General features: G+C 48.2%; 1 protein-coding gene and 1 long non-coding RNA gene across 2 annotated transcripts; one reads left to right on the forward strand and one right to left on the reverse strand.

Annotated features, from left to right (window-relative positions):
- Positions 1-1,781: 1,781 nt before the first annotated feature.
- Positions 1,782-43,032, reverse strand: Smyd2 (SET and MYND domain containing 2). The gene is made up of 12 exons (XM_021167841.2): positions 42,797-43,032; positions 30,253-30,316; positions 20,644-20,754; positions 18,256-18,316; positions 17,453-17,577; positions 12,550-12,617; positions 9,916-10,018; positions 7,629-7,739; positions 6,406-6,526; positions 5,037-5,211; positions 3,326-3,434; positions 1,782-2,157 (listed from the first exon to the last, which is right to left on the reverse strand). The coding sequence occupies exons 1-12, from the start codon at positions 42,967-42,969 to the stop codon at positions 2,077-2,079; spliced, it is 1,302 nt and encodes a 433-aa protein (XP_021023500.1). The 5' UTR covers positions 42,970-43,032; the 3' UTR covers positions 1,782-2,076.
- Positions 43,033-52,127: 9,095 nt separating this feature from the next.
- On the forward strand, positions 52,128-53,790 carry LOC115032133. Its single transcript, XR_003837768.1, has 3 exons — positions 52,128-52,182; positions 52,971-53,093; positions 53,506-53,790. It is a non-coding gene; the product is annotated as an uncharacterized LOC115032133 (long non-coding RNA).
- The last annotated feature ends 14,623 nt before the right edge of the window (positions 53,791-68,413 follow it).

Raw genomic sequence — 68,413 nt, forward strand, 5'->3', positions numbered from 1 at the left:
AGGATTGGAAGTTTTAGAAGACATGGGCAAAAAAACGGCAATGTCCAGTGAAGGATCCTAGAAAGGTGTGCATGAGCGTGTGTGTGTGTGTGTGGGAGAGAGAGAGAGAGAGAGAGAGAGAGAGCACTTGTGTGTATAATGGGTTTCTTGTTCCTGAAACACAGCTCCAAAACCCTTGGACTTCTCTGAATGAGTGAAAGTGCTAAGTGTGAAGAGGGAGATGGTAAGATACTGCTTTTGTTCCAGGCAAACGCACAAGACCTTCCCTTTCCCTTCACAGAGAGCCCTGTCTCAGAAAAGAACCAGGTAACACCACATACCATGAATATTCGTCCTGAGAGAATCAGGACAGCTGCTCTTCACCGCTGCAAAGAATGGGAACAACTGCTAAGTGCAGAAAAGCTGGCCACTGTCAAGCCAGAAAGGCAGCTCACAAAACCATGTCAGGATCTGCCTTGTTTGCCTGAGTGTACATGGGGTGGGCAGACAGATCTTACAAAGTTCCCTTTACAGTGGCTTCCCTGCCAGGGTGGGACACACTCTTCTAATTTACTGAGAAACTGAAATCTTTGTGAGTTATAAAGATGGCAGCCCAAGCTTGTGTGAGGCTCAGCAGTGGCACAGACACTAAATCACCATGCTTAAACACTGTCTCAACATGAAGAACAGGGCTGTCTGAGTCTCGCACTGGACAAGTGTTCTGCATAGAGGAGATGCTCATGGGAAGACTGCGCCCTACAGGAGAAAATATTCTACCAGTTAAACCCAAGTGTGTACAGGAAGCTGAGAACTGACCATATATAGGAGAGGGGGAAGCACACTTGTCTATAGTCAGTCAGTCATGGTAATATCACAGACAGGCAGGGGACCCTCCATTACAGTGACAACACAGACAGGCAGGGGACCCTCCATTACTGTGACATCACAGACAGGCAGGGGACTCTCCATTACAGTGACATCACAGACAGGCAGGGGGACTCTCCATCACAGTGACATCACAGACAGGCAGAGGGACCCTCCATTATGATGACATCATAGACAAGCAAAGGGACCCTCCATTACAGTGACATCACAGATAAGTAGGGAGACCCTCCATTATGGTGACATCACAGACAAGCAGAGGGACCTCCATTATGGTTATGGTGACATCATAGACATGCAGAGGGTTCTTCCATTACTGTGGCATCACAGACAAGCAGAGGGTCCCATTAAGTATGACTTGTCACCTTGTGGGGAAGTCGCTCTCTCTGTGGAGTACAGAGACTTTCCTACAAGAACCATCCCTGCCCTGGGGGCAGCGGCTCCTCAGCTTAGGGACTGCCGATGAAGAGCTCCAGGCCACTGCTGTCCAGCCTGCCAGACTGGAAGGAGCTGGTTCCTGCAGGCGTGGGGGGTAGAGACCAGTGTTTGCTCACAACACATGGTTGGTAAGGAAAATTTTTTTCCCCTTCTCAAGCTTACCCTGGAGCCTTTCCAGGAGAGAACCACACAGGGAATCGTCCCCAGAAGGAGAGGGGAGGTGTCAGGAAGACAAAGCTCAGCCAAGCGTTTCCAGAAGGTTCCAAGGGGAAGCCTGCGAGAGGCCAAGTCCAGTGCCAGGGAGGTGCGCCCAGGCCAGTGACCTCGCCCTGCACCTTCCCTCCTGCCTGCTGTCTTCCTCCAGTCACTGTTCTGTGACAATAACTGCAGATGGAAGATGACTAACCCACTCCCGGGCAGAGAACGGGGCTTGAGGACCGCCCCCACCCACAGCATCCTCATAGACATCCAGAAACCAAGGCTTCAATGACTGGCTCTTTTATTTTCTTCCTCGGTCAGCTCCACAGAGCATTCCTACAGGCACAGAGGGAAAAATCGTTACATCTTTAAAGCTCAGTCTGCCCAAAATATATATTCTGTGAGCTCATGCCATGGCCCTTGGAGAGAAGGCAAGCACTGGAAATGAACTTAAGGTCAGAGCTGAACGTGAACCTGAAACATAGCACGGCAAGGCTTTGCAGAGGGCTGGGGTGACCCGTGAGGTCGGAAATATTCAAGTCCTGTGAGTGAGGTTGCAGACGGAAAGCTGGGGTGCAGTCAGTGGCTCTCAATCTCCTGCTTGATTTCAGAGATGTATGGATGGTCCTTGCCGTGAGCTACCTCCATGATGGCAATGGCCTAGGGCAGAGCAAAGGACATGGGGTGGATGAGCCCGACATCTGACATCGCTGCTGCCTGTCCCACAGTCCCAGCCTACAGCACCCAGCCCAGCAGGGGTGCATGCTGCCAGTCAGTGCTTCAGAGCCTGGCGGGCAAACCACCTCTCACAGGCTCCTCCTCACCCTGCAAACATACTCAGGAGAGACAAAGAAGGGCTCACGTCGTCCCCACACGCTCTGAACCCACTGTCCTAGGCGTTATGGACGCCATGGTGCATTCCAATGGTGACCTAACCAGGTGCTCTTCCCTGGTGTCACTGAGAAAACAGATGTGACATCAACAGAAAACCACACAGCTCACACTTTATCCTAGTGGGACCCTGGGCCTTTAATCTCCACAGACGCTTTGGGAGATGTGGGGACTGGGCTAGTCTGTGGCTGCAGTATTTATTTATTTGTACAAAGTGAAGCAACAGACCAACTCTGAAGTCACACTGTGCTGTTACCGTCCATGTAAAACACAAGGAGATTCCATATCTCAGGAGGTCGTCTTCATGCCTCCATATTTATAAGCACACCTGTATGCGAGCAAGCACGGGCACACGCAATAGATGGTAAACTCGTGGGAGTCCCTGCACTTTCTGCATAGGTGTTTCGGTCCCAGCATGGCTGATGAGATTAAAGCTTCCAGCGTCAAAGGTCCTATATGAAGGACCACCACACACCCTAGACTCCTCAGGTAACTCGGAAAGGCTATCTCAATACTGTAAATATGACTGGCTTTGATGAATGGGGGGTGGTGGTTAAGTTCATTTTAGAATTTCCCCAGGCCACGCAGTCACACTGAGTGGCTCTCCAGATCCAACCCTTTGACTTTAGACTAGGTATTGGCCTCTCGGTCCTAAGAGGCAGGCAAGTGGAGAGTAGAACTCTTTTCACAGCAATCCTAGCTCAGCCCTCTTGCTACGTGCACTCCTATCCAGAGGGCCTGGGCTAGACCAAGGGTAAGGCTCAGTATCGGGTACCACCTCCACCTGCTGAAAGCACCCCAGGATGACATGACCAGAGGGGAGTCCACAGCAAGTCACCCTCAGCTTCTGCAGCCACTGGCCTCCCAGGGCACAAGGGCACATGAGAAACAGACCTGACTAACTGCTTGGACACCCGGCCTTAAGCCCCAAACGTACCTTCTTCAGGGCCTTCTCGCCGGCCGCTTTGTTTTCCAGACCCATGTACAGTCTTCCCAGCTTTAGCCACATGGAAGCCACGTTGAGGGAGTACACGGGGTAGTGTTTACTGGGAAGGAAGAGATGGCAGGTCACCATGTCAGAGTCTGCCGGGCTCTCCCCAAAGCCCACCCGGTGCCGGGTAGAGTGTGTGGTGGGCTAGTGTGCACTATCAGAGGCACTGTGAACGCCCCGCCACCGTTTCCTTTTGGATGAGGCTGCATCAAAGCTGATGGGGAAAGCTTACCGTGAAGCGTGCATCAACACAACTTCAGCCCTAACCCAGACTCCTCTGTTTCAGCTGTCCTCAGACCAAGGCGCCAGGGAAATGTCAGAGCAAATGTTGCTTCCACACAGACGGCAAAGAGGCCTCCTCCCTCCCACTAGGCAGACAGGTCACATGCATGTGCACACTCACATATATTTGAGGGACCCAACTGTCTGCTAAACCCTGAGCCCTCTGATTTCTTGGTCTGTCTGTCTTGCTCTCGCTCTCACTCTGCTCTGCTGTCTAGCAGAACTGTGTGTCCAGTTCAGGTTTTCTCTCTGGTTTAAACTCAGGTCTGCCTGATGGAGTCTGCTCAAGAGCGACCCATTTTTCTGGGAACAGAGCCCAGAGCCCAGGATACAGCCGTTGTGGGTGAGTGAGTGTGCAAATGTGGAAAATGTGCATCCTCCAGGCCAGTGTGCTCTATTCTGTCTATGCTGACACTCTGTCCCAAAGACTGAAGACAGAATTCCCAGGCAGGAGGAGGCGTGCTGCCTACAGGAAGCCTTGGGTTGTGTAGCGCCGACCACCGTCCCCACAAATCTGAGGCCTGGGATGCTGTCTGCCTGGGTCCCTCTCTGAGAGGAAGGTTTGAGGCCAGAGAACTTCCCCATCCTTCTACAGGCCAGGGAAAGGTCAGAGGTCTCCAACTTGGTTCATTCCAGGAGCAAGTTTGAACACCTGGTGTCCTCTTTGGCTCCCCCTGCTGGCTATCCAGAGCACAGTGGGTAAACAGATGGCAGAGATCAGGGGATGTGGGGGCCGACCTCACTGCAAGTTTCCAGTCCTCTTAGACTCACCAGGATCACCAGGCATGTTCTGGGGGAGGGGACTTCCAGCCTAATGCTCACACTGCTCCATAGCTCATCCCCCTAATGTGCAGGCCTTGGGGAGCTCTGCAGTGAGGGGTCTAAGCCTCCGAGTGGCTGGCCACACAGGATGACAGTGCTGTGCATTCCAACCTCCCACATTAACGTCTGGTGACCCGCTAAGATGGGCCATTTCTCTGGCTCAGCCATTATTTCTACAAATGGGAATCTCATCTTGTTTTATTTGACTGAGCAGGAGACGACAGTAGCCACGGCCAGACCGTGAGTCCTAGAGGCTGGTGAAATGCAGCTGGGATTGCAGTGTGCAGAGGCAGCAGGCAGTGTGTGGGAGGAGGTTTGGGAAGCCCCCGCCCTCTGCCTCCACTCACCAGGTCTAAAGTGTCACTTAACACAGAAGAAGCAGGTGGCACAGATGTGAACGACTGACTGACTTCTGTGGGTAGCCTGTGACACTGTGCCTCAGGAGGGAGCTCCCTGGCAGGACAGAGGAGGCCAGCTTGGTGGGGAGAAGCCCAGGACCTGCATGCAGATGTGCCCACCCCGAGCAAGCCACCCAGTTCCGCCCGACGCTCACCTGTACGGCTTAATGATCTTCTGCCCGTATTTCAGGGCTCCCTCCCAGTCCTGCATGTACAGGCAGACGCCCATGGCCTGGTACATCATGTGCAGCATGTACACATTGCTGTCCTCAAACACGGAGCTCATCTTCTCCTGGCTAAGCTCGCAGATCTCCAGCAGCTCACTAGGGGGTGCTGAAGCGTCAAGGAAAACAGGCAGCATCCCAGGTGGGGTGGGGCATCCCAGGCAGGGGCAGGCTGGGCCATCTCCTCCCCTCTACCCACCCCTCCCCCCTCCCTCCCTCCCTCCAGGGTAAAGTATTGATGGGGAAAATGAAGTCAAGGGAATCAAAATTCCCTTGAAGAAACAAACTAGGGAAACACAAAGAGAGGCCTTCTTGGCCCTGCGGACGGACCAACAGCTAGGATGGAGTCCTTCATCTTCGCTAAATTCAAATCCTCATCCAGGCTGGGGGCCTGAGCAACCCAGTACCTCACGTGAGGAAGCTGTGCCGGCACAGAAACATTTTCCAAGTACAGAGAGCAACCCTAGCCCAGGCTCCCAAGAGGTTTCTTGCATTAGGAAGCAATGTGCCTCAAGGGCCTCAGGGTGCAGGCTGCCACTCTGGCTGTTCAGGAGGCCAAGGAGTTAGGAACTCAAGTTCAAAGCCTGCCTGGGCTGTGGAAGGTGTTCACTATCAGCCTGGACCATGCCCTGTAAACACGACATGTTTCAAAATAAAACCTGAAGACTTCAAGCAACACCTGAGTTACTGCCCAGCCTACCATCCTCCTGCTACGCACATGCTGGGCATGTGCAAGGCCTTAGGTTCAATCCCTAATAATGAGAGAAGACAGAAAGATGGGGGTGGGGGGAAGCAGGGCAAGGAAACAAAGGCTTCCTCTTCTGCCCTCTGGGATGCAAATCCTAAGAACACAGTACTGTGGAAGAACACGGATTCTGCTGACCAAACCCTAGTCCTGCCACCACAACAGTGTCCCTGAGACGTGGCCGTGTAGCTAAGGAACTCTTCCCTCATGGGCTTGGTAGCAATGGCCACTACCAGTGTGCTGTGGATGGGGCTGAGGTGAGGAACATTCTTAGCACTGTGCCTACCTATACTAAAACATCAACAACATGGCTCCTCCGGAGGTAGCCTTCCCCCATGTGGCACTCCTGACCACTTCAGTCTAGTGAGGACAGTCGCTCCTGGCAGAGCCAACACCCTGCTGTGGGCCATCTGTTTTCCCACGAGCACACAGGAGACCATCTTCCTTTCAAAACTTTACTCCTCCCCTCTACTCTCTCTTCCCGGCGTCCCACCACACCCCGTCAGTGAGACACGGTGCTGTGCCCGTGGCAGGCCACACAGAAAGAAAGGTTATATTTGTAGTGTTTGGCCCTCCGGAACTCCTCGATGACATTGCGTGCGTATCTGACCATGTCTCGGATGGCTTCTGCCTGCGGCGGGCTGCTGAGCTTCCGGACTTCCACCTTGGCTTTGTCCTGAGGGGGAAACCACAGTGTGAGACGCCCCCTCATGGGGTGGGGGAGCTGCTCAAATCATCCCTGTGTCCCCACAGATGCAGAGGTTCTGGGTCTAGGGGGAACCCCACACTCTGTTCCCCTTTTTATAAAAACATAAGGTGAGTTTCTGACCAGTCTTCTCTAGGCAGGGTCCCAACTCTGTTTTCTGTGGGCCCATGTCTGTCTGTCAGTCAGGACAGAGCAGTGAGCAGGGCTGGCCCTGAAAACCGACAGAGTGTGCTGTGTAGGACCTGGTGACAGGTTCAAAAAGCCTGAGCCCGACTCCCAGATGCCTTTCTCCTCCCATTTCTTTGGGAAGCACTTTGTGAGTATGTGTGTACATGTGCATGTGTGTGCCTCCCTGAGTGGAGGCCAGAGGTCAGCTTGAGGTGTCATTCCTCAGGTGCCATCCACCTTGGTTTTGCGCACATGCACGAGTGTCAGGGGCATGCCTTGGCAAAACCAGGCAGGGCAGAGGAGAACATGTGCGCTGTGCTCTCACTCACCTGTCACTGAACCTGAAGCTACACTGGTAACCAGTAAACCCCAGACCCCCACAATCTTCTCTCTACACCCGATACATACTCACTCCAGCACTGTGGTTACAGGGACACAGAGTGACATGTGCCCTTTTTTATGGGCACTGGAGATATGCACCCCACCCCAGCAATCTCCTCACCCCCACCTTGCTTTTTGAGACACACTATCTCTGTGGCCTGGACCCCATAAGCAGGTTCCTATGGCCTCCCCAAGCCCCTCCCCGCCACAGTGCTGGAATTGTGAGTTTACTTCATCTTATCTGTCTTTTTGGCATGTGCTGTGGAGACTGAACTCAGGCTCCTGCAGAGACAGCACTTTGCTGAGGCCATCTTCACAGCTCAGGTGACTTTCTAAGAAACGGGAACCCAGCAGGTCTCCCACTGGCACAGCAGGGCCTCGTCTATCTGGATTCCCTCCGCCTGACTTTGTCACACCACATGGGTTAAAAGGATTAAAATACCCGCTGTGTTGGGAGACAGGTCAGGGGAGGCTGGGGAGGGCTCGGAGCAGGGACCCTCTTCTGTCCCATCAGTGAACTGACCTTATCCTTGGTCGTACACTCCCGGCACTCACAGGTAAAGAAATAGGAGTCTCTTAGCCGGTCATTCCTGTCTTCTGTTGGATATAGCAGGTCGATATAGCTGGTGAACACCTGGGGGGTGAGAGCCAGAGGTCTGCAATAGGGAACGCAGTTCCTACCTCTAGCACGGCTTTGCCAACCTCTGAAGGAGGAGCGAGGCCACAGGCCCAGCAGAGCCACCACTGAGGGTCAGTCACACTGATGGTCACATGGCTCACTGTGGCTGAGAGGCTGTGGAGCTCATTTCCTTGAGGTGACCAGAAGGTCTATAGGCTAAGTCCCTACACTGACAACTAAGCAAGAACGACCCTTCACCTTTCCTCACCAAGGATCAGGCCAAGGCTGGGCATGCGCAGGGGAGAACAGGGCCTTAGACACCCTGATCTGCTCACCCTTCCTCCTGACATCACATGGTTGAGCAAGGGCTGGAGGCTGGGGCAGCTCTGAGTGGCTCCGGGGCCATGTGGCACACATGGCTTCCAGGATGCACAGCAGCAGCTGTGACCCTGCTGGCCATTGGACACAGAAGCAGTCACTCTGGGTCCCATTGTTCTCTTGGCTTTGCCTTTTACAGAAAGGTCTGGAAGGAAGACCTGCAGCACCAGCCCTTCTGGGTATGCACAACATTTTGACAATGCAGTATGATGCCTTTATGTATATAGCTCTCACTTGAGAAGCATACAATCGAGTTTTTAAAAAAAATTACAAAGACGTCATAATATTTTAAATGCATTTATGAGTTTGTGCTAGAGGGACTTTATAGCTATCCTTGGACACATGTGGCAGTATCCATCACCTATTCATGGGGACAGGGATGCCTGCATCCCACACAACCAGGCACTGTCTGAAAGTCACCAGCCTGGCAGGATCCATGGGCCAGCCAGGCAGTTGGGGACATCAGTACAGGGCTAGGTGCTGTGGTAGTAAGTGACTCCTGACTCAAGAAGCAAGCCTGGGGCATATGTTGGTTCCATCTAATGCCAGGAATCTAGAGGGCGAATAACCCAGGAAGGACCAACTTCCCCAAACTGAAGTTACGTGAACAATCCGTGTCAGCCAAGACAGAGAAGCACCCATCTACCCTTCCCTGGACAGGTACACAATGCAACCAACAAGAGCCTCCAGAAGATGGCGACAAAGGCCACCCCAGCTGCACCACTCAAGGCTCAAACAGCCTGTCCAGGTCATTAGCCTCTCTAGGTAGTCTACCAGCCTGGCCATTTCAAGTTTAAAAGAGGCCTCAAGGTCATCTCCACAAACCCGGTCAAGACCCTCAACATCCTGGCTCCACACTGGATCCCCACCTCATGCTGGATTTAGAGATGGGGTGGAAGGAGGCTTGAATGCCAGCTGTGAACTGCTAAAAAACCTTCCAGAGAAATCAAAGCTTGCGTCACATAGCACTGGGAATTCTACTTAAAGTTTTAAGTATTCAGACACGTCCTTCAAAACAGCATTGCGGGTTCAAAACTTAACCCAGAAAGCATAGTCACACACAGCAACAGACAAGAGAAGTGGTTCAGGGAACAGGTGGTAAAGAATGTGGCTCTCTCTACCTCCCCTACAGCAGGGAAGGAAGCTGATGGAGCCTCCTGCCTGACAGTGCCTCTGCTTCCTCATCTGGGCATGTGACTGGCCACTTCTAAGAAGGGGAACGGGAAGACAGGCCTCGTGGACTGTGCCTCTTTAGCTCCTGCCCGGCTGTTCCAGTGCTGTGGTAGTTGACACTGACTGGCCGTTGACACCGACTGTCAGCTGGACAGGTCTGTATCACAGAGCGAGACCATTCTCAGACTTGCTGCTTCTGTTGGGCATTTTATCACCACGAAAACAGTAACGAACACAGGCAGCAATGTTTTAGAGCTTTGTGGGGTGTTATGGAACTCACTAGCCGATTGTCTGACAACAGGGATACCCAGACTGTAAAATATGAGATGAGAACGTCATTGCAGGAGGCTAGAGAGAGAGCGCCAAAGTTAAGAGCATTTGTTCTTACAGAGGTCCCCAGTTTAATTCCCAGCACCCACTTGGTGCTGTAACCCCAGAGGCGTGCATATACAAGCATGCAAAGTAAAACAATGAATTTGAAAAAAAAAAAAGAATTTAATTCAAATGTATTTCTTGCTTCTATCTGGCCAAAGAAAATGACAAGCACCCATGTATTTGGCAAGGAACATCAAGCCAGGTCCCAAATCTGGGAGGTAACCGAGAAAGGGCCCCAAAACAGACAGTTTAGCTGTACTCTCACCTCGTCTCCTGGGTGGATTTCCTGTACAGCTCTGACTTCTGCCAGGGTCCCTTTGTAGGTCACAATGACATTCGGGCAGCAGCTGTGATTCATCAATGCAACACTGCCAATCAAAAGTGAAAACTCAAGTTGTCTGAAAGCCGTGGGCTGGCTGTTGAAGTGACTTACTGCTTACTGTTTGGTGAGTAAGAGGAGCTGAGCCTGTGTAAGACGGTTAAAAGTATATAGAGAGCCAGCTCAGACTACCCTGAGAGCATGTTCACTGAGCATTTAGAATAATACCTAGCCTTTTCGTTTTGTTTTGTTTTTTTAAGACAGGGTCACCAGTAGCCCTGACTGGTCTAAGAATTCACTATAAATTCACTCCAAGACCTTGAAGGCTTGATCCTCCAATGTGTCACCACATCCAATTTATGCGCTTTTGGGGCCCAGACCCAGTGGTCTATACATGGTAGGTGAGCGCTCTACCCTATCGAGCCACATCCTCAGCTCCGATGGCTGGCATGGCACTCTTTTCACTATACTCAAATATGAAATCTGATCTCTAGCTATAAACGAATAACAACTATCCGAAGTATTCCGTCTGGACAGACAGACTCACAGACAATGCCTGCAGCTGGGTGCTCCCACGTACACACAGGTGCAAGACAAAGGGGCTGTCCTTTTGTCTAAGTGGATCATTTCTCAAACGTTCCTTTCAGATGTTGAGAAATGCCATCTGCTTGGGGGAGGATGGGCTGTGATCCTCCCACCCCCTAGGGCCCCAGAGAGGCACCTCAATCTCCAAATCTGGGAAATTGGGACATGGCCGCTCCTGCTGCTGTCTGCTTTTTAGGGACAGTGACAGGAGAGAGACTCGCCTAGGTGAGGTGCTTTGAGCTTTCTGATTATTTCAAGGTCAAAGTTCTGAGAACAGAAATTTCTCAACTACAGGGGAAAGTGCTTGATCTCACAGATGCTGCCTTTGAAATCACGCATTGATGTGGTTTCAGTCCCAAAGGATTTTTCCCCAATTAAAAATGCCCAGAAACCAGGGCTTATGCTCTCCTGGGCATGCCTGTCCGTGTCACCACTGGGAAAACTGGCACTGCCTGGCCCATGAGAGACTAGAACCCTTCTCTTACTTGCCTCAGGATTTAAAAAAAAAAAAAACCAAAACAAAACAACAAAACAAAGGGGTCCCAGGACCACTGAAGGTTTCTGCCCCATCATGGTGTGTCTTGGAAAGACGCAACCCTCCTCCATCCTGCCTGCTAGAGGGCTGAGCAGAGCGGGTGACGAGCTTCACACCTGGCACGAACCGGTAGCCAGTTCTTGTTCTTATTCCTGTGGAGGGACGTCTCTACCTGATACTACAGCCTACTTAGGTTCCTACAGGGACGCTTAGGGCATCAGGTGCTGGGATGTCTGCTCCGCAAAGCTCCCAAAGGCGCAGGTTAAAAGCAAGGAATAGCAGGTTTCTAGGACCTTCTTGGAAAAGTGCTAGGCTGTCTCTCTAAACAGAGGTAGTGGGGATGGCAGTAAAACAAACAGGCAGGCAGCTCAGGATCCACAGTTGTCATTTTTGGCTGCCATGGGACATGGTGAGGTCTCCAATCCAGACATCCTCAGACATTCATAAACAGCCCACAGTGCAGAATTCAATGGCTTGTCTGGGCTGTCTTTGCAGAGCCCATGCCTGTCCTTTTCTCTGTTCTCTTCCCAAAAGTCTATGAGAATCTCTGCCAAGAGGCACTCTGGACCTCTCCACGGTTCTGCCTGCAGCTGACCTCACCTTGGCCTAAGGGCCAACACCGGTACTTTTTCTCTCTCTGGAGAAAGCTGCCCAAGCCAGGGTCTGCTCACTCAGGCCCCCTTCTCCTGACATCCCTGATGCCTGCAGCCCAGCAGCAGACACAAACACCCAGCACTAGCACATGGAATGGCACGTGAGGAGCAGCAGGCATCCCCAGGGGACTTCAACAGAACCCCAAACACTCCCACCCTCTGCATCGTGGAATGATGGTGTGGATCTGTTCAGGATGCACAAAGGTTTCCCTGGCTCCTCCTGTGAAATAGGGACCAACTGTTCTGGAATTTCCACATGATCTCGCTGGTCTTTCAGGAATTACCCAGATATTCCAGAAATCAGGAGGGGGAAAATGCCCGATAATGCTTTGAAAACTTTCTCTAGTTTACTATCTCAGCCTAGCCTCCCTCTAAACGATGCCACTCTCCACTGGTATTTTCCAAAACAGGTAGATGGGCAGGAGTTCATACATTCTCTACCTAAACCACGGTTAGTCCTTGCATGTGCAATTAATGTCTCGCTTTGAGCATAAGAAACAAGATCTCCAGACCCGCAGCCCAGCAGAGAGCACACTTCCCAGCAAGCCACAGGCTTCTCCGCACTGATACTTCTTCACAACAGCTCTGGGGCTGGCGGGATGTCTCCGCCACCGCTCTGCTAACTGCCACCTCCAGATCCTTAAGTGGAGGGGAAATATTTTGAAATCTGACAGATTAAAAAGCTGTCTTAATTCACTTGGAGTTTCATGTCTGCCACACACAGTCAGGTGGGTTATGTAAAGAAAAAAAATCAAATTAGTGTTAAATAAGTACAAAGGGAAAGAAATGAAGTCAGACTTAACCTACTCAGGAAATATCGCCGATCCCAAATGGGAGAGCTCTTCATCTTCAATAGTGAAGCCATTACAGTTCACCTGCAGCGAAACAGGGGGTGGGGGGTGGGTGGGGGGAGATGAGGGGTGGCAAGGGGAGGAGGGAGAAACTTCCAGTTACAGATTCCCCACCCCCAATCATCAAAGGCATGCAGGTGTTCCTGTGGCCAAGGCATCCTTTGTCCAAATAAAATTCACCTCACATCTTAGTGTATCAACAGAGAGAAGCAGACATGCTGGGTCAAAGCTCCTCTCCGTGCGCTCAGAGAGCTCCTCAGAGTTAGAGTGGCCTGGGCACACTGGGGTCCTGTGATGGGGCTTATGGGACTGAAACCTTGTCCGTGTGTCAGGAAGTCAGGCTGCCTCCTGGGAAGAGCTCCAGTGAGACCACGGAGTGTTGTGTGTGTGTGTGTGTGTGTGTGTGTGAGAGAGAGAGAGAGAGACAGAGACAGACCCCATCTCCCAATCATACGCTCTTAGAAAAGGAAACTTGTAACCCAATGTCCACCTCAGTTGCTGAGGTGGTAACTTGGAAGCCTCTCCTCACCTGTGAGATGGACTCTGGTCCCTTCCTCTGAGGGCAGAGGAACGGAGAACCCTGACAAAGGCAAGGAGACTTCAGCCAAATCGATCCCTGTCCTTTTCTTGCCTTTGAGATCACTGCGGGTCAACGGTGGTCAGAGTTGGGCTGGGGAGAGGGCTCAGCAGAAGGTGCTTGCCTTGCAAGTATGGGGACCTGAGTTTGATCCCTGCAGTGTGCACTTATAATCCCAGCATGGAAGAGGTGGAGACGGACAGATTCCTGGAGCTCCTTGGCTGGCTGGCTGGCCTAACTGGAGAGCCTCAGAACCCAGGACAGGTCCATCTCAGGACACCAAGTGGACAGCTCTTGAGGAAGGACATACAAGGTGACCTGAGGCTTCCTCCGTGCGCACACACACACACACACACACACACAGAGGACTAAGTCAAGGAGAACAGGCTGAGAATGATGGCTATTCACGACAGTTCTGGAGATGTCTCTTTTCACACACAGTGCTAAGCGTGACAACATGCAGGGCACTTGACAGAGAAGGACAACCACGGCAACGTTTAGCCTGTGAGAGACGACAACTCCATAGGTGATCGTTATAAGGACTGGAAACCTCAGGCCTGGAGACCCAGTGTCTTCTCTTTCTAGAAGCTGAGGGAGCAGCCAGAGTTACTGTCACGAAGCCGGGCAGTGGTGAAGGCTGAGGTGGCTGGGCCCCCATGACTGACTTGGTCCCTCTGCTTCTCAGAGGCCCCCACCTCCTCCCGCACTTGGAGACGCTGCCACAGCTCAGAGTTTTTTCCGGTGAGTACTGGATATAGTATCTTGCTAGTGTGAATACAGCAGCCTACCTTACAGCTGTGAAAACCAGGGATCCCGGGTGCACATGGCTGAGTGACTGTTCAAGGATGTGAGATATGAGCAGCATCAAGGGAGCCCGGCGGGGCACTCTGACAAAGCGTGGCTTCTGCACACCAGACTATGCTTGCTCCTTTTAAAATTTTTTCTATGCCTGAACTGGGGTGGTGGGCGCGTGTGTCCATGTGTGCTTGTATTTGTGAGTGTTATGTGTGCATGCGTGTGTGTGTGTGTGTGTGCACGTGTGTGTGTTTGTATGCATACATGTGTATGCTTGTGTGTGCATGCACACATGCCCGCATCTGTGAGTATGTAGGTTCAAGGACAACTTCAGGCATCAATCCTTATCTTCCACGTCGTCTGAGATGGGGTCCCATGTTTGCTGCAGCAGAAGGCAGGCTTGCTGGCTTGCAGGCTTCAGAATGCTCCTTCTCTCCCTCTCCTACTGCTGTAGCACCACTGCTGGGGTGGACTGGTGCTCCTGGCTACAGCTACCTGTATGGCGGTCCTGGGATCTGAACTTGGGTCCTGGTCCTTGTCCTTGCATGGCAAGGGCTTTACTTGCTAATCAATTGCTCCAGCCTCACTGTTTCTCACGATAGCTCCATCTATTAACTGTGAATGTGGCGATTTCATATAAAGCTGTTACTGGAAACATTTAGGAATCCTCGCACTTACCATGGTGAAAGCCAAAATTTTACTTGCAGTAGTTGAGGCAAGAAGGAAGAGGAAAAAAAGAAAGAAGAGGGGGCATGGGAGGGAGGGAAGGAGGAGGAAAAAGAAGTAGGAGGCAGAAGCTACAGGCTCATAATCAATCCCAGAGACCAAGGATTCCTAAGCAAAAGTTGGCACTTTAACCAATGGCTGCCAACCCACATTGGGTAGAATTAATCGGAATTTTCTTTCCTTCAGTAAATTTCTTTGTGCAGGAACTCCTTTCTTAGGTATTACTGGCTATGTACTAAGCAAAATGGCTCTCTCCTGCTGGATGGCTGCTTCAGTGTAGTACCCACAATGGCCGACGATAAATGCTTGCTAAACCAGAGTGAAAGGGAGATTAAGAAGAAATATCAAAACAGATGGAGGGACGGTCAGCTCCCTGGCCTTTGGGAACCGAGCCCTTGATCCGCTCATCTGCAGTCCTTCCACTGCAGTGGCCCTGGCTGGATTGGCCTACTCCATCCCCCCAGGGGCACGATGACATCCATATCTTCACTCCTCAGTCCCTCCCCTTATTGTGTGGGAGTGTGCCTGCATCTTCTCCTGGGCGCCTGAGTGTCATCGCTCTTCCTTTTGGAGACTCGGTGATGCTGTTTGAGCCAAACTGCATGGTGATTTTCCTGCCAGCCTTCCCTCCCTTCGGAGATATCCCTAGAGAAGCGGGGACTAGCACATTAAGAAAGATGCATGGGCTATGGTCTTTTTTTCCAGTCAAATCAGGCGTAAGTGCCTTGCTAAAGCTATTCTCATAATTAGCATTTAAACTAGATGTAGGCTGTGTACCAAAAATATACTTCTTAGCCACGCACAGGTTTGGAGTGATTAAAACACAGCTCAGAAGCCTGCAGTCACCTTCAGCTGCCAGCTGCACTGCAGGGGCCCCCAGAACACATCAGAGGCTCAGGGGTGAACAGCACACACACACACACACACACACACACACACACACTCACACAGAGAGAGAGAGCTGGGCGGGGAGAAGGTCAGAGGGTAAGGTGGGGCTAGGCCGCACCTCTTTTTTCCTTTAGCCTTTTCTTCAGGGGTACTAAATTTTCCCCTAAAATCCATACACATGGGGTATATCTGAGGGGGGCAGGGAGCTTTGGATGTGGTGCAGTGGGTGGAGTGTTTGCCCAGGATACAGGAAGCCCTGGGAGTGGTGGTGCTCGCCTGTAGCTCCTGAACTCGGGAAGTGGAGGTAAGGGAATCAGAAGCTTAATGCCCATCCTTGGCTACATAGCTTGATTCTAGCCTGAGCTCTATGAGGTCCTATGAAAAGAAAAGCGGAAAGGAAGCATGAATGTGTGCATGAACAGTTTTGGAACGGCTACTAAAATTTAATCAACATAAAGATTATAAAGGAATAAATTACCTAGTTATGTATAGGTATGCCTATACCCACACACACATACATATACCTGTAATATATAAGTATGCCTACACCCACACATATATACATATACCTGCGTGTTCCCTCAGGCACACAAATGGCTCACTTCATTTTTCCACACATGCCCTTGACTTGGATGTGAAGGTGCAGTTTCTCATGTGAGTCCCGTGAGCCAAGCACATCAACATGGGAAGATCTGCCAGCGGGAGTCACACTGTTAAAGGGAGGTCTGCTTTCCCACAGCTGTGACAAACTGCACTCTTCTCATGTAAGCATGCCCCGGCGAGGAAAACCTCCCATATATCCAGGCTACAAAGGCACTCTCTGCCCTCACCCACACCCATCACCTTTGGCTGTCGTGATGTTTAATACTGACAGCATCTAGATTTGCTCCAGAAACCAGCCTCTGGGCATGTCTGAGGGGTGCCTGGGTTAGGTTAACCAAAGAGGGAAGGCTTACCCTCCACGTGTATGGCATCATGACATGGCAGGGGCCGGACTGAATGAAGAGTCCCTGATGCCCTCCCTAGCCCCAGCTATCCACCTGCCTACCGTGTTCTGTACCCTCAACTCCTGAGCCAGAATAGACTCCTTCCTAAGTTGCTTGTTGAGTCTCTCATCCAGCAGTGAGACAGACAGGAAGAAACAGATGCTGGGGCAAATGTGGTGCAAACCCAGAAGTGGGCCTGAGGACATCAGGGTTTCCGCCTGATCATGTGTAACTGGAAGCCATGATGCCTTGCACAAGGAGTAGCTTTCTGATTATGATAACAGTGGCTGAGATGTCTCATGTTACACTTGAGGTCTGTGGATAACCCACTGAACCATTAAAAGTGGTTCTCACTGGAGCTGAACCGAGGAAAGACGGCTTTCTCGCTTCCATGTGGAAGAATGCTTAGTGTGTTTTTATCATGTGGCATGTGAGTGTGCGTCTCCATGTGGTGTGTTTTCACGTATGTAGCACGAAGGACGGAGGACAACCTTGGGTGGTGCTTCTCGGTCGCTGTCCATGTTTTTTGTTTTATTTTACGTATATGAATGCTTTGCCTGTATGTATGCACAATGCGTGCCTGGTACCTGTGGGGCTCAGAAGAGGGCCTTGCTCTCCCAGAACTGGAGTTACAGGTGATTTGTGAGCCAATGCATGGGTTCTGGGAACAGAACCCAAGTCCTCAAAAGAGCAACAAATGCCCTTAACCTCCGAGGCGTCTCTCTGCCGAGTCCACCTTGACTTTTGAGGAAAGGCCTCTCATTGGCTTGGGCCGGTAAGCCCCAGGCCCGCGCCGGTACTCACTTCCCAGGGGGTCCAGGACCCTGTCAGGTAGATGCCCTTGTGAGTAGCTGTGGGAGGGTCTTCCTGGGGGCTGGCACCCTTACCTGGGCGAAGAGCACCACGAGACTGCTGTGGTCAGGGAATTCCAGGTACTTGGAGTAGAACTGGTGGAGAGCGGCGATGTCACTCTGGATGAGATCTTTCTTCTCGTTGTCCAGCTTGTCCAGATCTGCAGGGAACAAGCCGTTACCACAGAAAGCCTGGCTCTTTCCTGTTATAAACAGTGTGTGTGCGTGGGGGGGGGGGGCGAGCCCCACAGAACACTTTCTCATGACTTGGTGTAACTGACAAACCTGACATTCCAACCAACCACGAGTCACAGTGAGGTAAGAAAGATACAACTAACTGTATATGACATCCGGCCTCAATGTCCCTCACTTTAGGACCCTGGGGTCTGGGTCACAGCCGAGGAGCTGGGTAGCTCTGACTTAACACCTTTTGGTAAGGCCATCCGGACGGACGAGGCTGAGGAAACTGGTTGGTAAACTGTCATGCCCAAGGTTGTCCTCTGGCTTCCATACAAACCTACACGTGAGTGCATGAACACCTGCATACAAACATGGACATGTGCACACGTGCACATACAGATTTCGGCTCTTTCCTAGATGCAGAGCTGCTGGGACTGGACACCATCCATCACGTCGGGAGCAGGAGAAGGCTACCTCGTGACCTCCGCCTCCCTACCGTGTCCTGACAGACTTGTACACTCGGGAGAAACAAGGCTAAGAGCTTTGGTTTTTGAAAGTCACCATCCTTACTGAGAACAATTATTTCTGCCCCCAATACCACTGGATGCACGTTAAATCTGTGACTAAGATAGACGCTCGTCCATCAGAGGAATACTCACGTGACTCAAACTCCCTCACAGCCAACAGTTTCTCTGAAGGTGTCCTCTCTGGGTGGATTTTCTAGTAATCGGAGACAAAAATCAGAGAGGAATGTCAACGCCCGGGGTCAGACACACCTCTTTCCTGGTTATATCCACATGAAGACAACACAGCCATGTCCAAGGAAGAAATCTACTTGAGGAGTCCACACTTGGTGCTAAGTCTGTCCAACCTCCAGATCCAAAGGGCTTATTTTAATAGCGTTTGAAAGGGTCCGCTGTACCCTAACACCCGGACACACACCACACACACACACACAGTAGGCTCAGAAATGCTCATTACAGAAAAGAACGGGGCCACAAAACAACTTTTTAGGGTCCCAACTTGAAAGGATTGAGTCTACGGACAAACCACACTATTTATTACTCTTCTTTCTAAAAAGGAACAAAATGCAACCCCATCCATTTCCCGCTTTCTTTAAGCATAGGCTAAAATGATCTCAAATTCCACATTTCAAAAGGAACACTCTAGGTTGTGTCTGCAAGCGGGGCCTCACTTGAAACACACGCTGCCTTTGTTCTAGACAGCCTAAGAGGAGCTAACAATAGTGAGCCCACGAGGCTTTGAGAACATGAAGAAACTCGGTGTTGACAAGAGTTCAAACGCAGAGCTCAGGAGCTGGCCTGAGGCCTGGGCTTTGTAATCTGGCCATTCAATGTGGGGATACAGGTGGCTGGCTGGTCTAGCTCTCCCCTCCCTCCTTAGCGTGTGCAGCTACCCTGGGTAGTTGGTCGCCTGTCTCCCTAATCCTTTGCAGGCTCCTGGAATACAAATGGTCTGAGTTTTTAAATCACCTATTCCTACAGGGAAGAAGAGATGGCCAGGTGCCTTTTTATTTAACAGTTGGTTAGGGGTAATTATAACGGAAACTGAAGGGAACCTCTAAACTCACCCCAGCTCTCAGACTGCTCACCCAGGAGCCAAAGCCAGAGTGGACATCTTTCATTCACAAGGCACACTTCTGTAAGAAGTCATCCTACCCAGGGGTGGCGGGGCAGCATACACGTTCCTTCTGAGTCCTTAACACAGCACTGTCAGAGACCCTGGGAAGGCAGGGGAGGAAGGGACTGGTCTCCCAATGGGCAGGGCTTGATACAATCTGAAGGACTAGTAACCCAAGACTGTACCAGCCACATCCACCCTGTTCCTCTGTTCTGCCATCGGCTACTAATTCACAGAGAATTGTCATTTAGTAACAGGCAGTTCGTCTTCTCCAGAAAAAACAAACAAACAAACAAACAAACACCCACCCTCATCTCTGGGTCTTACTCTGCAGGCAACCCCTGTCTGCTTACTCACAGTCGGTCTTTTTAGTCACCCGACCCCAGCTGAACGCAGTGGAAAGATGACCTCACAGTTCTAGAATGTTCTACTGCTGTTTACACATTCAGGATGCTAAACCTGATCTGGGGACACGAGCACACGCCGATCGTGACAATCATACTCAGATTAAAACCACAGCATCAGACTGGAAGAGGAGGTGGGAGCTGCAAGGGATGAGAGAGCCAGAGGCGGATGAGGGTAGCTTTAAAACCCATCTGCAGCTCAGAGGCCTCCCAGCCAAGGCACGCGGACACAGACGGCAAGGCCTCTGCCCTCTGCAGACACGCTGCCGCCTATTCTCCCTTACACGTCAGTGGATGTCAAAGATAAGCCCCTCACATCTTCCCGCTGACTTCAGGACCCAGGTCTCTGCAGAGGCGGGCATGCACTTCTCACGTGCTTAGGAAGGACTGGCCACACATCAACCAACGGTCGGTCCTGAGAGCCTGGGAAGAATGAATGCACGGGGCAGCTCCTCTCCCCCTCCCAGGCTCTCCTCCTCCTCAGCCTCGCTCTACCCCCACACACTCCTCTTTGTCTGTGCATGGTATCTGGGCCTCCCTCTGGGTCCTTACCTGCCTACACGTAGGTGGGCAAAGCAGCAGAGGTACAGAATGACACACAAGATAGGGGACAGACTGCCTCCACATGAACTCACAAAGCTTCCCTGACCGGTCTGGTTCATTGGAAGCTCTGGGAAAATTCCGCAGGTCTGGTCTTTGATGCTCTTAAGTCATGGCTATGCTTTCTGTGTTAAAAAAAAAAAATTCCCAGAGAAAGCTCTGGTTTGAACTGCTATGGGTGCTCTGGATTGACCTGCTATGGGTATGTTCCTCTTCTGGGGCACGAAGGAGATACAAGCTAAGCCTATGCCCAAGTGCCTTCCCGTCACGTGTTGGTGTGACTGCAGCTCAAGTCCAAAGATATTTAGCCACATGCTCAGTCTAGTGCAGCCTAGCTCAGCCAGTCATCTTTGTGACCTTTAATGAAAATTCAAGTAGCAGGACCTTCTCCCATTCCCTCACCTGTTTGGCCAGAATTCTTGCTGTGAGCCGCACAGTCTCCGAAGGATTCCAGTTCTCCCCCAAAACAACCATGGAGGAGCATTCCAGCTTGTGCAAGGGCCAGTCTTCCTTCTGAGCAGGGTTAGGGGGAAAACTGTTAATGCAATAGACACATCCACAGAGGGAAATAGACAGATGGGTGGGGCATGGAGACAGACAGACAGACAGACAAGCACACACACACACATATACAAATACACAGACACTGAGATACACATATGCACACACATTAACACACACACAGATACACAGACAGACACATATGCACAAAGATACATACACAAACACAGAAATACACTCAGAGACACACATACATAGACTAAGGTATGAAGAGACCTGCAGTACGTCCCCCAATCAAGGTCAAGTAGAGCATACTTCCACCTGGGAAGCTCAGGAATGCTCACAAACTAGAGATAACAACACCCCTGAAAGACAGACATAGTCCCTTAGCTTTGATCCTCTAGCTTCTGGCTTGGCCAAGGTGTTTTTTTGTTGCTTGGGGAAAATTTTTAAGGGTCCCACGCTGTGGTTCAGGCTACGAAGCTGGTGGTACTTTTCCAGCTCTGGTCTCAGGTTGGGACAAACCACTGACAACAGTCTCTCTTGCCGTTTTGTACAAACGAGGGTATGTTACAGACCAGACTCCAGCAAAGGCATCCACTATATTCCTTCCTATGCCTTCCTGGTAAAGGGGTGAACACTGCCCACTCATCAGCTGGGGGGTGGGGTGGGGTGGAGGTGCCATCTGTGCACAGGGGAGGGGAGGAGGTATTCTGAAGACTCTAAAGAAAGTACTTAGGGATGAAGGGCAAATGTCAGAGCAAAGCCTGGTGGCAGAACCATGAGAGGCCACTGAAAACTCCCGTCACCGCCGAGGTCACTGCTGATGATTGGAAATCAAAAGCAAACAGGGAGAGCAGTCCTGGCGGAGCACTGGGAGAAAAGAGGTTTTGGTGGGCTGTTTGCGGAAGAACGAGAGGAGTCATGGAAAGCAGCCATCTTGCTCAGTTTGTATGATAAACCCGACACAAACTAGAGTCTTCTGAGAATGGGAACTTTAAATGAGGAGTTGCCTTGACCAGGCTGACCTGTAGACATATCTATGAGAGACCGTCTTGGTTTATGATTACAGTGAGAGGATCCAGCCCACTGTGGGCGGCACCATCCCTAGGCAGGTAGGCTTAGGCTGTATAAGAAACTGGGGTGGGGGGTGAGGGTGGGAAGTGAGCGGTGGTGGTGGAGGGTAAGCATGAGCCTGACTAAGCCAGTAAGCAGCTTTCCTCCAAGGGTTCTGCCTCAGTGCCCGCCCTGGATTCTGCACTGAGCTCCTTCTACTGTGGCAGAAATGGCAAGGGATTTGGGAGGAAGGAAGGGCTGGCTGGGGTCAGGGGAGGGACTGGGAAATAACGCTAGGTGCTTGTGAACTTTGGGAGCCCAGAAGTACTGTCTGGTCCACAATGGAACTGGCCTGTTCTATCCTCTGCCTTCCCCAGCTCAGGAAGCAGCAAGTCCATTCTTCCAGAAGCCTACAACAAACGCCTGGAGTTACAGACGACCTCCAACTCTAGCCAATCTTTCTATTCTGCCCTCCAGGTTAGACTCTGGCTTAGAGATGGGTCACTGGTTAAGGGTTTGCCTATGCAAGCTTGAGGACCTGAGTGTGAGTCCCAGAACCCTTGCTAAAAAAGAAAAAAAAAAGGGTGAGTGAGGTAGTATGTGTGTAAATGTCACCACTGGAGATGCAGAGACAGGAGGATCCCTAGGGACTCACAGGCCAGATAGCCCAGTCTAAGTGGTCAGCCTCAGGTCAGTGACAGACCCTGGCTCAAACAAACAAACAAACAAACAAACAAACAAACAAAACAAAGCACACACACACAGACACACACACACAAACCCAAAATCCTAAAGCCCAAGGTGGACAAGTCCTAAAGAATGGTGCTCAAATTTGACCTTTAGCATGCACAAGCGTGTGTGTGTGTGTGTGTGTGTGTGTGTGTATGTGCATGTGCGTGCATGTGTGTCCCGTGTCCCATCCACCGTCACACGTGGTGCTGGGTGCCATCAGGACCGGCTCGCCAGCTCGGCCACCATCACTGCCACATCTTTAGCTGAGTACTTGCTTATGTCCTTTGCCCTGCAAACACCAGAGAGCAGGACAGGGCGTCAGCTCGGAACCCTCCATGACTTCTCACCTTACACAGAAGGGCTCGTCTCAGCACCACATGCAAGGTGGTGGGGATGGCTCTCTGGCTGGCCTTCCCTCCACATTTTCCGGACTCTCTGTTGCCCTGTGGTCATCCTTCCTGTCCCTCCCTCGAGGGCCCTTGGGCCTGCAGTATTAGCTGTCTAGTGCTATCTCCCTGACTCCTGCTGGTCTCTACACCTCTGCTCCCCCATGGTCAGCTTTTTGAGAAACCTGCCCTAAGCTACCAAAGAGTCTCCCCCCGCCCCCACCCACCCCCACGCTCCCTTCCACCACCTTCTCCTTCTTAGTTCTCCCCACTACCCGCACATCAGCCCCCATGAGAATAAAGGCACCCACCCTGTGTTATTCACAGTGGGGACCCCTGGTCTTATACCTAAGCCTGCCATTCACAGGACACTCAGTAAAGTTGTTAAGTGACTGTCTCCCTGGCCCCTCTCCTCCACTGAACCCCAAGGGGAAGACAAAATCTGTCCTCCTGATTTACTGCAGCACCTGGCATATCCCTGGGGCTCAGGTTCTGCGCCAAGATGCTCACGGAGTTAAATAACGCCACGCCCGATATAACCGCGAGCAGGGACAGGGAGAAAATGGAGGCACCCTTGGGAGCACGGGAGCTGTTTTTAGCTGCAGGCTACACCACAGAGCATAAGGAGGAGGCAGAGGAGGGAGCGGGTGGGGCTTGCTCTACAAGTCCAACAGACTCCTCTGCATCCAGGGTGGCCACAAGGCACAGAGGAAGGGATGAGGAAGGCCTGTGGCAGCTGAGCAGAGGTGGCACCAGCAGGCAGAACTCAGAGGCAAGTGCCACAGGGCCTCCAAGAACTCATGAGAAAGCCTGCATTAAGACGGTTCTCATGGTAGCATACTCCATTAATCCCAGCACACAGGAGGCAGCGGCAGACGGGTCTATGAGTTTGAGGCTAGCCTGGTCTATAGAGTGCGTTCCAGGGCAACTAGAGATAGAGAAACCCTGTATTGAAAAAAATTCAGGGTCTGTACACTACTGGTTTCCTTGATTGAGAGGGGCTTGGTATTTCTCAAGCATCAACTCCTGGGAGAAACACTAACATTTATCACAATTAATCAATTGTATCAATATAACATACTCATTCACATAATTAATTTAAAATTGACACTCCTGTAAATAATACATCACATTGACTTCTATGGCAGGTCTGTCTTCCAAGGAAAAAGAAGCTCACTGAACTTCAGGGACGCTGAGGCCCTGAGGCAGGGTGGCTACCAGCCTGGGACTCTAAGAGACCCCCCATTTAGACTCTGTTCTGCAGCAGCTATGGCAGCCCATGCAGCCTCGTAATCCCCATGCACCTGTCTTCAAGGCTGTAAATAACATGATCCTCTCGTTACTTAGCAAGTCTGGAACTCGGTGTCTGTGATTTCACACCTTCTAACAGTGACAATCAGACCAAGGCCTGAAGCCTGTGCTGCATGGGGGCCTTCAACCTGGGCGGTGGACGTTCACTCAGACAGACAGGTCTGGCAGAGGGAATGCCAGCAGGCGGCCCACAAGAAGCACATATAACAGTACCTGGCCCCTGTCCACTCTTAATTGTGTTAGTCATTAAGCCAGCCTTGCTGCTGACATCAGAAGGGAGAGGGGACTGAGTGTCTGACCTCAAGGAGTTTCTGACCATGTTAGAACAGGAAAGACAGAGCTTGAGTAAGCAGCATCAGGCTAGGTTTGCCAAAAAGATAATTAGCATTAGAGCCGACTCTGGTCCAGCTGCGATTCCTTCTGAAAGGTGAGGTGAGAGACGGGGACTATGGGAAGAGTGACAGACATGTCCTCCAATGACTCTGCTCATCTTTATTTTAAAAGACTAGGACCTGAAGAGATGGCCCAGTAGTTTAGTCGCTGGCTGCTCTTCCATAGGACCGAGGTTCAGTTTCCTGCACCCACGTGGCAGCTCACAACTGTCTACAACTCCATCTCTAGAGGCTCTGATGCCCACTCTGGCCTCCATGAATACCAAATTAAATTTTTTTGAAAAAAGGAGAAACAGATCTGGTAGAAATATCAGATAGCATTGGGCATTTTGTTTGTTTTCTTTGCTTTTTATTTGTTTTAGGAAGTAGGGTCTCATATAGCCCAGGTTGGTCTAGAACTCCCTAGAAAGCCAAGGCTAGCCTTAAACTCCTGCCTTCCCTCTCAAGAGCTAAGTAGACAGGTGAGTGACAAGCTTGACTTTCATGGTGCTGGGGATTGAGCCTGCCTGCAAGTGGTACCCCAGCAACCGAGCTACAGCCCCATAAACCCCACTCTCAGTGTTCACTCTCTTCCACCAGAGGCCGCCTGCCATAATACAGTGCATGAGAAATTGTAAAAGAAAATTACAGTGTACAAAAACTCTAAAAAGGCAACCATATATTCTTTAAAAAAAATACTTTTCAGCTTTTCTAAGATTTTTTTCCCCTAAGATACAAAGCTATCTTTGTATCCCCTCAAAGCTACTACTACCTGACTGCAATTCTTATAAAACATTCTTAAGATACAAGCTCACTTTCCTGAGAAATAATACTCAAACTCAGAAGAGATTCGGAAACACTTGAACCCAAATAGATGCCACAAGTCTTTTCCTTGAGAGGTAAAGTATCTATCTATCTATCTATCTATCTATCCATCCATCCACCCACCCACCCACCTATCATCCATCTATCTAAATACCTATCTATCTATCTAAATATCTATCATCTATCTATAAATGTCTATCTATCTATCATCTCTCTAAATATCTATTTACCATCTCTCTAAATATTTACCTATCTAAATATCTATCTCTCTAAATATCTATCTATAAATGTCTATCTATCACCTATCTATCTATAAATGTCTGTCTGTCTATCTATCTATCAATGTCTATCTACCTACCTATCATATATCTATATATAAATGTCTCTCTATCTCTACCTATTTACCTGTCTTAGTCAGGGTTTCTATTCCTGCACAAACATCATGACCAAGAAGCAAGTTGGGAAGGAAAGGGTTTATTCAGCTTACACTTCCACATTGCTGTTGATCACCAAGGAAATCAGGACTGGAACTCAAGCAGGTCAGGAAGCAGGAGCTGATGCAGAGGTCATGGAGGGATGTTACTTACTGTCTTGCTCAGCCTGCTCTCTTATAGAACCCAAGACTACCAGCTCAGGGATGGCACCGCCCACAATGGGCCTTTCCCCCTTGATCACTAATTGAGAAAATGCCCCACAGCTGGATCTCATGAAAGCACTTCCCCAACTGAAGCTCCTTTCTCTGTGATAACTCCAGCCTGTGTCAAGTTGACACACAAAACCAGCCAGTACACTGACTTATCTATATAAATATCTATTTCTCTATCAATCATCTATCTAGCCACGCATGTACCAATCTATCTATGTCTCTAGACTACACCTCTGAATTTTCAGTAATAATCTATTGATGGTAAAATAAACTTAAGCATCAGTCCATGGCAAAGTAAGAGGTGGTAGGGTTTTGTGCTCATGGTTCTTTTCAAGCTTATCTTTCAAAGTTATTTTTCTACCAATATAATAAGCACAGGTACCTGATCCCAGTGCAGGAGCAAGGATGCTTCTGGATGCGATGTGGAGGAACTGTCTCCCTGTGCACACACACACACTGTGAGTGGAGGAACTGTCTCCCTGTGTGTGCACACACACACACTGTGAGTGGAGGAACTGTCTCCCTGTGTGTGCACACACACACACTGTGAGTGGAGGAACTGTCTCCCTGTGTGCACACACACNGTGAGTGGAGGAACTGTCTCCCTGTGTGTGCACACACACACACTGTGAGTGGAGGAACTGTCTCCCTGTGTGCACACACACACACACTGTGAGTGGAGGAACTGTCTCCCTGTGCACACACTGTGAGTGGAGGAACTGTCTCCCTGTGCACACACTGTCAGTGAGGGATGAGCCAAGAGGTGGGAGGGTACTGAGACTTTTGTGGAGCCAATGAGTCTGCCTTCCTGGAGGAGACATCCCGAGTCTTGCTCTGAAGCCCCCTTTTCTCTCTGCAGCACACGGGGTTTCCACTATTCTAGGCCTTTTCAAAATATAACACTGTCTCCTTGCCTCGTGCAGATGAGACTTGCAAGAACACACCACAGGCTTCTGCTCTGCCCCCATGACTGCTGTGAGGGAGTCAGAAGGCCCATCATGCCGCTGAGCCATGGTAGGCAGGGAGGTCACAGTCACAGGGAGACACGCTGGATTCCCACTCCTTTCTTCCTGGTGGCGTGGGACAGGTGGAGAGCTGAGTGCTGAGGGTGCAGCTGGGCCTCAGGACTGGCTTAGGAGACCGAAGTGGGCTTCACTAGCACTGGCCCAGGTATCTGGATTTGTTCGGGTCTACCCAACAACGACGGTCCAGTGAGTACTGGTAGGACACTTCCTGAACTCCAGTCCTGGCACAGGCATTATTTCTTCTAAACCCTCATGCCCATTCTATTACAAAACATTGCTCCTCGTCCATTTAGTTGTTCTTTACTAAAGGGGGAAACCCCCCTGTGGCCATGAGCCTCTTTGTTCAGGAGATAGACAAGGAAGGAAGGAAGGAAGGAAGGAAGGAAGGAAGGAAGGAAGGAAGGAAGGAAGGAAGGAAAGAAGGAAGGAAGGAAGGAAGGAAGGAAGGAAGATGAAGGAAGAAAGGATGAAGTTTCAGGTTAAACCCAGTCTGCCACCTTTAGAAATAAGAGGCTCCAGAAGCCAGTGTCACAGGTGCCACCTACTTGGTCATGTGACACTCAGTAGAAAGACAGAAACTCACAGCTGCAGAGGGTGTCCCAGGCACCTTGTCCTCAGACTGATGGACCACGAGACTCCATTAGGGATATCACAGTCTAGCATCTCCAAACAGGAGAGTCTCTGTTCTCTTCCCCCCACACCCCCAGGGCTCCTCACTGCTATTTCAGCAGACACAGCCACCTCTAGCTGTCCTGCAGGGGCTGACTGTACAAACTTGTGTTTGATGGAGAACAACCAGTAAGCATAGACCTTAACTCATGCGAGCCTGCCCCAAATGAGCTTTCAGAGTCTGCAAACCAGGACCAGAACCAGCAGGAACCACATGGACACCTCAAAATCCCAACACAGACCAGGATGGCTCACTGGAATATCTCTGTCTCCTGAGCTCAGTAAGCCCAGGGGAAGGGAGGGGTGGTCACAGAGCACATCACACATTTTGAGGTTCTCTGTTGAACTCTCCCCGTTGCAGAAGGGTGACTACTGTTACACTAAGCACTGCTCATCCATAGCAGAGCCCTGCGGAGCTCTGTGCCAGCCATCCTCCTAGAAAGACAAGCCTCTTTATCCTTCACACATAACCAAGTTTCTATCCAGTCTGAATTACAGAAAATCTACTTTGCCGTGCAGTCTAAAATTACCTATAAGAATCCTGTGTGGCCACTCAGGGCATCCGCATTAACACAAGCCTCTCTTTCCTGCTTTTCACTACGGGCATAGCTGTCCTCACTCTAACTTGAAGAAAGTGTCACCCAGAGATGTCCTGTGACCTGCCAGGCCAGGGCCTATAGGAGGGAACTTGGGCTCTGGCACTTGGTCATGTCTCATTTCCAGCTCTTTCATCTGGGCCGTGTACCACGGCTCTCCCTCGCTTCTAAAACAACCAGGAGGGAATGAGTTAGCTTTTCTTGAAATGTCTGACTCACACACAGAGACAGTCACTTGAATATCTCACAGCAAGCTAAGCACAGGGCACCCACCCACACTAGGCCAGAGCATCTAGAGACAGTGATGGGCCCTGAAAACTGGACCAAAGCTCACGTCTATGTCCGCTGTTGCTCACACTGACCACCTCAGGAAGCCTGCTGAGGGAGACACAGGTGCTCGACCTCCTGACCCAAGGGAGTGTCAGTTTCCTATGCCAGCATGGCAGTGTTGGCTCTACCCTGGCAAAGGTTGTTGTCCCTGGCACTCTAGTGTCAGCTGGGACATAGCTCAGCAGTGACCCCTCCCACTGCTAAGTGTTCTGGGTCCAAAAGCCTGAGGAGGTGTGAACAGTCACCAGAACTGGAGCGGCAGAGGTGCTTCTGGATGGCGCGGGGCAGATCCTGTCACCTACGGTCCCTGCCCCACTCCCCTACAGCATCAGCATTTGGTAAGGTCGGGTTAGAGAGTCCTGAAGAAAGGAAGAAAAGAAGGCTTCCAGGCTGGGAGCGTGTACCGGTTGAACAAGAGGAGGTAGAAATTCCAGATGCAGGGCTGGGGAGATGGCTCAGTGGAGAAAGCTCTCACCTCCCAACTGTGAGGATTGGAGTTCAGATCCCCAGACCCCTGTGTGAAAGCTGGGTCTGTGTGGCTGGCCGTCTGTGATCTCAGCACTGGAGAGGCAGAGACAGACAGGCTGGCTGGATCAGCCGAATCCATGAGCTCAATAAATAAAACAGAGCACAATCATGGAAGATTCCTTTGGCCTCTACATACATGCACCCATGTGTGTGCCTACATGCATGTATATGTACGCATGTACATGTACACATGAAACACACACATGCATTATGAACCACACATAAATACAGATTTTTTTTTCTAGAAAGACGAACTTCCCAGTAAATCCTTCACTTTGGTGACTAGCCAAGGTTGTGAGGGGAGACCGCGCCCCCTGTACTAACCCTGCAATGCTGTGAGATGAGACCGCGCCCCCTGTACTAACCCTGCAATGCTGTGAGGTGAGACCGTGCCCTCTGTACTGACCCTGCAATGCTTTTCTAGGAAGAACATTGCTGTGCACTGAATGCTTGCTGTAAAAGTTGGGGGACACCCTTCTTACTTAGTCCCTCAGAAGGATATCCTGAGAGGTCCCACAATGGCCTCATTTCTCTCTCCAGTCACACCTTACAGGATCCAACCCAAGACTCATCCACCACTCCTTAGCTCCCAAGTCCCTGACTCAGGCGCAGGCTTAGCTCAAGTTCATGACCACGACCCGTTGGCTCCCCGGTGCTAGGGGCTCCCCCGAGCCCGGCTGCCATCAGGCTGAGTTCTAACAGTCTGAGTGGGAATCTCCTCTGCTTCCCACATCTCTGCCATCTCCCAAACTTGGCTGATGGTGCCCTTGATGCAAACTAACCCTTGGCATGATCCCCAGCCACACCGAGCACAACATCCTAGGGTCTTTCCCTCCTGCAATGCATCAAACCAGCCCTGCATGTAGCTGTAAGCTGACTGCCAGTCCCCAGGGCTGGTTACTTCTGGGAGGTTCATGCACACCTGGTGTGCTCTCAATGTAGTGGAGAAGTGTGGAACAAGAAGCCAATGACAAAGACCTTGGTCCCAACCTCCAGAGAAGAGCAGGCCTCCCGCCAGCTGGCCCCCGCGCCTACCTGACATTCCACGTCGCAGTAGAACGCCTGCTTGCAACGTCCACATTTTGACAATCCTTCTTTCCTTAAAGACAGAAAACGGTGTCTTAGCGGCGAGAGGCAGAGACAGTTAGACAGTAACAGACACCGCCTGGTCACAGCCAGGTTTCCCTTACCTGACTCCCCACAAGTGCACTTTTCCCAAGAAGGACCAGGTTTGGCCTTTGAGGACAAATCCATCATAGAGAACACGCTAACACTTAGCAAAGAGACCAAGGGTAAACTCTGTCTCAGTGACCACAAAATGGGCCCTGATCCCAGCATCACCTGTACTGTTATATCCAGTGGTACCTGGGCCCTGACCCTGCCAGCATCACCTGTACTGTTATATCCAGTGGTACCTGGGCCCTGACCCTTCCAGCATCACCTGTACTGTTATACCCTGCAGTCTGGGAAAAGTCAGATTCTCTTGTGTCTTGGTTTTCTGATGAATAAGAAGCCACAGAAGCCAATGAACGTGATGTTGCAGCCCATGAAGGAATGCTGGGACGCGGATATAGGGCTGGTAGCAGCAGGCGAGAAACAATGCTCAGAGTGTAGGGAGACAGGAAAGGGGTGCAAAGCTCATCTCAAAACTCCACGCAAGAGCAACGCGCCCAGCAAGCTGTGGCCGGTCCTTGAATGTGGCGCCGTGGCAGCCGGCTGGCTGCTCTACACATCCACGGTGTACAGGTGACATTGACTGCCCTGCTGCCCTGTCAGCACGTGGCCTGCTCACTGCTATGATGCTCCTGCTTCGCACGAAGGACAAGAACTGCTGCCTCCTGATTTCTAACAGTTGCTGTGTGTGTCCCTGTCCATGCTGTGATGTCTGTCATCCCTGTTGCTTTGTTTGCAGGGATGGGGGTGAGGGGGGAGTCCTAGCTGCCCCCCTGTCTGTCACTTTTCCTGTCTGTCATTTCTCCTCTAACCACCTTTGCAGCCCCAGTGGGGTGGCACCGGCAGGCAGGGGGCTGACACCTCCTCATGGAGACTATGCATATTAATGCTTCAACATCCCCTGCTGCTTCTCAGCATTTCAGGGCAGGCACCATGTTCCTCCCTGATGGAGAAAGTAACCCAGGAAGGCCGCCCTGAGAACTGCGCTGACTACTACAGAGTGCACGGAAGTGCCCAACCCCAGGGACTCACTGGGACCCACATGGGAGGAAAACACACAAACACACCAAGTTTACGTGCTCAGGTGGTTCAGAAAGGGACCCGCTAATTTGGTAGAGTGAATTCTCGGCCCCGAATTCCCGGAGGGCCCCTCGGACAGCACAGAGCAACAGGCGTAGGAGCTGGCTGTTTGCCCTTTACACCAAGGCAAAAAAGGTCAGAGGGCACTCAGACATAACTGTGAAGTGACATGTCAGCACTGGCAAGTGGTGTGTCCTGGGAGCCTTGCCAAGGAGCGAGCAGAGGCAGGGAGACCATGGAAGGAGCACTCACAATTCTCCCAGAAGTCGGTTATAACTGGGAAAAGCCCTCATAAGCAATCCGATTTAAATGCTGCCTTTATAATTTGTTTTTGTCTTCTAGGAAAAAAGATCTACAATCTTCCTCCTTGAGAGCTTGATGAAAATGACTAACTTTTCTCAATATCTACTCTCCCGCTCACCCACCCCTGTCCCTGTCTGTTCAGTGGAGGGACGCTGGCCTGCTCCTCAGGGGCACAAAGCAAAGGATTGTAAGATCATGTCCTCCAGCATGGACTGTGAGCACGCACACCTCCTGCTTGCCCTGAAGGTAGCAAGCAAGCCAAGTGAGCGAGCTGCCTCCAGAGCAGGAGATGGGAAAGCTAGCTACCTCGACAGCTGCTATTAAGGAAGAAACCGAACACGGACCTGAACCGTTTGAGATGGGAAGAGACTTTGGAAAGGGCCAGGCATCGATGGCAAATGGGTGCTCAGTTGTTCCCACACATGGGAACAGACACAAACTCTTCAAAAGTCTGTAGTGAAGGGGCTCATGAAGCATTGGCTATGCAAGCATGACAGACAACCTGAGTTCAGGCCCCCAGCACCCACATAAAAACCAGGTAGGTGGGACACGGCTGTAACCCAGCTCTGACCAGGGCTTGGGAGTCAGAGAGGTGGATTCTGGGAGATTGCTCGCCATCCAGCCAATATGGCTAGAGATCTGCTTCAAAAAGAAAAAAGAAAGAGAGAGAGTGTGTGATAGGAGACACCCAACTTCTTCTGGCTTCTATGTGCAAATGCATAGGTAACTGCACGCACACACACACACACACACACACACACACACACACACACACACACGCGCGCACGCGCGCACACACACGTACACAGGAACACACCACAGTCACACGCACACACACTTGACCTAGGTAATTGTTTTTTTTTTTTTTTTTTAATTTTTGGTTGCTGTGATAAAACACTGACCAAAAGCAACTTGTGAGAGAAAAGGGTTTATTTGGCTTAGAGTCTATCGTAAAAGGAAGGCAGGGCAGAAACTCAAGGCAGGGGAACTAAAAGCAGAGGCCATGGAGAACACTGCCTACGGGCTCGCTTCCTCCATGCCTACAAAGCTACCTCTCTACTACAACCCAGGACCAGCTGCCCAGGGATGATGACCCTGCCCAGTGGGCTGGACCCTCTATCAATGTCTCCATAATGTCTCCACAGACTTGCCTACAGTACAGTCTGGTGGCGGCAGCTTCTATACCGAGGTTCCTTTTCCTTTGGCATGTGTCTAATGAACAGAAATTAACTGTGACACACATGGAAGAAAAAAAGGGTCTCATGGCTGAGCCTCCACTCTAAACTGACAGAGCTAGAACCTGTGCCGTGGCTGCCGGTTCCTTGAGAAACAGACTAGAGACGAGGCTGTATGTGCCCGAGGATAACCGACTCTCTTCTCCACAGGAACGGGCAAACACTGAAAGACGCCCGACCTGAAACACACACAGCGCTAGAACCTGTCACGTAAGTAACCTGTGGTGGTTTGAATAAAAATGGCCCCCATAGGCCCATGGGGGGGCACTATTAGGAGGTATGGCCTTGTTGGAATGAGTGTGGCTTTATTGGAGAAAGTAAGTCACTGGGGGACAGGTTTTTGAGGCTTCAGAAGCTCAAGCCAGGCAGGCCTAGTGACTCACTGTCTCTTCCCAAATGCCTGTGGATTAAGAACTCTTAGCTACCTCTCCAGTACCAAGTCTGCCTGTGTGCCGCCATGCTTCCCGCCATGATGACAATGGGCTAACCTTCTGAAGCTGTGAGCCAGCCCCAGTGAAATGCTCTTCTTTGTAAGAGTTGCCATGGTCACGGTGTCTCTTCTCAGAAGTAGAACGGTGGCTAAGATACAACCTGAGTAACCTTCTGGGGGTGCAGGGGAAGCTGCACCGAATGAGGAAGAAAAAGCGCGATTTTCCTCACATCCCGTCAATAAAGGAGGCCGGGTAGATGGGCAGGTCACTAATCACAGCCCTCAGCCCTGGCCCTGGCTGCAGAGCAAGTACCGACAAACAGCATGAGTGCCTGGGCAGGGGTCGAGACGCCCTCCAACTTGCAATGTAATTGGGGATGGCCTTGAACTTTTGATCCTCCCGCCTCGACCTCTCAAGAGCTGGGGTTACAAGGTCACTCCCAGTTTATCCCGTGCTGGAGACTGAGGCAGCGGCTTGATGCATTCCAGGCTAATTCTTCCACTGAGCCACATCCCAGGTTCTCCAGAAGGTTCTGCTGTGTTTCTAGGAGGCAGGGCCGGCCTGTATTCACACTGCAGGATGGAGAGGCTCACGGTTTCATAATCTTCTGACACAGCACAACAGAAAGAACTCTAGAAGCTGGTGTGAGCTTCCAGAAGAGAACCCGAGTCTGTCTCCAGTCACAGGCAGGATGAATCCAGGCCACCCTTCCCTCCACCCAGCTGTGACGCCTCATCTTCTCTGGGGTTTGGCGAGCTGTGGGGTGGGGGCTGGAGAGAAACCGTTAATACTTTCTGAACTTGGTTTCCCCCATGGCACGGCACGAATGTATACTTGAGACTTCGAAGGTTCGCGATGAAAATTAAGTGTGCAAAATCTTTAATACCCTGCTTAGCGCATGGTCAGCATTCAGTAAGTGCTGAGCCTTATGTTGGCCCTTTAAATTAGCCTGTTTTGTGCTTTTATAATTTTTACAGTAGTATCAACTACAGAAATAGCTGCAGGACACCCACTCAGACCTCACAGCTACAGAACGGATGCTCCGGGAGCCTTTGTCTTATGGGCAAATACATAACTTGTCATGACTAGAAAGGTTCTTTGTTCACATAGAGGGAAAATGAAACATTGTAGAAGAATGTAAGTATTTGATTATGAGTGGCGGTAACAGAGCACGGGGAAACAGAGGCCCTTGTCCTTTCTCTATGGGAGGAAACACAGTAATCTCCTCTTGCTTCTAAAACTCACAAGCTATGGAGATCAACAAGTTAGGCATGTAATTAACGAGCCTGCTAGTTAGCCCGCTGCTGCGGGTGATGTTGGTCCACATGAAAAGATCTGATTCTGTCCACTCTCTGCTTTCTGTTGCTGAAACGAGTGCTTACTGGGTTTGACCATGAAAGGAATGGACTGTCGCTTACAGGGGGCTTGCAATAACAATTACTTTTAACTAACGGTGACAAGTCTGCTCAGCCTAACAGAGGCTGCCCGGCCAAATGAAAAGGAGAGAAGGCAAAAAAGCCTAGCAGTGAGGCGCAACTTCACCAGAGGCTGAGATTAGACAATCAGTGCAAAAGTTAGCCCTGTCCTGGTGAGGGTGCTCACACCAGCAAGGCCTGTGGTCCTATTGGGGAGGAACAAAGATGGGCGAATCTGTGGCACGGTCCTATTATAACCCTGGTCAGGGGACCAGGACAGCACTCGGGCTGCGGGTTTTTGTGTGATGGTGAAAGATGTCCCCCCACCTCACTTTAATATGTGAGGCACTGGGGAATCAGGAGCCACACGCAGCAGGGGCTTCTTCCCAGAGCCGGCTGAACCTTCCCCTCGCTCTGGCTTTGTTCTGAAGCTTGTTAAAAGTGGGACCGGAGTCCTCTGGGGGAGGCAGGGAATATTCAGGGCATAAGGCAGTAACTAATGTTGTAAGTTTCCCAAACTGCTGGAATGAAAGTCTGATGTACCAAGTGGAAGGCAGGCCGCCCTCAGCAGCCTGAAGAATCCCTTAGACTTTCAAGGAACTCAACGCAGACCAAGGCAGGACTCACTGCTCCATAGACGCTGAAAAGAATCTGAGGATTTTCCAGTTCGTGATATAGAGTGGAGGTTCTGTTAAAGATATTAAATGCAGGCTTAAGCATGATCGAGAGGAGAAAGGTGTTCAGGAGACAGCGAGGCACACCTGAGAGTTGAGTGGAAGCAGTTCAAAGAAATCTGCTGGAGGCAGGACATCCGGAAGTGTGGGTCCTTAAAGGGGGAGTGAGTGGCCAGCTGTCTTAGCCAACAGAGCATGTTGGGGTCCCAAGTTACATCCTAGACGGTTCTAAGACACAATTCCCCCTCCTGTTCATTTAAGACGCAAGATAAATGGCGGAGCTCTAGATGTCTGAAACGGGATGGGAGCATTAATCTGAAATGGTCTTTGGGGCTCGGGATGGGTCCTTTCTCCATAAATAGGGTTTCTCCTGGGAGGTCTAGAAAACTGCAGGTTTACCACTGGAAGGACCCACTCCAGCAAACTGTCCTCTGACACACACTCTCTTGTCTTTCTTAAAAAGATCCTTTAAAAAGAGCTGCATTATCTTTACGCCCTTTGAGGTGAAGGCTGTGCTGTGCAGAGCATAGTCTATTGGAATGACAGAGCTTGGCTACTTCTGTATTTTCTAGGGATATATAGTCCAGTTAAGTGCTTGAGAAATACAAAGACTTTTATATCGGGTAAAAAAGAGTCAGTGTGTATCCTCTCTGAGAACACAGGGGCTAGGCTAGTAACTAAAGCCCCCAACATCTGAGGTTTGAAGGACATCTGAGGTTATCACTGTACACAGGTGAAGTGACATTTAAGACTTTTCGGGCTCACGGGAATGTCTTACAGGAATGTCACCACAGAGAGACTACGAGTGGCGTGGGAGCCAGGGTCCATGTCTGTGAAGAGTCTCTGAAAAGAAAAAGTGCTTCAAATCCATGTGCATTGTGTGTGTGTGTACTGCTCAAAGAGGCCAGAAGAGGGCGTCACACCCCTCTGGAGCTGGAGTTACAGACAGTTGTGAATTGTCTGACATGGGTGCTGGGATCTGAACTTGAGTCCTCTGATTCCAGAACTTTCCTTCCTCCCCCTCCCCCGCCCCCCCCCGCCCCCTGCAGATTTTAACAATTTCTGTCAAGAGCCAAGATGTAAAATCCTTTTTCACGTGTACACTGTTAGGCACCCTGGGGCTGGTCTGAAACACAGTTCTTCTGACAATATCCTTTTCTGTCCTCTACAGCAAGCCCTGTCCCCTGGGTACCAACGCCCCCTGGGGAATCAGAACCTACATCCTTGTTATCATGGTAAGCCCTCGATTTGGTCTATGATACTATGAACTTGCCTGAAATAAGCACTTAGGAATTTTCAGATGCGTTCTCTCCCGTGTCCTTTGACAGCATAACACACCTTGCCACTTCACAGGCGAGACTCACCAGGTTTTACACTAATAAATTGGTACAAGGAGTTGTGCACTATTTTAAAATTTCTGATTGAAGATTTGAGGAGAGCCAGCTGGATCCTCAGCACATGCGTGCCCTGAAAAGATGAGCTGTTTCTAGAACCTTCAAGACTTTTTTTTTCCCCTTGTATTATTTTCCTGCTAAATTGCATATTCTGGTCCTTCCAAGCAGTCTTGAAGAGGCAGGATTTCTTTCTGTTCTATTGTGTTCCTGTGAACGCCTTTGCAATTGAAAAGGAAACCTCTGAGGGTGGCAAGCAGGGAGTCAGCAGAAGTGACACAAAGTGAGGTACTAGGCTTTGTGAAGGCTCAGAGAGCTAATGAGGCCAAGGTCAGGGGTTCAACCCTGAAAAGACAGGAACTTCAGTCAATTCCCCGCCTGAGAACTGCACCCCTAAACTAGTGCAGATTCTCAGCATCCACAGATGTGAGGGCTGCAGACGTGGGTGGGAAAGGCACCTGGGAGACAGCCACAGAGGTTCCCTAGGCAAGTCCCTGAGAGGGAAGAGAGACCAGGGTACGGTAGCCTCCGATCAATCCCAGAGAGGGCAGACCTGGACACTAGCCAGCCGGGCTCCCAGAGAAATGGAGGGCGGAACTCAGCCAAGCTCAGGCAGGGCGCCTGTTCTAGGCCTGGTTAGTTGCAAGGGAGGGTCAGGACATACACACTAGTTCAAAGAGGTGGCCAAAGTCAAAGGGGGCTGTCTCTGCAAGGCCGGTAATGGGCGTTTTCAAAATTAGAGTGGCCTTGAGCATCAGATGAAAGGCTGCCTAGACAGGGCCCTGGAATTACCTCGGAGGTGCAGGGGAGGCAGAAAGAAAGTTGGTCAAAAAGAGTTGACTATATCTCCTTTTTAGAGTAACAGGGAAAAGAGGTGATTAGGCTTAGCGGAGAGAGGAAGTCTATGGAGGCACTGCAACACAGCAGACACTTTCTCAGGCCTTCCCCTTACTTTGAATACTAAAACAGACTCGATTCTCATCAATCCTGAGTTTTTCTGAAGGTCACATTCCCGGCTGCAGACTCGCCTGACTCTTTACTGAGGAACCGGAGGCTTAAAAAAAAAAAGTATAAAGAACCTGCAACAGGAAGTGGGCAACCTACTTGTCCTACAAGAATGCTACTCAGAAGCCTCGTGGTAAAAGGACATGAGAAATCCGATCTATGCAGAGGTTCTAAAAACTAAAGCAAGATAAAGAGGTTACTCCCAAATGCGGTCCTGCTAGACGACATGGAAGTGAGATGCATGGGCGGGCATGGAGGGGGTTCTATGTGCTCCCATGGTAATGCTTTAAAGTATTCCATCATATTAAGCAACAATGGTTCACACAGGAGCAGATCCTAGGATCTGCCTAGGATCCAGAGTGAAGACGGCTCAGACAACTGAGTATAAGCCGTTTAGAAATGATGATTAAGTCCAGTGGCCAGACCTGCAATCCCAGCTCCTAAGGAGGACTGAACTGCAAGTCTGAGGGCTACCTGGGCTATCGTGAGTAAAAGGCCAGCCCGGGCAACTTAGTAGTAAGGTTTTGTTGTTGTTGCTTTTAATTAGGGCCAGACATCAGAGCACTGGCCTTTAACCAGCGGAAGCAGGCAAACTCTGTGAGTCCAGGACAGCCAAGGTACATACAGAGCCTTCTCTCAAACAAAAGGAAACAAAACAGCAACAAATTAGGAAAGGATCCTGGACATAAACTGGTGAGGTGCTTGCCTGGCACCCAGCATCAGCTTCCAACTGAGGAAGGATCATTCAGATACTACCTATCAAGGGAAGGGTATAGGACGAGCATAGGCAGATGTGACTTGAGGGTCTGTGTGAGTACACATACACATATACATACATACACACATGCAAATATACACACATATACATACACAAAAACAAATACACATGCATACATGCACACACACAAATATACATACATATACACATACAAATACACCCATACATATACATACACACATACATACTCTCTCTCACACACACACACCACCACCACCACCACCACCACCACCACCACCACCACCACCACCACCACCCGAAGAATATTGTTTTGACTTTAAGAGTCATACTTGAAAGAATCAGGGTCAAGGGAAGAAATAGGAGTCCTGATGGCCTTATTAGGTGGAAAACCCTGATTTCTCTCATTCTCGCTCAGTATTTATCTAATCTCATGCTACAAGAATAACATGTCTGAGCACCCTGGAGTGGGAAGGAACTTTCTGAAGGAGCCCTGCCTTTGTGGGTGTAATGCTGGCTGACACTGGGTTTCAGGAAACAGTGAAAACTTGCCCCATTATTGTTCTGGAAGTTTCAGGAGGACAGCAGGTTGTAGCTCTGTGTCGGTGAGTAGTGTTTTACGCACCCATCCAAGGATCCCCTCTACTTCACAAAGCATGTTTCTGGAATTACAATATGTTGTATATACATCAGAGAGTCCAAAAACCAAGCTCAGCCCATGGAAAGTCATTGGGGGCACCTGACTTCCACTCTCACCTTCCAGCAGGCTCTGCAGGATGAGCGCTTGAGGGATAAGTTTACAGGCAGAGAAACCCATTGCCCACAGTCCCTGTGGAAGAGACACAGCCAGAAGCCCATTCTCTTAGAGATTGCTCTTAAGAGATTGTCCCTGCTTTGCTGTCTCTCAAACAGTGGAAGTGCTAACCAAAGAGTTCCTTACCTATAAACAAATGGACCACGCTCCTCCCCCACACTAGGCATGCCACCCCCAAGTAGCATGGTTCCCATGGAGCTGAGTTTGTGGTTGTTTCCTTTCGGTTTTTTTTTTGTTTTGTTTTTTTTGTTTTTTTTTTTGTTTGTTTGTTTTTTTGCTAGCCTGAGCTTGCTCTGTAACCCTTGTACCAGCCTCCCAAGGAGATGGGGTCCCAGGCCTGCCTCACAAACGCTCACCTTATTCTTAAGGGTCACTTTCAGAGGACATCTCTTGTCTGTGTGTCTTCATCTTCATTATGTATTTAATAAACGAATTTAACAGATGAGGGAAAATCCTTATTAGTGCCTCTACCCAATCTCCCATCTAGAAATCATGATAATTTTAGAACATTTGAAGTTGTATTTCCTCAAGTTCTTACAGAATATTCTAGAATAGCTGGAGTCAGAGCAGCATTGAGTGCTGCCTCTTCTTCCAATGCAGGGGTCTGAGGTCCTTTATGTAACTGCATCTATCAATGCCTATTTCATGTCAGGCAATGGAAGAAGCAAGATGGACCCGTTAGGGAATTCACCTGAGGACAGGGGGGCAAAAGTCTAACTGCTCATGACAGGACTTCTCATCCTCTTTGTTCTTAATGCCTCAGTCCCAGTGAGTCTGGCAGAGCACAGGGCGCCCTGCTGCAAGAGCCACAAGGGCCTTTGGGCTCTCTTCCACACTCAGAACAGGCAGCAAACTCATTATACAGCAGTCCAGGAGCAAGAGAATAAAGATCAAGAGGGAGACCTCGGTCCCAGAGGAAGAATAAATATTCTAGTCAACCCCTGGTCACAGCTGAGCCTTTCTTTCTAAAGCCAATAAAATTGAGTCAGAATGTCCAGTTTTCAGTTTGAAATATATATATATTTAAAGAATGTGTAAGAACTGTGTGTAGATGTTAACCAGTGACCAAAACACGTACACAGACATATGGGCAGGTGGGTGGGCAGGCGTGCATATGTATGCATCTATGAGGGCGAGCTCTCACCTTGAAGTTACTTATATATTTAGGAGTCGCCTTCTAGCAGCTGAGGCAAGCTCTGCGTCTTCCCAAATGTCACCCGCCAAGCTGAGAAAATGTGATACTAATTAAAACTGCCAGAAGGGGGAATAAAAAAATCCCTGGCGCTAAGAATCCTATTTTGTAGAGAGCTTAAAAAATAACATTCTACCATTATTTCTCCGTTAATATAATATGCTCACTCCTGGAGAAATAGTTTTTCTTTCCAAGTGAGTTAAATTATAACATAGTAGATGTGGCATGAGACCCCAGGAGGCTCGTCTATCTTAAGTGATAATACTATACTTCTAGCACAAAAAAGGACAGCGTAGCTTTTATCTGGGGGCATGACACATGAACCGACACGCACCCCACCTGTAGCATGCTCCTGCAACTCCACAGAGCTGTGGATCACCCCTTTAATACACATGAACAGGTCAGGCCTCAGTCACACACAAGTCGGAGATGGAGTAGCAGTCTTAGAACGATCTAGCAAAACTAATCAGATTTGACGGCGACCACGGGGTGAGGTACGAAGATTTCTCTAGGAGCACGGATCTTGTGAGTTTTATTTCTTGGGCAATATTTTGGTTGAGTTCCAAGGTCTGACTGTTACATAAGCCCAACAGAAGAGATTGGTTGACAATGGAATGGCAGCCCGGAGGGGCCCAGGAGAGGGAACTGAGGCAAAATTAGTGACATTAACAAATGTCAAGGGGAGTGGGGGGTTAGCTGTCACAAATGACAGGATTCCTGAGGCTGGATGATTTGTAAGGTTACTTCTGGAGGCTTGTTTGTCTGCGTACAATCAGGACACTCCCAACAGGAGAGAAGCACGTCTCAGCTGTCAACGCAGATATTTAATTTCAGGAGGAGAGAACTGGCCACGAGTCCCTACTATGCACTCCGCAAGGCCCACGCTTCTCACCGCACACCGTGGCTTCCAGCAAGCTCCAGGACCCCTGACGGAGGCCCCCTCTGTGCTGGGTGACCCGCTTTGCTCCTTTACTGCAGACACCCACACTGCTGCAGACTCCCAGCCACAGCGAGGCTCAGAAGATCAAGGGACCAGTCGCAGCAGCCTTTTTAACTTTGGGAAAACCCAATGCTCACTTCACTCAAACGTCGCAAAGTGGTGCCATGACCCTTTAGCTCTTGGCTCGCCAATTCAAAGAGGCACATCACATACAGCCCTTCCGCTGCCCACGGCACGCTTCTGCGTCTAGTTCCTTTCCAGGTGCCCCCCAGCGGAAGACAGTTCTGGCAGGGAGTCCGGCCGAGATTACTCTAATATGCAGCCTTTGTCCATTCTTTTGTTGTCTTATTGTAGAACGAGGCGCACGAGTCTGGGAGGCTGAGAGCTTCGTGGAGTGCAGGACTCGGGGCAGCCCACAAGAGGTACCTGCAGAACCCCAGGTTAGCTTCATCTAGCCCACCATCTCCACTTCAAAGATGATGACACTGACCTTCAAAGCAAGTCAGGCAGGGTTCCTTCCTCAGGCGTCCACAGATGGCCTGGGGCAGGCTCAACTCCAAAACCAGACCCCCAACCTCAGCAAACTTAGGAAGCAAGGAAGTGGGTGGGCAGGATGCTTCAGTCCTGACAGGCCAGGCTCCAGCCCCTAATTAGTGCCTTGTGTATACACAGCTACCCTTTCTCTCTGGGCTTTAGTGTCCCAACAGTAAAATGATCTCTTCTCGGCCTTTAAGATAAAGTGTGTCTGTAAAATGAAGACACAGGGTGGGGCGGGGGAATCCCAACGCACCTTCCAGATCGGCAACTACCTTAAGGCTTAGCATGTGGGCGTGGATACAGCGTCTACACACTCAGGACATGTATGAAGTACTGCAATCAAATATTCTCCCAACAAACTGTGTCCCCCTCATCCCAGTCCCCGGAGCCCAGTCTCATAAGCGTGTCTGTTCCATAGCTTCCCTCCTCAAGAATGACCGGAAGCGTCCCTGGCTGATCGGGTCATCACTCCCTGGGGGTGGGGGAGCCGCCCATCTCAGGACAGCCCGGGAGGCCTCGGGACCACAGGGAACCTAAGCTAGAACGGACACGCGTGGGGCGGCGCAGGTCGGGCTGCGGGGCAGGCCGTGGCTCAGCGGACGCGGCGCACGTGGCCGCGCGTGGCCCCTCCCGCCCGCACGGTCCCCGCGTACCTGGCGAAGCAGCACTCGCAGTGGTGGCCCCGCTCGCCCACGGTGAGCACGCAGGCGTAGGCCGGGCAGGAGAAGAGGAGGTCGCCCACGTGGAAGGGCCGCAGCGCGCGGAGCCCCCGGCCCTTGCCCGCACTGCAGAAGCGCTCCAGGCCGCCGCGGGCCTCGGCGCGCATGCTGGCGGCGCTGCGGCTGCGCGCTGCGGGGCCCGCGCGTCACGGGAAGGAGGGAGGGAAGGCAGGTCTGCCGCGGCCGCCGGCCTTCAAGGAACTCGGCGCTCTGCTCGGGGCGGGTGCTGTGCCCTGGCCGCGCCCCGGAGCGCGGGGCGGGAGGGCGGGAGGGCGGTGCGAGGGTGCGCAGGGCGCGCGCGCGGGAGTCCGCCCGCACCCGCCAGGCTGCGCTGCCCGGTGAGAAAGGCTGGAGTCCCAAGCCACCCAGGCCACCACCCGCTGTGCCCGCAGACAGCGTCCCCACTAAGATCCCGGGTGGTGGAGCAGGGAATGAATGAGTGTGGTTTGCAGTTGAGCTGTGCGTGCTAAAAAACACAGTTCTCACCTCCCAGGGGACTTAGAGAGAGTTCATTCTGGAGCCATTCTGGAGGGGCCATGGCCAGGTTTGGGTTACCCCAAAGTCTACGTTCCAACGTTGTAACAATTTGATTAAAAAATCCCATAATAACAGAAAAAGAAAGTCATAAATCAAGAAAGACGTCAAAAATATATCGGTGGGACTCCCAGGTAGGCTGGCTACAGAAGGGAGGGAACCTCAGCTATAGGCCTCAGATGCAATCTGACTGCACTCTCAATGTATGGCTTGATTATATTCCAGACGGTTTTACCTGTTATTCACAAGCTGGTAGGTTAGACACAGGATAGGCAACGGGTAGCTATTAAGGGAACTGGAGAGGGCCCAAGGAAAACTGCCAATAAGCTCCAGAGATTGCAGCCTCTCCGCAAAGGTTGAAGTTCAAATCGGTTAATTAGCTTTGCAGAAAGAGGGTCAGCGCCAGCTGCAGGTTTTTTTTTTCTCCAGCTTTCGTTCACAGGGCCAATCATAGAATGGGGGATTTGGAGCCCGTGAATAAAATTTCTTTAGTGATAATATGAATAAGCCTTCCTCCAAGGAAAGGGCACCGTGGGTATGGGTTCTTTGGCCCATTTTTATTTTTTATTATTACCCTTTTTTTTGTATGTATGAGTGCATGTGTGCAAGCATACCCCTGTGTCATGTATGCTGGGAACATGTGTAGAGGTCAGAGGGCAACTTGCAGGGGTGGGTTCTCACCTTCTACCACATGGGGCCTGTGTCTGGTTTGTCTGTCAGGTTTGGTGGTAGGTGCCTTTATACTCTGAACTATCTTGTAGGCCCATGTATCCATTTTAGTAACCATGGATATCACTGGACTATAAACTGGGACAAAGTGTAGGCCTGGATCCTTCAATTCCACGTAATAATAACCCTTAGTTACTGGGTACCATTGAGCTAATGTGCTTATTTAACACATCTTGCCTACCTTAAAATAGGTGTAAGATTTGGGAAACTCTCTTCCATACCCTACTCACCTGTGACGAGCAACATTCTCAGGTAGGTTTGTGCCTAGAGCCCACTCTGTCGTCTGCTGGAAGCATTTTCTCAAATCTTGAGACTTTCTAAAGACGCCCACCTATGTAGATCTGCAGCGTGTTTTTTGGATTCATTTTGGCTTGCTTTTTAGCATTCTGATTTGCGGAAGGATGTCTTAGCAGTACAAAGAAGAAAAGACATAGAAATAAACAAGCAACATGTTTGTAAACTCAGTACATGGTTTACTCTTCCAAGAACTCACTGCAGAGTTTGAGAAATGTGTTCCATTACTTACACACACACACACACACACACACACACACACACACACACACACACACACACACCTTTCTCCTACTGAGTGTTTTGTTTTGAGACAGGCTGGCCTCAACCTCCCTAAGTACCAGAGAATGACCTTGAGTTTTGGATCCTCCTGCCTCTGTCTCCCTAGTGATGGTATTACAGGTATGCAGCACCACACCCGGTCCCCCGGGGCACTGGGGACTCAATCCAGGGCATCTCAGGGCAGAGGTTGAGCGTTACCGGAGAACACTGGAAAACAAGCGGCTTCATTTCAGAAAAGTCGGGATGAATTCGAATGACTGGAGCCGGGGCAGTGAGGCAATAGCTGTAAAGTTAGGAGCCTCCTGTAATGATAAAACCCGTGCTTAAAATAAATGGCCAAGGCGCGGCTCCCAGCCAGCCGGGGCAGACCGATGACAGCACCCTCCATGCATCTCATGCTTGCCGCTCTGCCACTCAGCGGTCTCACATTCCATAAAGGAAGCTGTCTGGCTGCCAGGGCCCGCCTGTGTACCAGCTCCTCTCCCGCTTGTCCCATGATTTGGGAAAAATCGGTGTTGGAAAGATTTGGGATTTCTTCACCTCACGTTGAAATACGGGCACGGCACAGGATGAAGGCCCCCTCTGCTTAACCGCCTAAAAGATCATCTAATCCATTTGTAACGCATCCTTCCAGCTGCAGATTAACACGTGGAAGAAACAGCTCTGGGCTCGGAAATGAAGCCCTGGCAGAGGGGCCAGCAGGGAACACGCCCCGGCCCTCTGTTGTTCCTCTATATGTACTTTATCTGCTGCGCATGTGCAGAGGAGACCCAGCACTTTGGGGTCCTATAGCCACAGACAGCTGGGGTCTAATCGGGTGCTCATACTATTGTAGGAAGGTACGAGATAGTTCTGAAGGACCTGGGTAATGCCACTCAAAGATATTATTAGGGCCTCATATCTAGAGCTTGTAAACATTACCTTGTAAGGTTAAGGGGGAGTCTTACCAATATATTGAGGGCTGGAGCTAGTGTGAGCCCCCAACTCAATTCCATCCCAAAGCCCCTTTCCAGAGAGGCAGAAAGAGATTTGACATGGTTGGAAGAGGAGGCAGCACATGCTGTAAGGACACAGATTGACTTGATGTGGTCTTTTTAAGACTGTCAGCGAGACCTGCCTTTCCTCAGTGCCCCGTTCTGAGCATGGCTTACAACATCCTGAGTTCAGCTCAGGGATGCTAGGTACACATGTCTGGCCTACTGTCCCATCTATGGTCACTTGTTACAGAAGCCACAGGAAAGCAATATAAAGCACAAAACAATACTGAGTTCCATGGAAGACAATCAGCAAAGACCTGACTGCGAATTCAGTGGGTAGGAGAGCATTAGACACCCAGGGAATAATCTTACTTAAGAAGCGTTTACAGAGCTCCCATCGTGTGCTAGGTACACCTGTAACACATCCTCGTTTAGAGGCCAGAAGAGACCAAGAGCAGAAGCCGATTTTACAAAGGGACAAGAATGGGTTCTCTAGCACCCACAGGGTGGCTCATAACCACCTCTAACTCCAGCCTCAAGGGGCACGGTGTCCTCCTCTGACGCAACAGGCATGTGATGCAAATACATGCAGGCGAAGCCCCACTCCCCAACACACAAATAAAAATTGTACAAATTCTCATTTAATCTCTCTATTGACATGTTGTAGATGAAGGCCTAAACTTAAAATTGTGTGTGCAAGGCTGGGCATGTAGACCCATGGAATTGTTCTTATTTGGCATGTACAAGACCCTGAGTTTGGCTCTAATCACTGGAAAAATCTAAAAATCACTTTAATCAAAGCCAGTATATTTAGCCATGAATCCATGCCCTGGGCCACTTCATTGCTGTTTCTCAATGAACCAGAGCCCCTAACCCTAGTCCAGCAATGTTTGTGTCTAGATTAGTGCACTGCCCTCCTCAATAGCCCTTCCTTGTCTCTCACATCAGCCCAGAGCTCTGCTCTCTGGAAAGATGGCTCAGCAATTGAGTGCTTGCTGTCTTCCCACAGGGCCTGAGTTCAGTTCCCAGCACCCACATCAGGCTGTTTACAACTGCCTGTATCTACAGTTCCAGGGGATCCAGTAGCTTCTTCTATCCTCTGTGGATGCTTGTACTCATCTGGCAGATAGACAGGCAGACATGCAACACACACACACACACACACACACACACACACACACACACACACCCCAAAGTTAAATAAGTCTTTAAAAATCAAACGAAAAGCTGAGCGTGGTGACACATGTATTCAGTCTCACTGTTCAATAAGTGAGGCAGGTGGATCACTGAGGCCAGCCTGGTCTACAGAGTGAGTTCCATATCAAATGGAACTACATAGTGAGACTCTGTTCCCAACACCAAAAACATCCAAAAGCTAAACCAACACACACACACCCAAATATAAAAGCATGTACACACAAAACAATCAAAACCCAAACACCCACCTCTGTCCTGCTCAGCTGTTTTGAGGAGTAGTTGGTAGCATCCCTCCACCTCCAACTCTCTGCATAAAGTCTTGTCTGTGCTGTGTTTTCAGAGAGAGAGAGAGAGATGCAGAGAGACAGACAGAAAGACAGAGAGAGACAGAGACAGACAGACAGACAGACCACACACACACAGACACAGAGTGAGTTCATGCATGCTGTGGTGAGTCACTGCTTTCTCACTGGCGAGCTTAGAGAGGTGTTGTTAGCTCTGTAGTGTTTGCTGAGTGACTTGAGCATCCAAAGCTCTAAGAAATGCTTGAACGTTGGTGACACTGATCTCAAGAGCACCGTTCTGTGGTGGTGGTGGTGGTGTAAATTAACTCCTAGATTTATTATACCATAGCCAAACATAAAATAATCTCTTCTAATTAAGCAAATCTAGGAAGAACACAAAGAGATTAGTATCACTATTGATTGTAATATTTAAGGCAGTTGCCTATAGTTATAAAGAAAGTCCCAGTGAATGGATAGAAGTGTTTTCTGGATCCCAGAGCTATAGCTGTAGATGTCAGCTTGGAATGTTTGTGGATTCGAAGGGCCAAAGCCCTCACCCCCTGTGCTCTGCTATCTTGCTGGCAAGCAAGGATGCAGCCATGAACGGAAATAGCCTTTGCTTCTGTGCTTAACTGCAGTGAGAGCCGAGTCCCCTCATGCATAATTCACAATAGACACCTAAGCCCAGCTGCATTGCAGCATTTCTGTCAGGTGCTCTTACCCCCGGAAGAAGCTATTCACGTAGGATTGTCTGTGTGTCTGTCTGTGGAAAGGGGGATAGAAGCCAGATCAAGAGTGCAGTAGTGTACACATAACTCTCTGATTCTTTTGCTTCTTTTCTTTCTTTCTTTTTTTTTTTTTTTTTGGTTTTTCGAGACAGGATTTCTCTTTATGCCCTGGCTGTCCTGGAACTCACTTTGTAGAGCAGGCTGGCCTCTAACTCAGAAATCCACCTGCCTCTGCCTCCCAAGTGCTGGGAATAAAGGCATGTGCCACCACTGCCTGGCACTTCTTTTATTTCTTTACTATGTATGTGTGTGTGTACGTATGTTTGTATATGTGTGTGTGTGTATGTCTGTGTATGTGTGTCTCTGTGTATGTATGTCTGTGCATGTGTCTCTGTGTGTGTATGTCTGTGTATGTGTGTCTGTGTGTCTGTGTGCACAAGCATGTACCATGACACATGAGAAGGTCAGAGGAAAACTTGCACGAGTCTATTTTCTCCTTCCACTTTGTGGGTGGCTCCTGGTGGATCAAACTCAGGTTGTAAAGACTTGGAAGCAAGAGCTTTTATTACCGAGCAGTCTGGCCAGCCCCTAACTGATTTCCTACGTGACCAGCTTGTTCAGCTTGCCTATGGTAGTTAAGCTGAGTTTGCCATCGTGACTCAGGAACAATAACACTTTTCAACAGATACTAAAGACTGAATATAAAGGGCAACAAAACCCAAACAAAGTTCCTGTTCCTGAAGCGGTTCATCCTGAAAAAGATGCATGAACTGGACAGGTTTTTCTCTCTTGGAAATCTCACTACTTTCCTATCTATATACTGAAGAGAAGAAGAAAAAGAAGAAGAAGGAGAAGGAGGAGAAGGAGAAGGAGAACAAGAACAAGAAGAACAAGAAGAAAGTGAGAGAGAGAGAGAGAGAGAGAGAGAGGACGGAAGAAAGAAAAGAAAGAAAGAGAGAGAGAGAGAGAGAGAGAGAGAGAGAGAGAAAGGAAGGAAGGAAGAAAGAAAGAAAGAAAGGAAGGAAGGAAGGAAGGAAGGAAGGAAGGAAGGAAGGAAGGAAGGAAAAAAGAGAAAGAAGAGGAGCAGCAGCAACAACATGTGCAGCTAAGTTCTGAGCCATGTGATTTCTCTGCAATGAATGGGCGAAACACTTTGTTATTTTTGGGGCGGCAGTGTCATCTAGTGGCCGCAGGAGGGGGCTGGATCAGAACTTGACTTTGTTCCCAAAGGCCATGCCCTTGGTGGACTCACAGGAAGCCAGTTTTAAAGCTTTTGTTTCTCACCCTTCTGAGAAATCCTTGTTGGTTTTATGTGAGAGCTGAAACGGCCACAAAAGAAGCTGCAGCTGCGAGGGCCGGACACTTCAAGCTGCAAAGTGCAGCCTGTCTCCAAGGCCGGCTTTCCAGAGAGTTTTAGTACAATTGTTTACTTTATTTCTTTTGTATGAGGGAAGAAAAACAGAAATAAAAGTGTTAATTGCTGTGAGTTGAAGAATCCATTTAGTTATTGAACATGCAGAAGATCATCGGCTTCGTGGAGCAGAGCATGCTCAGGTGTCCTTTGCATGGGGGTGGCGCAATGCTTAGAAAGCCCCCTCCATGCTAGCTCTTTACATCTCAATAAAGATTAAGCATCAATAGCCTTAAATGCTTGTCACACAGCAAATTGTTAAGATAAAAGCAAAACTTAATATTTTTCTCTAATCTGGGAAAAAAACACTCCTGGTTTCATTGTTAACGAATGAGCTTATATATTATGTTAAATATAGCTTAGATCTCACAAATGATAAAGACTCCCTTTTTATGAAATCTAAGGAGAAATGGCTCAGGAGATGAAGGTGCTCAATGACAAGCTGAAAGAACCAAGTTCAACCCTGGGGAGCTGCACTTACACACACAGACACACACACACACACACATAGACACACACAGACACACACACACAAAAAAAACCAAACACACACTCAATACACACATATACACATACACATAACACACATAAATACACACATACAAACATAAACATACACATAACACACGCATACACACACATACCCCCCCACATATATACACACATACAAACATACACATGTATGCACACCATACCACAAACATACATATAACATACACATATACACACAAATCTATATACATGCAATACAGAACATATACACATATGACACACAAACTTACACGCACAACACATACACACATGTGTACATACACATACACAAGCATGCACGTACAACACATAATATATATACATACAAACAAACATGTACACACACATACACAAGCATACACATAGACACTTGTAACAACATACACACATAACACACACATACATAACACATACACCACACACATAACACACTTAGAAACATACACATGCTCACATAATATACAATACACACACAAACATATACACATACACATATACAGACATAACAAACATATACACACATAACAAAGACACAATACACATATATACACACAAACACACATGCACACACACACACACTAAAATGGAATAAGGCATTTTAAAGAAAGAAGTGGAGTGTGCTCTTCACTGGCGTGTTTCTAAAGCATGGTACTTTGAAAGCATCAGATGAAACTTCGCATTTCTCGTACTGATCTCTAAATCTTCCTTTACTGCACCATCGCCAGCGTTGTTTCTCTAGCATTTTATACAGTGAGATCAGAGACACTGACACGGAAAGGAGAGGCAGTAGCAAGTGGGGAAGAATAAAGAGCAGTTAAGAGCAGCTCAGGGCCAAGGGTAAGCCCAGGGAAGGGCCCGTGCAAAGGATGAGTGCACTCGGGTTGCGTCATGTAGTGCACGGTTAGCGTCTCTTGATTTATCAGTGCCAATGCCTAACCTCCTTTGGGTGCTGTCGGGGACTGGAAATTTAGTTAAAGCCCGTTCTTGTTCTCCGGGAGTTTAGGCTGTAGAAGAAGGGACATAATGAGAAAGCTATAAAAACCAAGAGATGCTCAGCCTCAGGCTCTCAGGGGCGTCTGTTCTGATCACTGCTGTAGCCCCAGGCAGTGCCAGACAGAATGTAGGTGCTCAATAAACACTTCTTAAGGGGACGGATAATACAGCACAGATGGAGTTCTGCCATTTGGGAATTATAAACCAACACTGGCTGACACAGAGGCAGGCCGCTTCCAGCACCTTGACATTCTATTTTTAACTTACAACGGTGAAGCTCAGCCCGTTAAACACACTCTCCTGGACTTGTTGTTGTTTTTCAAATCTGTCAACTGCTCTGCCACCTTCTTCAGATTCTGAACACTCTGGGCCTCAGGAAAATGAGAGACTCAGACGGAAGACACTTGTAGGAGCAGGACATGATGGAGGATTCTTTTAAGCATATACTTTGAGAAAGAAAGTTTATTCTTGGGGAAAGTAAAGCAGAGGAGGCATTCTGGGCCGTGGCAGCAAGAGCCGCAGGAGACATCAGAGACTTTACATTGTATCTGATGCTGAGCCACAGGTGTTCACAGCCTGGCAACCGCAGGCCACGCCCCTGTAGGTCTTCTATAAGAACAGTACCCACTCCTAAGTGCTGAGCTGTCTCCCCAGACTCCCCTTGGCTCTTTCCATGATGGTGGCTATAGGAAGTAGTACTGAATACTCTAGATAAGACAAAAATTGTCAGTTCTCTAAGGGTCCCACCACCTTTTCAAAGCCATTGCTTTAGACTCTTCTTCCTTTTAGATTTATTTATTTTATTTACATGAGTACACTCTAGTTGTCTTCGGACACAGCAGAAGAGGGCATCGGATCCCATTACAAATGGTTGACGGCCACTATGTGGTTGCTGGGAATTGAACTCGGGACCTCTGGAAGAGTGGTCAATGCTCTTAACCGCTGAGCCATCTCCCCAGCCCTCATATTAGAGTCTTAAATTTAGAGACATGGACAGTGCAAATGTATCACAGCGCCATTTCCACTGCTTGGAACTGTTAACTCAGGCTGCTGCGTCTTCAAGTAGAATCAGAATTAGGATTAGAATTAATTAGAATTAGATACCTTGATTTGTTTCAGGTCCTGGTCATGAGTAGGGACCACAGGGACCCAGAAGATTATTTTAGGTCACGAAACATGAGGCCATATGAAATTGAATGAGATCATAACTTTCGTTACGTTTTTATTCTTCTCTCTGTGTTTAAATATTTATTTATTTGTTTGTTTGTTTGTTTGTTTACAGAGTGTCATTGCATAACATAGGCTGATCTCCAACACAGAATACTTCTGTCACCACCTCTTGACTACTGGGATTATAGATGTGTGTCACCACACCTGCTCAAAATTTTAAAGTTTATGTGTACATATGTGTATGTGTGTATATGTGTACTGTGTGTATGTATGTGTGCATATGTGCATGTCTATGTATGTGTAAGTTTGTATGTATGTATATGTGCATGTGTCTATATGTGTGTATATGTATGTATGAGTGTGTATGTGTGTATACGTGTATGTGTATATCTATGTATGTGTATATGTGTATGTGTGTGTATATGTATATATATCTATGTATGTGTGTATGTGTGAGTGTATATGTGTGTGTGTGTGTGTGTGTGTATGTCTATGTATGTGTATATGTATGTGAATGTGTGCAGGCTCCCCAGGAGGCCAGAAGAGGGTATTGGATCTCCTAGAGCTGGAGTTACAGATGTTGTGCCCTGTCCCACTTGGGTGCTGGGAACTGGCTTCAGGTCTTCTGGAAGAACAACAAGTACCTTTAACTGCCCCAAACTGACATCATCTAGTGTTGCAATTTATAATGGCTGCATGGTCTTTTATTACATGTCATTTGTTTAATCAACTCCCAGCTTATAGACAGTAGAAACATCTGAAATTTTGTTTTCATTTGTTTGTTTACTTGCTTGCTTGCTTGCTTTTAAGACAGAGTGTCACTGTGTAAACTTGACTGGACTACAACTTTTGATATAGACCAGGCTGGCCTCTATCTCTGTAGGAACACAACCCCAAGAATGGAGCTGTTCAATTTTTGTTTGTTTGTTTGGTTTGTTTGTTTATTTGTTTGTTTTTTAAAAATGATATTTGTCTCAGGCCGGAAAGGTGGTTCCGAGGGCGTTGCGCTCACTGCCAAGCCTGGCGACCTGCACCAACTGGAACCAACTCCACATTGTCCTCCAGTACCTTCCAGGACACCGTAGCATGTGCACGGCACAGGTACATAATGCAAAAATACATGCACTCATCTCTTAGACCAAAGGAGATATATATCCAAAGGAGCAGAAAATGACAATGTGGGCTACAGTCTGGGCTCTTGAGTGGATTCAGGGAAGAGTACAGAGCTCTGGGTACCCACAGGGAAGACAATAGACTGTGAAGGCCAGTCAGGAACGGAGCAGAAATTAAGATGAATCAGAGGTTATAAATATGTGAGGTAGTGAAAGGAAAATACTAGGTAGACTAGAGAAGGATACAAAAATTCTACTCATGATCCATCCAAACCACCCTGAAAAAATAGAAGAAAAATATAATAAAATAATAGTACTGTTGGGGTTGGGCTGGGTTGGGTCTTTTTTTTTTTTTTGCCTCTCTTCTCTAATTGTCCTTTTCATTTTTATTTTTAAAATAGGAGATAGAAAAGAACAGAAATACTAAAGGATCAGACGGAATTAGGAGCGAGGCTTATGGAGGAGGAGGAGGAAGACTGTGGTGGAGCCGAACAAAGGCAACAGATAGATGAAAGCCGGCGAGGCAGAAGACGGATGCTCAGTCTGGCCTGGAGGAGATCATTAATGGCTCAAGTGCTGGGAAGTGGACAAAAGCCAGTCTGCAGCGGGGTCAGATGAGAGAACCCGGGAAGAATCGATTCTTTAGCACCCAGGATCACAACGATTCACTCACACCACACGGTCCCCAGGCGCTGTGACTTTAGTTCTGGGTTTAGCATGTTGGGATTCTGCCTATATTAGGTTTTTTTTTTTCTTCCCCAGGAGCTAATAAATGAAAATCAAAAAAAAAAAAAATTCCTATGTGTAAGTTTCTTTGCCCTTATTTTTTTGAACTGAAAAATAAAGAAACGGTAAATTCTCTCCCTGAGCCGACCTACTCGCTGGGCATGCCGCCATGTAGAAATCTTAATAATACATTCGGTGCACGCCATTTAAAAACAGAAGATCTTGGTTGGCCAAGGTCACGTCAGCTGCCTTCCCCTCTCAGTGATTTTGTGTATATTTTATCTATAAAAGACAAATTACTATGAAAGGCTGGCAATATGGGTTTAAGAAAGGCAAAGAACAAAGTATGTTCTCTGCTCTTTGAATTTCTTAAAATTAAGTTCTTAAGACTCCTGCTGCTTGCCTTCAAACAAGCCACCTTGAAACTACTCTGTGAAACGGGGTGAAAGGACAAACCAAAGAGCTTCACTTATTTAAAAAAAAAATAATAAAGAAGAAGAAGAAGCCGCCCACGGGAGAGAGGACATTCAAGTCTCCCAGTAGCCATACTTATTAGCTAAATTGAATGCCTGCGGTGGGTCTCATGGGGGCATGTGGCACCAGGCTCTTTGTATTACAACTCAGTCAGAGCCTTCATTCCCTTGTAATTAAGGGCAAGGGGCCAGCCAGTGATGTGACGGAAGCAATTACATGCACGAGGCTGCACTGTCAATACTTTTAAGAGTTTGTGTGTCTGCACTTGTGTTTGTCTGAAGCTCCTATGGAGCATCCTGGGTTGTCCTTGGTGCGGCGGGCTCATCCTCTGAATACAACCACACGTAACGCTTGCAAAGGACTTGTCGTGCAGGCATGAGCGCTCCAGATTTTGTAGATGTGTAGCCATACTCTAGCTTCCCAAACTCTTTCACAGTTAAGGGTCCAGTCCAGGGTCCCCAGAAGCAGACACTGAGATGTGGTGGACGGAGAACATATCAGCAGTGTCATGGGGGCGGGCAGTGTGTGGTGAAGGGGAGGGAGGCAGCTGATCAAGAGTCTATTTCAAGTCAAGTCCTTGAAATAGAAAACAGCTTTGCCCTGATCTCATAGGGGTAGGCCTGGAAAGAGGGTGAGGCTTCCATTCAGCTGCACAGCACATGGTTGTCAGCCTCTAAGAGTTAAAAGGAAGTGGTGCACGTGTGATCCATGAGAGTAAAGATAGGCATACACACGAATGGGGGAGGGAACTACCCTGCGTCATCTCTCATAAGGATCCATCTGTCTGACCAGACTACAGTGTCTGGTCAGAATGGCTCACCTCTGAGTCTCACCCACCTTCCATCTCCCTTCTGAGTCTCCAATGGTTGTCATTTATCAAGAAGACACGAGGCATAAAACCTACACTTCCCAAACCCAAAACCTGAGCCACCATAGGTCGTATGTATCTGGGGAAGCTGTGAAGCTGCCCCCCCCATTTCTCTTACACCAGCCCAGTCATTCAACAGAAGTGGCTGCTCACAACTGTAAAGGGAGCTGGCCTCACAGGGCACTCACTACCCACCAGCCACCCCTTTACCTGCGCCTCTCAGGTTGCACTGTTCTGTGAGGTGTGAGAAGCAGAACCACCGTACTTCTCACAGATCACGAACTGTATAGCTTGGCTTGAACTCGCATAGGTCTATGTGGCTGCATAGGCCAGGCTTAGAATCACTTCGTGGTATTGCCCCTTTATAGGTCACGAGTTAAAACTTTAATCTTTAAGGAGAAGTTTTGCAGACATCCTTAATTTGATGAAGACATTGGTTCAGATACTTAAAATATGTCAGTAACGTAGGAGGAGAATAGAGAAGGGTTTGTTCAGTGTGGTTTCCTGTTATTAACCTTGTACCAAGGAAATGGAGGGAGAAGGGTAAGGGAATCTCAGAGGGCCTCGTATGGAGGAAATCAGGAGGAAAGAGAAAGGACTCTCCCAGATTGCTATGAACATTTTGTTTGCATAAGCGCCAGAACGATGACTGTGTGATTAAGAGTTCTTACTCCTCCTACAGAGGTCTGCCACAGCCTGAGAGCTGGGTCTCAGACACCTGCCTGGGGGTGATGGGAAATTAAGACAGGTAGGTACAAGCCGCACAAAGCTGGGATCGGACGGGCCGTGTGCACTTGGAGAAAGACACACGCACAGCTCAGATTCTCAGAGTGTGTATTATATACAGCACGGATAAGAAAGCAGGTTAGCTCATCTTGGTCAGGGATCTTACAGGGGAGCGGTCTAGGGGGGATTGTGATCCTGCCGTCATCTGGGGTCCTCTGCACGTTCTGTTTTTAGCTAATGGCCAACTGTTTGTCAACATCCCTACTCTGGCATAGGCAGGCCTTGCCGTTCCCATGAGTCTGATGGACTGGCCTTCTTGACAACAATTGTGTCAACAGTGCACATTAACCGAGGACTCCCTCTGCCTCTCCACAAAGGACCTGGGCTTGGTTCCCATCACCGTGTGATATCTCACAACTGCCTGTATCTAGTTCCAGGATATCCAACCCTCTCCGGCAGTTGCTCTCAACCTTCTCAATGCTGTCACTTTTTAAATTCCTCATGCTGTGTTAACTCCCAACCATAAAACTGTTTGCATTGCTACTTCATAACTATAATTTTGCTACTGTTATGAATCATAATGCAAATATTTGATTGCAGGATATCCGATATGTGACCCCAAAGGTTTGTGACCCACAAGTTGAGAACCACTGCTCTATAGACACCTGTATATAAGTGGTGCATACAAACTCACAAAGATGCAGCATGGATACATGCAGACACACACAAAGACAGACACACAGACGACAGACACACACAGACACACACAGACACACACAGACACACACATACACAGATACACACATAGACATACACAGACACAAACACTCACACATACACTCTCTCTCTCTCACACACACACATACACACACATGGTGTTATAGGCATGACAACATGCCTTACCTTAACATAGGTGCTAGGATTCGAAACCCAGCTCCCACATTCTTGCAGCAGACACATTGCCTACTGTATCGTCTCCCCAGCCCCAGAAACCAATATGGTAGAAGGGACAAATATGGGAACAGGGTTCCCAATTTGAGACAGCTGCAACAATCCAAGCAGGAAGTGACAATGAGCAGAGGCAGGTAGGACTGTTGCTGTGATCGTGGTCTGTCTGTACTTGGACAGCAGACCCAATAGGAAGCACTTGCTGGTGAGTTAGCAGTGCTGGAAAGCTGGGTCCAGGCTAGCTTCGCCTTTTGTTCTAGCATCTAGAAGGATGGAGTCGCCATCTAGTGAGGGTAGATCAGATCTGAGGGAGATGAGCCAGGGCTAGCCCCTGAACATTCGTATTTTGAGCTGTTTCTGGGCATCCAGAGAAAGGCATCATGAAGGCAGTTGGAGAGAGAAGTCCCAAGCCTGGATTAGATGTTGTGAAGTCAGACAGGACAAGGAGGGCAGTGAACTTGGATGGCGGAGAGGAGGTGGTGAAAGCCCGCTCTATGCAGGTGTCCTAGCCAACGTGCTTATCTATGCTTCTCATTTTGTTGAGGAAATCATTACTTTGCCTGAAATAGAACCTTGACAGTTACCAAAAGTCTCCTAGAGAACCAACCAGATAACTGCATTTGCAGAGTATATATTAATTTCCCCCAGTGTCTGGTCTGATTTTCTACAAATGTCTGCACTGCTCAGCACTGGGATGGCTACATTTTGAGCTTCTTTGTTAAACCATTATTAATAATACATTAATCTTTCATACTGTAAAGTTCAAGGATGCTATTAAGGGACTAAGGGGCTCTCTACAGGGAGCGATCCTCATATATGTTGGCTTCCTGAAACAAAAATCAAATTTGTTGGTGTAATATGACAATCATTCCTTCTTTTCTAAAGTTTATGACTTGACAGGTCTTGCTTTGACGACAGAGTGAGTGGCTTTTAAGTGCATGGAGCTGGAGAGACGACTCAGCACCCATGGCTGATGGCTCTCAGCTACCTGTGACTCCAGTTCTGGGTCTCCAGGAATACTGCCTCCTTAGGTAACTGCTTGCACACAGGCATGTGTGTATGTGAGTGCACATGTATGTGTGTGTGTGTGTGTGTGTGTGTGTGTGTGTGTGTATATTCCTTTTCCTTCCTATGCTATTAACTCATGTGAACAGGAAACAGTTTGTTGCTTACATAGACCCGCCTTTTCTGTTTCCGGAAGCCAATGTCTGACAACACGTTTCCTAGGAGTACACCTCTGTTACGTGTTTAATCGTTGACTCTGTGAGGCAGTGTGATCGGAACTTCAGAAGCACAGGTGACTCAGGACCGGAAGGAGATGGAGACAGGTGATACTGGCGACAGTTGTTGACAAGATGTTGAAGAATCATTTAGCCCCTGGTCCCCAGCTGCTGCATGCATGGCTGTGTGTAAGTGCAGGGATTTGTTTTCTGCAGAGTTGGACCAGAGGATTCTGGGTTGGGTTATTGGCATGGTTGATGGGAAGAATAACATCTTCAAAGCAAGATGGCCAGTGAGAGCCTCCACAGTTAAAGATCCCCAGCTTCTTTTCCTCACCAGATCCACAGACCTCAGAAATCAGGAAGGGTATTGAAAATCCTTTTTCTGGTTAGTCCAAGTCCTACAAGTTTTGGTTAGCATAGATCTACAAGTACAGAATAACCAAGAACCCAGTAGAGATGGTTGAGACAAACTACCTTAGAAGAGAGACCCTTGCTTCTGAACTGTCAAGTTTATTCAACAATTTAGTTCCCTATTTAAAAGTATAAAAAAACTTACTACAGGGGGACTTCAGAGGGCTCAGTGGTTAACAGGACTGAATGCTCTTCCAGAGGTCAGTTCCCGGCAACCACATGGTGGCTCACAGTTGTCAGTAATGGGATCCTATGCCCTCTTCTGCTGTGTCTGAATCTTTAAAAAAAAAAAAAAAGCAAAAAACCAAAACAAATATATACTTGAGGAAAACCCATCAAGGGAAAGGCAAAGACTAAACAACAGAAAAAGAAGTTTGGGGGGAAGAGAGATGTAGCATGGATACAAAAATAGTGAGGGGAAAAGCTATTTCAGAAATACTTTTTTAGTTATATCTATGAAACAAGAACAAGGTGCTATTAAAAAAGAACAGGCTGAGGCTATGAAATAACTTCTGAAATTTGAAAATATGATCGTGGGGCTGGGAGATAACTCAGTTAGTAGAGAAATTATGAACACTTGAGTTGGAGTTCCCAGGACCCAAGCAAAGTTGGATGTGGTAGCATGTCTCTCTAGCACCTCCCCACTTATGCTGGTTAGAGGTCGGAGAAGGGAATCCACAGGCGCTCACACGCTAGAAATGCTGGTGACTGCGATGGTGCATAACAAAACAGACCCTGTCTCACAAAGTGGGAGGTGAGGACTGGCGCCTGAGGTAGTCCTCTGACTTCAGTGCATTTGCTGTGGCATGCAAGCGCCCCTCGACCCACTCCCCCTTCCATCTACACATCCATATTTACACATACATGATACACACAAACATATAGAGATAAGAGAGATCGCATTAAAAAGCTAAGAAGGAAGAAAAAATTCTGGGAGAGTCTAACAGTAATAACTTGATAAATAGAGAAAGCAGGAAAAGATTCTCAAAAGTGATGAGGCTGGCTCAGCAGTCAAGAGAGCTTGCTGCTCTTGCAGAGGACCCAAGTTTGGTTTCCAGCACCCACATGGTGTTATAAAAATCGAATGCCCCCTTTTTGACCTCCTTGGGTGCCTGACTCTCTCTCTCTCTCTCTCTCTCTTAAAAATATGTAAAACAACAAAAAAAGTAGATGCTTGTTTGAAGCACTTCCCTTCATAAATAATGGCAGTTTCAGAAAGTGAGACAACAGAAGAGATGCAATGGGTTAGAGAATTCATGAAGTTTCTCCATGTTGACTGAACAAACCCAGTGAGAGCCAAACAAAAGGCACACAACCAGATATACCTTGCGAGTTACAAGCACTGTAAGCTACAAGCACAGGCATTTAGAGCCCTGGGGGTGAAGAGAGGATCAGAGGGCTTCCAGAGGCTGTGGAGGATGGACACCAAAGCACACCCCTACATTGTCAGATTGCACTAACAACAGTAGCTTTGCAAATTGGAGATAGTAGAATAATGTCTTTAAAAATTATAAGGGCAAAATATTTGCAACCTGAAATTTTCTATCCTCTAAAATCCCCACTCAGAATAAATGTATTTTCTGACTGGGTGGTCTCAAAATATACACTTATGTGCCTTTCTCTCCCACAGCAAACCAACTCTGCCACCTCTAGGGTGTAGCATAGCAAAGCAGGAAAGTACAGTGAAGAGAATGGTGCAGCATTTGGGACACGAAGGATGAAAGGGAAGGAAGATCCTGCGTCATTAACTGTGAGTAACATCTGCAGAACACAACTAGGAACAAGAGAGGAAACCAGGGTATTGCTCTTGTGCTCCCTAAGAGACTGTACACTTGTGGGGAACAATGTGGGATGAACATTTAGGAAATATTGCACATAAAATCATAGCAGTAATGTTGGAAGAAACAAGCATTCAGGACTGTCAGTGTGTGTCACCATCGTCCATTGTAGTCTAGAGTTTGTTCATCTAAGATACTCTCAGTTATGAGATGTGCCAATGTTTTGTGAGCCACTGACAAGGTAAATGACTTACTGTTGGCCCCATGTGTTGCTTTGAAATGTCTCCCACCTATGCTGATGGGATGAGTACATTGGTTCCACTTCCGGTTGCATTTGCTATGAGAGGGAGTCTTTTCTCTGTTCTCATCGGCAGGCAACACAGTCTCATCTACCACATACAAGAATCTTTCCCCGCAAGTCGCTTTTATTTCTCCTGTGGCAAGTATTTGCTTTACTAATAACAAATTTATACTCCCCCTTTCTTTTCTGGCTATGTACACAAAATTATAATCCTAGTTCTTTTGAAAATAATTTTACATTTGTTTTTGCATCTGATGGGCATATGTGTGCCATAATAGACTGTAATGTCAATTTAAAAATCATCTATCTATCTATCTATCTATCTATCTATCTATCTATCATCTGTCTATTGATTTACTATTTTATGTATATATCTGTATTGTGTAGGAGTGCACACATGCCCAAGCACAGGTGTAAAGGTCAGAGAACAATTTGCAGGAGTTGGCTCTTTCCTGCTATAACGTGGGTCTCAGGCATCAAATTTAGGTTTCCAGGTCGGTGGCAAGCACCTCTACTCACCACATTATTTTACCCTCCCATTGTTGTCTGTCTGTCTGCCTGTTTTTTACAATACTGATTCTTAACTATCTCCCATGTGGAGTTAAGACCAACATATGTAAGGCAACTACATGAGTGCAGCTGAGTGATGAAATTATCAACAGCTTTGAGCAAGTTTGCACACACGCAAAGCGAGCTGCATAACAGCATCTGTCTGGTTAACAGCAACTACACACAAAATGAGTTTTCAGAGGTCAGGAGAATTTTAGAATATCTAAAAAATGCATTGGAATAAAGATAGTCATGATGCTACAAGCATTGTGAACTAAAAAAGAAAGGCATAACTGTGTTAGGGAAGTGAGAAGGAAGAACACAGCCAGGTGTGGTGCTGCACGCCTTTAATCCCAGCACTTGGGAGGCAGAGACAGGCAGATTTCTGAGTTCGAGGCCAGCCTGGTCTACAAAGTGAGTTCCAGGACAGCCAGGACTATACAGAGAAACCCTGTCTCAAAAAAAAAAAAAAAAAAAAAAAGGAAAAAAAAAAGAGAGAGAGAGAAGGAAGAACACATACACACATACACACACATGGTGATGGCTCTTCTTAGTTGTCAATCTAACTGCATCTGGAATTAGCTAAAACCCAAGCAGCTGGGGACACCTGTGAGGGATTTTTCTTGATTGAATCATTTGAGGTTGGAAGACCCACACTCTTATGGATCTTCTGAAGTGGGAAGTGTCACCTTTGATCTGGGCCACATATTCTGGTGGCAGTTTGGTGGAAGGTTTACTTTTTCACTGCCATTACAGTCTACTTCTTTGGTATTCTGATGTGTGCTGAAGACCGGCTTGAGATATCCAACTTCTTTAACTGATCAACCACTGGATTCATGGACTTTCCATCAGTAGACAGCCATTGTTGGACTAGCTGGACCACAGCCTGTAAGCCACTCTAATAAATCAATGCCCCTCTTATGTGTCATGTGTGTGTGTATTATTATACAGTTCTGCTTCTCTAGAGAATCCTGACTAATATACATATACACACAGATATGCACACATACATATATACATAGATATACACATATTGTAAGCTAATCTAATACATCCTCTTTATATGTATACACATACATACATATGTATGTGTATATATATGTACACACACACACATATATATTCTATCAGTTCTGTTCCTCTAGAGAACCCTAATATGCATATATAGATAGACACTTAAATATATATACACATAAACATACATTTACACACACACATATATATATATATACACATGCACATGTATACATCCATATACATATATACACTTATACACAACGTTCATAAATATATACATACATATATAATGGTGATAACTGCAAGAAATACATGATTTGTACACATGTCATTTGTGAAACTCTACATACATATGAGAGTGGTTAGCACATAGGTGATAAATAGATGCTAAATTCTCAGCTTCTGAAGAGAGATGGCATGGTGTTCATTGGTAAACGTGATTGAAAGATGACAGTAACTAAAAAATGCGGATAGCTTGTCTCTAAAGAGAAGTTCTAGGATCGGGGAACTCTTTCTCCTGTTTCTCAATAAGCCTTTGAATGTTCTGAAATTTTAAGTCATACACACATGACTAAAATGTAGAATTTAAATTTGAAATGAATCAGCAGAAACACGTGGGTTGGTGACACTTTCAGTTGATAAACTGCTTTCAAGTCCATTTGACATTCAAAGCACCTCAGCACTTCTTTGTGGTAGATTCACCACACCACAGCAGCTGACCTACAATTCTGTGTGGTAGATTCGCCACACCACAATAGCGGACCTGTATACCCCTCAGATGATCACTGTCAGGGTGTTACAAGGAAACAAGAAAACTATGGCTGTGTTGCTGCTGAAAGTGGACACTTGTGTTTGAGCTCAAAGCTTCCCTAAAGCGTGTGAACTGAAGACTTCATTGTAGGCATATAGAGGCAGACGGAGCCACACCTCATGTTAGTCACCACTCCTATTTGGACAGTTGACTAGCCCTGAAGAGGGCTCTCTTCTGGTGTGGTATGAACATCCGTCCGCCATAGCTGATGACCTCTTTGCAGGGTCTTTGTCCTCAGCTCAAATCTTAGGCTTCCTGCCTGCCAGTGGATCAGGTTGTGTAGGCAGTGTTCAGCATATCCCAGTTTTTAAATTAATCTAAACTTTAAGGATTAATGCAGCTGGTGTGATTTAGAAACTCTAAACCAAAACACATGGGGTGCTTGACTCTTGACCCACGGCTGCCTCTGAGAATCCCCCTTAGTTTCCTTACTTATTAATGGAAATATTTCTACAGAACACTGTCAGGCATCTTAGAGTTGTGACAGTGTATTGTTCCAAGTTCGCCCAAATGCTTCTAGTGTTAGATTAAGTTACAATATAAAGTAATTGACACTTTTTGATGATCCTTTTGATACTGAGAATTTTTGATGATCCTTTTGATACACATATAATCCAGGAGTTAAAAAAAAAGTACAACATAGAACTAAGCTATGAGGCAAACAAAATATCTCAGTGAGAAGTGCTCATGATGTTTGTAGAATAAAACACAGGAGTGTTCCTTTCCGTACTGGTTATGTATATACAATGTGACATCTCAGGACAAATGATATCTCACCGGTTACAATGCATTTGCTAGCCTGCCAAACACATATTGTCTAAATATCGCTATTAAGCAACTAACTGCTTTAAACATTAAACCCTACCATTTGATTCTATACACATCACAACTTGTTTTATCTATCAGTCATGTTACTGTTGCCAGCCAGGGCAAAGACTGACTTCAGAGAGTCAAACAAATACCTTGAAAACATATGTCACCTATACTCAGTTAATTAAAAATTAACTATCCTAGGAAACAATGTCAGACTCTAACATAAAAATAGTCAGTAGCTATACACTGTGTACCACTGAAGAGAGAGTCCCTTAATTTAATCACTGTACTTAATAAAAATCACAACAAGCATTAGCATATAGTGGCAAAGTCATGCCATGCCCATGGAGGCTACACTCAACTTAGTTTGCTATTGGGCAGCAACAGGGGCAGGTGACTTGTCACTGCTGTATGTCAGTTACATTTTCCTTAATCAGCTGTTACTTCTGGCAAATACCATGCCACAGAGGGGGATATGTGTTACTAGAAAAAGAAAAAGAAAGCCACCTCATGCTGGCAAAGTGACTAAGTGGGTAAAGACATTTGTTGCCAAGCCTAATGACCTGAGTTCAATCTCTGGGACCCACAAGGTAAGTGAGGAGACTTGACTTCCACAGGTTGTCTTCTACCTCCACCTGGACCCATGATACATGGGTACACACACACACACACACACACACACACACACACACACACTGACAAAGCAAATATAATAAAAATGTAACATGGGACCCTTGTTCATGCAATTGTACATGGCTGATTGCATAAGGCTCTTAAAGTGAATATGGGCCAAGTCACTGTATAAATAGATTTTAGCTTTTGGTATACATTAGAATTATCTGAAGATGTAGTTGTTTTTCAAACTCATGTGTCTAGACTCAATCTCTTTATATTTAGTTCAGCCTGTTTGAATCTGTATTTCTTGAGAAGTGCATCAAATTCCAACTCAAATATCTACAATGGCTTGTATTATTTTGTACAACAACTAGACTCTTCAGTGAAATATTTCTGAGCCAACCGTTGTTTCCTAAAACCTACCAGGATGTCAAGTCACTGCTTTGTGGGTCCCTGGCAGGCTCATGCCAGTTATACTGGCTCACCTTGGCAGCCTGCTTCTTGTGACAAGATTTCACTGTCAAAGGAATTATTACCTACTTTAACCATTCCTCCCTCTTTGAGTGGGATTTTACTAAATAATTTATCCTATACTTCTTAAAGCATGGGGAGCAAGAATGTATGGGAGTCTTAGGTATGGCATATATAAAACTTGGCACGTTTGTCCCCACTTTTCAGCCCCTACCCTTGTCTTTGGCTTGCTTCCTTGGACTATACTCTACAACATGAGATTATTTCTGGTAATGGCTGACACAGTCCCTGGTGTTTTTGGTCGGTTTTTCTCTTCCTGCATCTCCTCAATGTCCCCTCCCGCTTCTCATCTGGTGTTCTAGGTACAAAGGAAGGACAAGTCACACGTGGAACTCTTTAGGGTCATGTTCTTTCTGTTTTCTATTATTCTTGGCAAAAGATAACTGGGCCGTGGAAGATGGGAGAGAACAAAGGAGCAAAGACCGGGAAACTTTCCCATACCTCTTTTTGTAGGAAAGTAACTTTCTTAACAACATCTCCTCATGCTGTTGACACGGATGGGAAGCTATGAGAAGCCGTGGGTTCCCAAGTGACAAGTAAGGGCAAGGGGACTTCACAGTGTGGCTCAAGTGGCTTGGTTGCCCTAATGGTGGTCTACACAGCAGGATGCTTGACGGCCTTCTCATAGACAACCCTAGTGTCCTCTTTCAGTGGTTGCTTCTGGACGTAGACAAAGCCGTAGACTCCCTGGTTCAAGCCACCTTCCCTAGCTTTTCGAAACCAAAGTCTTTCTTGGGCCAGATCCCCCCCATCTTTCCCTGGATATATTCTTTAATTCTCACACACATGCACCTTCATTCCTTTCCCATGAACATGATGAAGGGGATGGGAAGAAAGGTGAAGGCTCAAGCGAACAGACAGATCCTGCCTTTTATCTCAAGTCCCTTTGCTTCTATGGTTCATGGGACTTTGGTTTTGGAGTCTCAGCCCAGTTTTAACATTCGAGCTGCCTATTACTGGTGGAAAAGGGGGGCAAAAAAAGAGCCGCTTCCCTGTCTCTTTGCCTTCATCTGCCGTTCACGTGGAAGTGTGTGCGGCTGACCCAAACCTCGCTGACATGTCAGCGTGCAGCCGCAGGACGAGGGGTGTTTGATTTATAAACGGGATGTATAATAGGCACGGAGCCTTCTGAGCGAACGTTCATGGAAAATCGCATGCCGCTCACATGAGGGACCAAGATCTTTTTTTATTATTTTAATGAATTGAGTTTTTTCAGTGCACCAGGGAGATTAGAAGGTACCTGCCAATAACCCTCTGATTGTGTCCTCGGCCAATTGGTGGGTTTCAACATGGGTACTCCTCTCCGCAATGGAGTTTGTGTGTTAAGTCAAGGTTTAGCTTTGGGTTTGAAGCGCTCTCTCAAACAAAGCCTCAGGCGCTCCCGACAGTGGAAGCCACCACAATCCTCCTCTTTGTTTCTTTAAAGAGCCCAGGGTTGGTAGGAGAAAAATCCATTTTGAGAAGACTCGGTCTGAAGATAATGATAGTGAAGATGAGGACAGCCAGCAGGCTGTAAGTTAAGGCCTAAGTTGGGAAAGAGGGGAGTGGGGGAGGTTGAAAGGCAGCAAGTGACAGCAAGGCCAACAGATCACCCAACGCGAGCAGACCCAACAGGTAACAAGGGCCCTCCGGAACTTCTGAGGACTGAGAGCGGCAGGAAAGCATTCTGAATGAGAAATAAAATGTCCCTTCCTGTGAAAGAGGAAGGGAGGTGTGCAGTGCTTGAGAAATGGGAAAATGCAATTAAAACCCAGATATAAATAAAGATTAGGTGAGAGAGGATGTCACCCCTCGGCCTCCGGGACCATGTCTCTGCTGCCTCCAAAAATGCACTTATTTCCTGGAACAAAGGATAACGTTGTAGAGAGGTGGGTGCCAGGTCTTTTAGGAAAATGGGACGTAGCAGATAAAGGAGACAAAGACAGACAATGGGGATAGGGAAGGGAAGGCAACCGAGGCCCCAGACAAAAGGCGCAAATCCGGAGCCAGCAAGATGACTGAACCATGGGCAGGAAGGATGGGAAAATGACTCACGGTGACATTTAAGAGACACGGGCTTGACTATTTATTAGCACGTTGCTCACTGCTTGGCCTTGGGGGACAACCTTTGTTCAGTGAGTCACTTACAGTTTTAGGGCAATAAACAGGAAAAGATCTTGAAAGATGGCCACAGATGCTTGGTTCATGGAGTCTGGGAGGAGACCCGAGGTGAGACCTTGGCTTGGGAGAGAGTGCAGGGTGGGAAGTCTCGTCCCAGGAAGGGTCATCTTCCCCCAACTTTCAACGCCTACTCACAGAGGAAAAGGCGCTGCGGGTCATGAGTTTTCTCTACTTTTTGGTTTGGTCTGATTTTGTTTAAATCAAACTCCGCCCAGATATAGGTAAGAATAAAGAAGTAGGTGCCAATTGATGAATGAACATTCCTTATCAATCCATAGGGAGTTCCCCTGGCCTCAGTGTAAGCCTCTATTTGTATTTATGCTCCTTCCTAAAAATGAGTACCTCAGGAGCTTTTCTGTGAGCTGGGTCGTGTATCCATCCACATTGAGAGTCTTTTCAGAAAGCAAAATTAAAAATTATTTTGTGTTAGAGAATGGGTATTATTCTTTCAGAGATTTTGTTTGGAAATGGTTATTTAACTTAAAAATATATCCTCAACCTCCCCACTTGAGCATCATAGCTCTGTCTGCATGGATGGTCCCTTCTATTATTCACTTATAACAATAAAACAAAATTTTCCCTAAGCCAGTGAAAGACAACTTACATAATCTGTGTTGGTGTTTATTCTGGCAGCGAAAAGTCATTCATATCTGTGGACTTGCTGTTTAAGCATTTATTAGTAAAATTCCACTCAAAATGGGAAACAAGAGACTGGATATAAATGAGAGAAAGAAAGAGAGAGGAAAAAACACCCGCAAAGTTTAGTTTCTCTACAGAATGGAGACACTATGCCAAATGGTGTCCTAAAAGACACCAGGAATGAAAATTAAACTTTGAAAATGGAACTGTTTGCGGTATCAGCCAGCCCTAGAGTCGTCTCTTGGTGTTGGAGTGCAGTTAGCGGAAAATGAATTGCCTCGATAATCTTCTCGTCTGGGGACTCTGTTAGGTACCAATGCAGCAGCAGTAGCTGTCCGCATGGGATAGGAGCTCGAGTCCCATCCAGCTGGATTCTCAGAGCAGCACAGGTTTCCACTGTGGGGCTTGTAGAGTGGTACCCAAGCCATCGGCAGATGGAGGGTCAGGAGAAGAGGCAGCCAGGAGATGACCAACATCCACACAAAGGCCGCTTCGCTCAACCCGTGAAACACGGGTCCTGAAGCGTAATGCACACAAAAGGATTGTGGTGGAGCCTTCTGCAAAAGGGCTGTAGAGCACTCTGAAAGAGCTGACGTCCACACTTCACATTTGCCCTTCCTCCCTCACATGAATGAGCAAATATATCCAAACAGGTCAAGCGAGAGAGAGAGAGAGAGAGAGAGAGAGAGAGAGAGAGAGAGAGAGAGAGAGAGAGAGAG

This window comes from Mus caroli, chromosome 1 (assembly GCF_900094665.2).
Source record: "Mus caroli chromosome 1, CAROLI_EIJ_v1.1, whole genome shotgun sequence".
Classification (NCBI taxonomy): domain Eukaryota; kingdom Metazoa; phylum Chordata; class Mammalia; order Rodentia; family Muridae; genus Mus; species Mus caroli.

Coding starts and splice junctions, on each gene's coding strand:
- Smyd2 (XM_021167841.2), bottom strand. CDS start 42,969: ATGCGCGCCGAGGCCCGCGGCGGCCTGGAGCGCTTCTGCAGTGCGGGC. Junction 20,755..30,252: donor ACTGCGACGTGGAATGTCAG/GTAGGCGCGGGG, acceptor AACCCTGCTCAG/AAGGAAGACTGGCCCTTGCA. Junction 10,019..12,549: donor GGATCGGCGATATTTCCTGA/GTAGGTTAAGTC, acceptor TTTGATTGGCAG/TGTTGCATTGATGAATCACA.